At 41.4% G+C, this 54,805-nt stretch overlaps 1 long non-coding RNA gene across 1 annotated transcript; it reads left to right on the top strand.

The window, feature by feature from the left end:
• Positions 1–18,407: 18,407 nt before the first annotated feature.
• On the top strand, positions 18,408–53,502 carry LOC6601530. Its single transcript, XR_003409106.1, has 3 exons — positions 18,408–18,459; positions 46,799–47,031; positions 53,400–53,502. It is a non-coding gene; the product is annotated as an uncharacterized LOC6601530 (long non-coding RNA).
• Positions 53,503–54,805: the final 1,303 nt, after the last annotated feature.

The raw sequence follows: 54,805 nt of genomic DNA, 5'->3' as shown, positions 1-54,805 counted from the left end.
TTGGCGGCAATTTTGGCACTTGGCCAGCAGAATTTTGTAGGCATAAAATATAAAATATTTCCAACTGCCAGACTGTTGGCGACCTGTCCCCTGGCCTGGTGTATGCCTGCTGTTGCTGGTGCGGCTGATCCACCATTTAGGGCTTGCTTTTGAACGAGAGCAGCATTTGTCGTAAGTGCAATTCGTTGTGGCATCGGACGCAATTGTTGTGGCATTGGACGCAATTGTTGTGTGGCGGTTGGGGCATCGAATAAGGCAGTGAATGGCTGTGAGCGAGGGTGTGGTCCCGCCACCTACCAATACTGTTGCATACCCTTTAGAAGGTTGAAAAGAAGGAAGGCAACTTTATAATATGCAAAATAATGTCATAATTAAGGATTTATATGCAAAAGTTTGGCCATAAACTCACTCACACTAATACACACACACTCTGTGCACAGATGCACTCACTCGCGCACTCAAAACTCCACACAGATACTCCACTCCCTCTACACTCTTAAGCACTCTTCCAACTTGAACTCTGGCAATTTTGAACTTGTCTCCCACACATACAGATGCACCCAGCCACTGCAGTCCATAATCAGCCATGTTCTGTCACCCTTCATTCTCTCTCTCTCTCGCTCTCTCTTGTAGCTCGCATTTCAATCTCCTGGTCCACCGCTCCCTCTCTCTTTCTATCTGCTCTGTGTAAAGGCTTGTGAAAAAAGTTTTTCGCACGCATCCGCGGAAATGACACTGTGGGGCATGAATACTAATTTCTAATTTCGATGCTCCGGCATCGCTGCTAACGCTGCTGTCGGTGCCAGTGCTCTCGGCGCAGCACATTAAGTTGCGCGACCCCACCATATCCTCCACCACTTGCCCCATGCAACAGCCAGCTCTGACGACGAGTAGTAAACTAAACCACAAGAAAAAGAAATTTACACTGCGTTGAGCATATTTTGTGGGTCCACAAGGATAGTGGGGGGAAATCCAGGGAAAGGAAGAGGATGGGCTACAGACTGCAGCTGACAAAAGTTATGCGTTTGCATTTCCGTCAACTCCAGAAACAAGCAAAGCGGAAAAGAAATGGCCATGGATGGAAGGTGGGGATAGAAGACGGGATTAAATGCTCTATAGGGGATTGGTTTCCAAATGGAAATTTATGCAAAATATGATTCAAATTATGAGATAACATGAAAGTAACCTGTATATTTGCAGGAGAAGTCATGAGCTTCATGATGAGTCATGATCCTTCGAATTGCTTTAAATTCATCTGAAACTGATACTTAAAAGTTAATCTCCTCAATCGTATGCTTTTTTGAGAGTATTCCACAATTTGGCTTGAATTTTTCTGACTAAATTCTCTGGATGTATCAGAATTTGGATTAAGCACCCAATGAAATGCTTTATAAGAGAGAGCATTCCTAAGCCTCATATTCCATATGATTAAAATGATTTAAATATTACCAGATTTTCGCAACTTTTTAGAAGAATTAGGATATAATAGGATAGGGACGAATGCGAAAAACATTGAAAGTTTTGTCAAATTAGAAAAAAGCAAGCGGACAAATTTGGGTTATAAATTTCGTGAACCATCCTAAAAAACTCAGAGGTAACAAATAAATGCCGTCTATCAAGCCGATTCTGAGACCCAATGTACCCGCACTTGCCACTCACTGTTGTACGACAAGGCGGACCCTATCGTCCGTTGCATCTAAAGCACTTGCCACATTGTTGTTGCGGTTTCTCTGCCCAGTAAACTGCGGAGATCCGGACACAGCATCTGGAGTCCTACAGCTGGGAGAAGTTCTCGGTGGCTCACGTTTTAGAGGCAGACGGAGGCAGCGGACTCTGCGGCTTGATGATGCGATGCCATGCTGAACTTCATGCCCAGACTTTCTCATTAGGCATTAAATTTGAAACCAAGTTAATAAACAAATTAAATGGCCACTGCTGAGCCCCCTTTGAATTCATCTCTCTCTGCTCGTAATTTTCCTGCTAACATTTTTCTGTTTATGTGTGAATATATTGCCAGATTCCTCTATATACGAGTAAGTGTGTATGTGTCTGTCCCCCTGTACGTGTGTTTGTGCATGCGTTTAGTCAAATTGCAACCAGTTGACATTTGCACATTTCTGTCTGCCATTCAAATTGCTCTCATGCCTTTTCCCCTGTCCCAGACCCAAACTCCATTCAAGCTCTAGCCTCTCTTCGTTGTTTGCCCAGCAACAGACAACATTTTTATACCCGGTGCATGGCAGAATTTAAGCAGTGATGGGCTACATTTATGGTAAGGTATGTGACTGGCAGAGTTTTTTCCTATGTTGCAATTAAGATCTCTGCCACACATTTTTGCACTTTCAAAAATTTAACTAAAATAAGATGTGGTATCCGCAATTGAAAAGATATGAGGGGCTCTCATTCAAAATAATGGTTTACACAATAGAATGGCAACAAGATTGTCAAAATACTCGAAAAATAGGACAAATACACATACATAGGATACATTCTAAACTTTGTTGCTTTAGGAGTATCTATTAGTCGTAATACGTTTCTACCTTGCTGTTTGTCACTGAATTTTGTGTGTATTTGTCTCTGCTGTGCCCGTCTCTATTCTCTATATTCTACCTATCCGTTCCCATCTGCCTGCTGGCCATTCATGTTTAGCTTAAATAACTCAGTGACTTTCCGGGTCTCCAAAACTCTATCCACCTCCGCAGGTCTCTTCAGGCCATAGAAATGAAAACTTTCACATTTGTCACTCGCCGCACAACAGAGTGGAGTTATTGTTGAGCTGTTGTCGTCGTTGTTTATGCATTTCATAAATACAAAAGTGCTCAAAAAATCTAGTGACGAGAGATCCTTTGAGGATATATGCAGGAATGGAACGGAAACTGGTGGGAATGGTACGATTTTTATGTGGAGATCAATTCGAGGAATTTCCTCCCAGTTAAGCTGTGAATCCGATTTCATATGTTTGCTCTGTTAACCGCTGCGGAAATTACAATGGAAAGCATACCGACTTCTCGTTACCTCTCCGAACATTACCTTGCTAATTTGTCAAGCATGAGAGGAGGAAGGCTCCTCGTCGACTCCTTTGCTTTGCTTTGCTTGGCCTTGTGATTATGCAAACCGAAATCGGCTTGCCGAGGCATTACAATCAATTATGCATTATCTTAAATCGTTACATATGCTAGGGATACATGCATACACACATACCTGCATTCAGAGACGAGTGTGTGCACGGCAAACCAATCTGAGAGCACACAGAAACCTGGACGGAGAGAGGACACTGAGACCTGAACGGATAAATGGATATGGATGCCTCTGGCCGCCCTCTGCGGCGTCTGGGTTGCTCTGTGCGCTTTCAAGTGAATTGAATTGATTTCCAAGTGGTCTATGCTATTAGTTGTAATTGATTCTTGAAATAATTTATTTCCTTACTTTATGTCGCCAACTTTTCCTCCCTCCCCCAGCAAAGAAAATGGCGGATACATGTAAGTTTGGCAAATTGCTTCCAATTCTCTGAATTGACACTGCCTTAAATTAATTAAAGTAGATTTTACACCTCAGCTCTTATTCAATTTGAAGCAGGAACAGGCTACGACCTTCTAATCAATTTTTCATTGAAATCTGGCACAATTTACACCAGATTTTTTGGAGAGGCAGACAAGTGAAAGGAAAATCATTGCTCATCAGCATTTCTTCTAGCTTTGTCTGCATTATTTATGAGTATTCCGCATTTGCCACATAATTATTCTCTCGTCTTGTTTCTCGTCCTGCTCTGGCAAATAATTCAGAGGCTGCACTCAAATGGCGGCTGCATGATGCATTCGGCACTCACCTTTGATCTGCACTTTTCCCTGCTATACCCACACCGGACGTCCCCAGGTCATATTAAAAATTCGCTCCTGGCAAATAAATATTGGCAGTGGCAAGGCATCCAGTTGCAGTTCTTGCCTCATTGCTAATTCCACGAAATCGAAGCATCATAAAACCATGGCGCTCCCAGAGCACTGGCTGCTGCAGTGTCTGATGGGTCCTGCATTATGTTAGCATATTTTCAAGTTTTTCGCGCCGATCCCCAAGCCACTTTGTGCTCCGCTTTGGTGGCAGGCACCATCACCACTACCAGAGAAAGGAGCAGAGCTGCATCAGCAGACGACAACCAGGATGACGATGAGGATACTGGGGTATGGATGGAGGAGCTGCTGGGACTGCAATTTATTTATGAGGCTGTTGTGTTCATGAATATTTTGGTTTCTGGCTGCTGATGGTGGTAGAAAGCCTCTTCAGCATCACCATATACCTTCAACCATCATTTCCTTCGGTTCGGTTCAGTTCAGTTCGTTTAGTTTTTGTTGGGTTCGTACCGCTTTTTTCAATACATTTGGTGCGCAATTATTTGTTACCTGAACACTTTAATACGAGGGTTCTCCCTCAGGTGGTCTTCAGTGATCGCCCCATTCAGTGCGATCTATTGTTGGGAAAATGGGAGAAAATTCTGCTCATCGATGGTGTTTGCCTATATCTATAGGTTCTGATAAAAATTTGTTAGCAGGAGGGATAGATATCATGGCTTTATTAGCAGCACATTCACAGTGCACTGACGCATCTTTCAACGCCATTTTTATTTCAAATTAACTAAAAAGAAATGATGCAAGAATGGATCTAAACATAATGTCTCATAAAATTGGAATGGAATTATTTAGAGCAATAATACAACATCCACAACCTCAATGGTTGAGTCGACAATTGCACTGATGGATCTATGGAGCTATCTAACCATGAAAAATATGTCTTAGAGTTCATATTTAAGTCCTTAAGCTTTCTTTGAGTGCTCAGGTACTCATTAAGGCAAGTCCATAGCTTCGCTTTTCCACTGTCGCTCTATAAACAAACAAAGAAGCTACATTTAACCAATATTTAAATTCTAATTTAGTCATTATGTTCCATATTCCTGCTTAGCCCGAGGCCCAGGGCCAAAAGTACTTAACATTTAGTTTTGGAATGAAGCAATTTCGAAAGCGTGTTAGGCTTTTTTACATAAACAGACATTAGGCAGGAGGCAGGAATCGTTGTTGGAGCCAGAGCCGGGGTCTGGACAGGAGATTGACTCATATGAAGTGGGGGCCATATTTCGATAAGGCAATTTGGTTGTCTGCCCTGGTCAGAGCCCAGAGCCTGAACGTGGCTTTCTTGGGAAATATTTAGGCAGTTTTAATCCAAGAGCGTCCACAAACCATAAATAATTGAAAACTGCAGAGACGTGCAAAAAGTGACCAGACCAGACCACACCAGACCAAAGGCCATTGCGCGAGTTGAGCTTCTAAATAAAAAAGCAAGCCCGGCACTGGCACCAGGAATGGATGGAACAGACGATGGAACAGAGCTCAGGACTGGCGGAGGAGTAGTCGGAATAGTCAGCAGCCAGCAAGCGCGAGTTGTTGTAGTGAAGCATGCAAAAGTCCCATTAAGGCTAATAGGCCCGAAAGGACCGAAGGGCAAGAGACAGCTTCGAGACAGAATCAGGGACAGGAACAGGGACGGTGAAGGTGACAATGGGTGAAGAGGAGGGTATGGGGGTGTGAAAGTGCAATGTCCATTGGAAACCAGGGATGGAGAAACAAAAGGAAGTTCTTAATCAAGAGTGATCCGGGGGTTTGTTCACGAGCGAAGTGAGTTTGCCGGGGGCTTGCCCCCTAGTTTTTATGTGAATAAACATGGATTAAGAATCTCTTTAAATATGGGTCCTCTCTCAACTTAAAGAGGAAATATTCATTCTTTCTCAAGTATTAAGATTAAAATAGTTATATACCTTAGCCAGAGGTAAATACTATAAATAAGGCAATCTATGTAAGATTACTGATTCTTGGTTCCGAGCCTTTACATATGAACTTTATGTTCGGGTTCCCAAAGCTCTCTCTCTCTCTCTCTTAGCCACCATCCCTGGGTACGTTCCCTGTTGGTAGCTTACTGTTAATTTCAGTACCCGCCTCTCTAACTTTAGCCCCTCCTTTTTTCTACCACTAGTCGCTGGTGTTCGACCAAAAACTAGGCTGCAATTTTCGAGCTTTGCCCTGCCGGAGACGGAGAGTGCGAAGGAGAAGGTGAGCGGATCGCGAATTGCTGTTTTCCATTCCGGCTCGTACTTTTTTTTTGCCGTGCCTACCCTACTGTTGGTTCATACTAAGCGCCGCCAGCACTTTGCAGCACTTTAGCATCGCTTATCCTAATTGTGGTTATATTTTTATGTGCGAAAGCGAGCCTGAACGTAATCCCAAGTCCAAGCCGAGGGCCCTGAGCCGCCGACGCGAAACCTGCATTCAGCATGTCCTGTGTCCTGCCACTGACACGTCCTGCTCTGTGTGACTTCCTTGCCCTGTCCTACATACATATGTGTGTGCATAATTCTGTTGGCTTTTAGCCAGATAATTTTCTTGCCTGCTCAGCTCAACAGGACTCCGACTCTGACCAGTTTTGACTCTGCCTCCGCTGTCCTCTGTCCATGTCCTACATGGCTGTTGCAAAGTTAATGTGTCCTGGCAGGCCTACAATATCTAATATTTCTTCCCCTCTTTGTGCATTCCCCTTAGCCTAGTTACTCTTCTTGTTGCTCTGTAGGCATTTTTTTTTATTTATCTGCTTATTTTCCTCCTCTCGTTTCTTGGAGTCATTTTCTATTTATGATTGGATGTAAACTGAGTTTGCCAACAGGGATTAAAATATGCCCAGGTCAATGACAGCCCGATTTCCTCCTTCAACATGTTACATGATACTGACACCACCGGGCACTGATAAAGAGACACTAGCTGTCATTCCGAGCACTTGCATGAAGTATATTACAAGCATTGTAGAAAAAAAGCAGACACAATGAACAACATTGCCCCTACCGGCTTACCGAAGCTACATGTTCAACAAATTTCTGTGATAATCATTTCATGCATTCTGCATTCTTGTCATTTCCAGCTGTTACTGTTGCGGTTTGTTGTCGTTGTTGTTGTTGTTGATGTTTATCAGGTATTACTGGTGTGGCATATAAACGCCATAACCAAAACCCAACCCAAGCGACTTTCCTATCAGATGTTGCCCAATCAGGCGGGCAACCATATTTATTCCTGTTGTTGTAACTGGCAGCAGGAGGAAGATCAGTCCCCGAGTCTTGAAATACCCTTTCAAGTCCAACAGTTCCTCTGAGAAGCTAAATGTTGTAGTATTCGTATTGCATATTCCTATATTTCATACAAAATTTTAAAAGGCTTTTAGTGTATTATCTTCGCAATTGATTTTGTTTGTCCTAATTGAGCTACATAATAAGCTTCTTCTCTTCTTCTACTCTCTACAAGTGTATCCAGATGTGTGTGCATCTTGTGCGAACATAGCTGCTGCTTCACCATCTGGCCATTTTGCTGTGATTTTCGTAAATATGAGTACCGGGTGAAAAAGTTCCACATTTGACAGATATTTATTTATATCTTGGTTTGTGAAACGTAGGCAATGGGTAGGTGATAAATGATTAAACCCTTCACTCCCTCTGCCCAGTCCATCATTTTATTTACACAGATTGACACTGGGTTTCTTAAAGTGGAAACCTGAGTATGTGCAATATTTTAAAGTGCAAACGTGCGTGTAATAAATGTATGCGTGAGTCAAGAGTACAGATAGGCATGGAAATCAAATGGGAATTAGATAGTATTTATTTCTACGTGAATATGCAATGAAAATTATGTTAAATTAAATGTAGATATGCAACTGCTGTGTGATGGTGCGTAAGGGGAGAGACGACTCGCTCAAAGAGGATCAAAGGAAAAAGATGAAGAGAGCACAATAATTGTCTTAAAGGGATGACTTGGTATTACTCAGAGAGTAGTTGATTTTGTTGTGTCTTCCTACACCGTTGCCCAAGGAGTGATCCGCTTATCGGTTACTTACCGATAATGGATCAAGATTTACATGAAGATCCGACATACATAAGACTTTTAAAGTAAAAAGTTCTTAAAAATTTTCCTATTGGTACAAAAAAATAAAATAAAAAGCTATAGCCTGATTCGACAACGTTTAGAGGTACAGACTTTATCTCAAAGTTGAAAAGCAACATATCTGGCCGTTGGTTCCTATGGCAGCTATACATATAGTACATGTCGCTCTGAGCGAAATGCATTTTTGTATGATTTGGAATATTAAACGAAAAATTTCGCCCTGAAAATTTCAGCTCGATAAACAGTTTTTTATCCCTGAGAGCCTCTCTATGATAATCGGTTGAAAAGAGGATTCTCAAGCACAGTCCTAATTAGTGTATATCACCAATGTTTTTGGGGACTGTGGGGACCTTTAACTGTGTTCAAAAACCAGATTCCATTTCGCCAAACTAAAGTTTCCCAGCTTAAGGTTTTGACTAACGAATCTAGGTGGAACCATCACACATACATATGTATGTATGAAAAGCCGGAAGTAGGGAAGCAAACAAAACATATCTGTCTTGCACTTTTGGTCTTACACTTTTCTCTTTTGTTTTGATGTCGTGCTTCGCGCGGGTTATACTATAGTAAACTTGTCTCTTTCACTCTTTATATTTATCTTCTTCGTTCTGTCTCGTCGCACGTTACGTATACGAAATGAAAAATTATTTACACTTTGGTTTGCATTGGGCGAGAGAGAGAGAGAGAGAGAGAGAGAGAGACAGAGAGACAGAGAGATTGGCGACGGAGAGATAGATCCGGGAGAGTAAGTTGAGCCGGATTTCGTCTTTTGTAATCCTTTTGCAGGAACTTTTAAATTGTATGTATCACGTTCGCCTTTCTCCGCCTTTCTCCGCTTTTCCCATGCATTCGCTTCTACTTATTGTCCTGTCCCTTTCCCAATGTTATTTTATTTCAACGCTGTTAAGGCGACGAGACGACGCCAACGACAAGTAAAATGAAGTCATGAAAAGTGAAAGCGGTATTTAAATGGGAAACTGTGGATGGAGGAAAGTGAGGGTACAGAAGAAGAAAAGAAGTGGCTCCATTTTTCCACCGACAATTTCAGTTACAGCGGCAGCGGCAGAAACGGCAAACCGTGTTCGTTATTAGCGAGGTTTTCGGAAAACTGTCTCGCGTAGATGTCTGTGTTTATTTTCACTTTACGTCTGACACTAGCTGTCAGTTCGTGTGTATTTTTGAGACGTTGTTTATAACACAGCAAAACAACGTGAGTGTGCGTGTCGGTTATTGTTTCTGCATGCTCGTCACGTTCAACGTTATCTTGTGGTTCTTATCATGAGTATGTATGTCTTACTTTACATGGTGCCATGTACCTCCACCGGAGTGTTTCTTTTTCATTCCTTGCTCCTGAGAAAGGGGAAGCAGCAGCAGATAAATGATGTGTTTTGGACCTCAAATGACATGTGTCAAACATGTTACCCATACAACGACTCGTTGGCTGAGTCAAATGTCGAGCAAGGCTGCAGATCGAAAGGTTTGGTATTGGCCTCAGGTTTTTTTTTCTAGTTTCCAAGATGATGCTGCGTTGGGAGATCAGGACGAATGTGTAATGAGTGTAGATGGAAGGAGATGGAGTAGGAGAGCTGGCAGGGAAACAAACAGGTGTATAGAAGGAATAAATGGGACAAGAGGAAAAGTGTTGTATAGGTTACTGTTTTGATTGTAGAGCAACAATGCATTAAAATGTTAAATATTAACTCTGTAAGATATATTTATTATCAGATTGTTTGTCTCTTCCCGTCTCTGCTGCGTCTAGTTGTGCTGATATGGTATTTTTATTCTCTTCTCTTTTTAGGGCTGTTACTATTCACCTCAACTAAGGTCAGTTCGGGACGCTTGGTCTACTCTGCCTTACCTTAATAGGCTTTCCTCTCTACGCAGCCCAATCTGCACTTCTGATACACCCCCTCCCCAATAACCCCTGCCGTAATGCTGATGACTTTTCTTTTTCTGTCTCGGCTATTTTCCGCTTAATTATTGTCGCAAAAATGTAATTTTCCGGCCGCACTTGAAGGCAATCAAAGGGTCGTTACTTCTCATAATATATATCCCCTTCTGAGTTATTTTCCCCTGTTCACGAAATGTCGCGTGTGAAAATGTGTGTTTTCAGAGAAAGGGAGAGAGCTTGTGCTTTGAGAGTGGGAGTGAGAGCGAGAGAAAAAAAACGAACAATTAACTTATCGTTTTGGTAAATATTTAGCTTGTTTTTGGAAATTTTACCTCCTTTACTTAGCGCATGCTAATTTTCACCTTTCTTGTGGAGGACACCCTCGCGGTGGTGGCGTGCAGCTGGCGCCTTTTCCTTCTCGATTATGAAAGTTAAGGTTTGCTTCGAGAGCGTTATTGTTGGCTGCGCAATTAATCAAGCAAGTGACGTGCTCCACTGACATTGGCAGCTCCAACTTTTAATTCAATTAAATGCATGACACGGCATAAAAACAGTTTCGGTTGTAGAAATAGTAGCAGCAGTAGTGACAGAAGGCCAAGTTAATTAAGTCCACAGTACAACACGTACAAAATAATAATAGTACATAATTCAAAAACAAGAAAAAATTTTACATTTGCAAGAGTGAAGCTGAAACAGTAAAACTGGAAGCCCTATAAAATGCGCGGGTAAATGTGGGTGAAATTTAATTAACCTACAGACAATGAATTGAAACCGTGAATACTACAAGCTATGATATTACATTGTGTATAAATTTAAAACAAAATGCATTTAATGTTTGTCTTACAAGTTCTATTCATCCCACATTGGGACCGCTGAAAAATCTTTAGAAATAAGTAAGCCTGGGTAATGCTATAAGCTTGCATATTTTGAATGTCTTAATCGGTTGGTCATTTCCATTTAAGCCACTTTCAAAGCTAATACTTCTACTTTACCCACACACACAAAATCACACAAACATATGTATGCCACATAAGTGGCTGGTAAGAGTGAAGAAGAGAAAGAGTGTCAAAGGGAAAAGCCGAGGCGCGGCCAGGTGCTTTTGCTATTTGGCCTTTTGTTTTTATCTTGGATATTCCGTTTTGTGCGCTAAATTCTCTTTCGCTGCTGCATCAGCGATTCCCACCCACGTTGCCGGGAGGTGGCAATCCCTTACACCCCTTTAACACCCCCCATGATACCGTCGTATCTCGTGTTTTTGGCAGTGGTTCAAAGAGCGTTTGTTGGCGGCTGCACCTCTGCTAAATGTTGATTCGCGTAGGCCTATTTTATAACCAAGGCGTGCAATTCCTATGGTACCCTTGCAGCTGGTACTCGTATTGCGGCGCAGGCGCCAATAGGAGACTAGAACTAAGGCCTAGGACCAGATCTAAGGTCTGGACTAAGACTAGAACTAAGGAAAAACTTTAGGATTAAGGCTTGGAGTTGCACTTGGAGTTTGGTTCCACATCCTAACTAAATTCTTTCTCCAACTCGATTAACTCTGAAGTTGATTAAGCTGATTCGATTCGGCTGCCAAAAGTTTTCCCAGAGTGCTCCCTCCCTCTCAGTCTTTTTTTTTTGCGGTAGGTTAGTGTTAGCCAGCCATTAAAGCGGAGGGATTGATGGCTGCCTGCCCTTTCCTTTGGCCCAATCCCAGACCCAGTTCCACCCTCGGTCAAGCCCCATCTCTTTTGCTCTCTGTATGGCTATCTCGCTCTCGAACAGATGTTTTGTGGCGACTTCGGCTCTGGACCCGAAGTCGTGTTTTGGCCTGTTCCGAATCCCATTTCGTTCCGCAGGCGCCCGGTTGAACATGCTGCCACGGCATCCTGCCGCCTCAGTTGTGTGGCAGTAGCCGCTTTGTACACATTCCTCGTTGTTCATCCTGCGCGTCGTTCTCTTCGTCGCCTTCTCCGTGTCTTGGTCTACGAGTTTTCGTCCGCATCTTTCTGTAGTTCTGCAGTTCTGTAGTTACGTTGTCGTCGCCGTCGCGTTCATCTTGTGTTCACTGTGACTTTTTTTTTTCCTCCTGAAAGCAGGAGTCAAGTGCCGATGCAACTTTGAGGAGAGTCTTCAAAATCGTATCATTTCCTCCGGTGCGTGTCTATAATTTAAAAGAAAAGTGAGCTTCGAAAAAACGCCTAGATATTGTTTGAAATTAATAGTCCCAGTAAATATAACGAATTTTTACAAGATCTTCAAAACACAACGAATTCTTGCACATTTTTAATTTGTTGCCACAAAAGTTTCCTTCCTTTTTAATTTTTAAGTTACGATTATGATGTTTGATAAAGTTAGCTAGGTTTCTTTTAAAGTGAAGCTCATTCTTTGCGCCAAATTGCCAAATTTAGTTTCCCATGAAATCTGTGACAAGTACTGGAATATTTCAACGCTTTAAGGAGACAGTGTTCAGTTGGACAACCCGTAATCCTTTTTAGTCTCTGCCCGAATGGACCTTTTTTTATGGGAGTGTTCAACGGATCCAACGGATTAACCGCAATTGTGGGAATGGAAATGGCAATAGAAAACCACAAAGTTCCTATAAAACTGCGTTCCAAGAAACTTTTTCGAATGGGATACTCCATTCCTGACTGATAGTCCTGAACACCACTTTAGAAGAGAGCTTCTTTTTATTTGTCTGCTCTCGTGTCTCCGCTGCACCTGTAAGGAGACATTACTCACACGCATTGTCCACTTAGATCTCAACAAGTCCCTGCTGCTGTCTTTGGGCGTTGGGGCTCAAAGTTGAGGGCATATAAATTTCAAATAAATAGTATAAATCACTTGGTAAAAAGTTGATTACATTTTAAGAATTGACTTTTACTCTTTTTCGGCCCACGCTCTTCTCCCCCTCCTTTTCCCCCACGTTTCTGGCTCGTGTTGACATTATTCAGCGAACTTTTTTTAAAGTTGTCCGGCAATGGACTTCCTCTCTTTTTCACTGTTATTTCTTATACTCCGTCTGCTTCTTCTTCTTGGCCCTGCATCTGTATGTGTGTGTTCCCAGCTGTGCAATTGTTGACACCCACAGAACCCGCGCACACACACGTACGCACACACACACACACAAATACATGCTTCTCAGGGTTTGGTTGCAGCAGCAGCGACAGTAGCCGGCTCGACTCGCTCCATTTGCTCTCCCGGCTGCTGCTGCTGCTGCTTGTTATGGATACTCTTTATTAGAATGGGGGTACAGTAGTCCACTCTACTACAATGTCCCTAATTATAGTAAAATAATAGTGAAGGATTAAAGAAAAAAGTCCACAATAATACATGATAGTCTTCTTTCTTGTGAGAATATATACATACATATTTGAAAAAATTTTTAGGCATACAAAATATAACAAACATTAATCCTACAGAGTTTTGGAAGTTTGGGGATAATTAAAAAACATGCCAGAAGGTATGGAACCTTTCCATCATCTGATTATCTGATTGGGTATGGGTAAACTAGAACTATAAACTAAATGTAAAAACTATAATATCATAAGCCAAACTGTTCTTTTTAATTGATTAAGCATATGTATTAGGAAATTTCCTTATTTCAGATTGTAAAAGATCGTTACAGCAATCGTGACAGCAATTATCTTACCAAATTCGTTCGCTCCAGCAGCTTCAATTGTCTGCTCTGTCCATTGTTTCTTCATTAGCAGTCTCAAGCCATCTGAGAAGTGAGTAAAAAATTCGGCGTGGCAGGGTCGACAATAACCTCCTTGATTTTGTCTCACGCTCTTGCGACGGGCTTCTCCTCAGCCTGTGGGCACGGCCCGCACATTGAGTTCATTACCCCGTTGTGGTTAGAGAGGGACCCACCAACTGGGTGGCAGAATGGCGCTGATAGCTTGGTTTTTCCATAGGAAAGCTAAACAGGCACTATACTGTACCAAATACAATTCTCATCGTGTACACTCATATAGTACACCATGTTAGCGATAGAAAGGACTTTTTTGATCTTGTATTCTATATTTATTTATTTATTACAATTTCATAGTAATACGCATTACGTAGGTACGAGTATACCCGTATAACCGAAAAAATAGTTTGAGCGCTTTGGAGTCTGCTTGAGAGAAACAAAAACAAAAACAAAAAACCGAAAACAAAAAAACGAAACCAAAACCACTTCATTGCAAAAGTTTTGCCAAACTCCTCCACATTTTGCTATTGATTTTCTTCAAGTTTTCTCTTTCCCAGATCTATTTTGCCACAATTTCCTTTGCTCGACTTTGTTTTTGGGAGTGCTTTAAAAATTCCTCTGCTGCGTTAATATTTTATTGAACATATCTGGAAACTCGCCGACGACAGCGGGAAAAAGATGAAAAATGTGCAACCGAGGACGCAAAAGTTTCCTTTTGCACTTTTAGTTTGCTTTTGGGGGTGCACAAAAATGTTAAGTAAAAAAACTTGTGCAATTAATTGGCACTGCCGTTGAAGGGGTGGAGGTGGAGCTAGAGCAAGAGATGCCAAACAAAGGCTGACTTAGAACTCTGGCCCGGGGTACCGGAAATTTAAAAATTCTTGCAGATCGATCGTTTTATTGGCGTCGGAGGTGAACTATTTGCTTTCCAAATAATAATGCAATTTGATAAAAATATTATTGGATGTACAGTTATACAAATGTATATGTACATATATATCCATACAGAAATCCATACATTGCTTGGTTTCCTAGCTTGACCAAAAATTATGGTGATATGCAGCTGTCAAAAGTGCATCATCTCCGTTCCATGGAGTCAAATCCTTGACTAAGCATATCTTTCAGAAATCCTTTAAAGTGTAGTCCCAGGCGATATTCGTGGACAGCTTCATGGGCAGTAAGTTGGTTTGATAAGTTAACAAGATGTGATCAGCCTAGATCGCCTATAGTCTGATGCTCTAAGCTAGTTTTTTTAGATTTAAAATTCATGCCGAGGACCATTTTGCATGGATAAAAAGGAAGGGCCTGCCTGCCACTGGCATTGACTTCTTCTTCTGCATCTTTTTGTGAGTTTTCGTCTCTGTCTAGTGTTGCTTCTTATTCTCCGCTGTGTTTCTCTCTTTTTGTATTCTTTTTATTTATCTGGCTTGGCTTACTCATTTTTTTTATTTTGTTTTGCATTTGCAACGAGGGCAAACCGCGTACTCTCCACCCCCCATACATATGTAGATATGTATGTAAATAATCTCACACACACGTATAGAGAGAGGGATAGAGAGAAAGAGCAGCAGTAAGAGGAAGAAAAGGCGTGACAATTGCAGGCATCATCCTGAACGTGCCTGCCATTCTCTGCCATGCCCTGTGATACCCACCCACGAGCCCAAAAGTAGAAAAGTAGAAAAAAAAAACTTTAACTAGATGCATATATAAATTGTGTTCTATATATTTATGCCCCCAACTGTAGGATATACTCCCCCCATATACTCGTATGAAAATGACGCGTGACAGCGAATGCCTTGTATGAGGGGGTGAGGGGCACTGGGACTGGCAGAGTATCTCTGTAATTTGCTTATTATGGATGACGATGTTCTGCATCCCTACTCTAAAAATAAGGTTTTATGCTTATCCTTTCACACTGATATTTTGACTTAAACACGAAATTTGATTTTCTTGAAAAATTAAAACTTTATTCAAAATAAAGGTAGACGAAAGGATAAGCTAATTTTGGGTACAATAGATATTCAATTTTTCACCTTTTTTCTTTTCTTCTGGTGACTCATTTTCATAGATTACTCATCCGCCACGTGGTATATGGGGGAGGGAGCGGGACAGAGCGGCCAGAAAATAGGAAAAGTCTTAACTGCCTTCACGACTGTCGATGTTTTGGGCTGTTTTCCTTCCATAGCCACCGCTCTCAAGCTTAATATTTATGCTGTTTTTTATGTGTTTTTTTATTTCATTTTAGTTTTTCTTGTGTTTGTTGCTGCTGTTTTTATGTTTTTTTAACATTTATGCTTTATTGAGTTACGGTCCAAAGTGGGGATTGATGGATGGAAGGGAGGGAAGTGTTGGACAGATGATGCTGCTGAGGCTTACAACAAAAACACAAACAAAATAGCCGAAGCTATTGATACCCTTGTGTATCCAATTCGAATTTGATTAAATTTGATTAAATTTGACTAAATTTTGTATATCAACCATATGAAATGGTGGTCCGATCTCGGCGGTTCCAAATCATACTACATATATAATATATTTGTACATCGTGAAAACTGGGGTAAAAGTTCTCTAGATATATTATACATACATATATGTACATGTACTATGATTTATGGGCTTGCATATGAGGGTTACCTTCTGAAAGGATATAAAAACTGACTCACCGAGTGGGCCTACAAGTACAACCTACAAGCAATCTATATGTTAAGAGCATTTCCAGTTCCTCTCTCTGTAGCTCTCTTCCTCTGAGTCCTCTGCTCCGGTGTCCCATCTTCTGCTCCTGCTGTCTCTCTAAGGCTTTCCCTCATCTTTACGGCTCCCACAGCAATCTCTTTTGGCCTTGCTTTCCATCCAGCCTCCGTCTGTCGTCCCACCGTATAAATAAAGTAAATGTAGGTGAAAATATACATAAATAATGGCCACATGCGCTGCCTTTTTATGAAGTGTCCGTCTGTGTGTGTGTGTGTGTGTGTGTCTGTGTGTGTGGGTGTCAACACTCTGTATCTGTGTGTTTGGATGTCTGTGCGTGTGGGAGAAAGCGAAGGCGATGTCTGTGAAAATTAAACAGACGACGCAGTCACTGTAGCGGGAGGCAGGCAGAGGGAGGCAGGGGACTGAGGTTGAGGTTGAGTTTCCCTCTTTTGTAGGCATGTGTAAATTGCAAAAAAAAAATATATATCCAGTCAGGCGTATAGAAGCCAAGTCATCATTGAGTTTTTGCGAAATAGAATAAAGGAAGACAAAGCGGGGTCTAGCGGAAAAAAGAAAGACAGAGAGAGTGAGCAGAAGTGAAGGCATGACAAATGCTTTTCGCTGCCATTTTTTTGTATTTGTATTTGTTGGCCTGATTAGGGTTTTTGTTAGGCATACAACTTGACCTCCAACCAATAAATTACATTAAGAATGGATTCCCTGAAAACAAAATGCTAAAATAATCAATAATCTGGCGGTCATCTTAAGGAACCTGAGCAGAATTAACTAAATGGAAGCATGGCGGAAACTTCTAAGAATCATGTTTTTTATAGAACACGAAATGTTCTCGTATAAGACCCATCCAGATCTCTTCTACATTATTATTTTGGTACCAGCTAGAGCAACAAGTTTTCCGTTTTCTTTTAAGAATATATCGCCAATTTCTGATCTACGATTATTAAAGCCTAGTGCCTGCCCTTATAGTCAATCTAATCTGGACGGGTTAGCACTTTTTTCAGTGAGCATTTAAGCTTTTTTCCCTCCATTTTCATCGCTGCTGTTGGCCCAGTCAGGACTCATCAACTGCTCGACTTTCAGATTTTTTCGCGTTTGCCTGTGTTTTTGGCTGACTTTCTGTTTTTTTCAGAATCTCCTTTTTCTTTTTCTGTACAATCTCTAGATACTTTAGGTAGGAGTATATGTATGTACATACATATATATCCGAACACATATTTTGGGTACGAATTTCTGCCAAAAGTCTGCTTTCAGCTGTGCTCACCCTTGGTTGACTTTTGTTTTTCCTGACAAAAGTCCTTTCCCCCAAAGGTCCTGGACCTAGTGGCGCCATTTCGCTTTCAACACTCCCGGGATATGAAAGCATAGAAGAGAAGTGGAAGAATTTAAAGAACATTTTCTGATTTTTGTCAGCCTGCCTGCGTGCCAAGCGCACATAATTATCACACACGTTGCACAAGGCGTATGGGAGATTTTTAAATGAAAATTTATTTCTTTGCTGCTGCTAATTGCAGCGTTTGTTGTTTATGCACCGTTTGTAATGTTTTAATGTAGAAATTTATTGTTTTTGTGCATGTTTATTATCGCACGGCTCGCCGTTGCGCGTCCAAAAATTCGTTGTGACCAGGAGTACGGTCTCAAAAAGCGGGATATCGAATGGGGCAACGGGCACCACATCAGCCCCATGCAATTTTCTGTTCTGTTTTTCAGGACGTGCTGGCAAAAAAAATAAACGAGTATTATCAAAAGTAATAAATGAATAACAAAATACAAAACAAACGCCATCAATTATTTATAGTGTAGCCGAGAAACAACAGAAACAGAAATACCAAAAATAAAAGCTTGCGGCGCATCGATTTTTAAATATTTTATAAATTAATTCAGCAAACAGCATCAACAAAAAAATAATTGCAACAAAAAATATCAGGAATTAATGTAGTGCCTAATGCAATGTGTAATGATATCGCGTAAAACACCATACATAAAAACATACACACACATATATATGTATTTATTAATAAATAAATAAGTTGAGTAAATAGTGCCATTCTGCGACGGAAATTAAACAAATATCCAAAAAAAAAACCACGGACAAATATAGCTTTATTCGTACTGAATTCAATGTTTGGTCGTTGAATTGCAAACAACTTAATTGGCATTCCCCAAACATTTTCGTCCCCAAAGAAAACGAAATACGATCAACGAACAGCAGTGGGAAACGATATTTGGTGAGTTATTTTTGAGGGGATATATGTATGCAAGTATTGATACATATAGGGAATGATTACTATTCGCATGGCCTTTCCAGTAAACACATTAATTCGATGCTCATATGTTATTGTGCATGTAACTCACTCATGTCATTGCAAAGGTATAAATTATTCTTTCTCTTTTTATTCGAAAATGATGAAACTTTTCCTAATTACCCAGAGTTTTCAATTTCGCAGAACAATCATACCCCCTACACCACGGCTCCCTCTCTCTGTCCAAGTTTCAGCAAAACTACAAGCCAAAAACAAAAAAACCAGAGACGTGAGGATGCTGGAAGTCTTTTCAATGTCTGTGGCTCATTTAGCCCGCTACCAGAGCTTAACTTTTGCTCTATTAACTCACGTAGCCAGTGGCAGCACAATCCCAATCCCGCCCCTGTTCGCCGCGTGGCGTGTATCTCCACCATCTCCGTCTCCATCACCATCACCAGAAACAGAAATACCCCAACCGCAAATGTCACATGCAAATTCCGTTTCAGTTTGCCTTGTAACGGAAATGCAAGCGAAAAGTAGCAAAAGATTTTTATACATAACTTTTTATGCGGCTCATTGTGGGTGAGGCGGTGTGGAGGGTAGCAGCAAATGTGCAGGAGTATATAAGTTTGTCTGTGTGTATGTGTTTTTTGCATTTGCGCCATTTTATTTCATTTTCATTTGTAATTTTCTTTTGCGTGTGCACATTTCCTGAGGACGAGACGCAGTTGCGACTTTTGAACTGTTGCCGCTACTTTTTCGCTTTCCGTTTTACCATCTCTTCTCGCTTTTCCTCCTCTCTCCTTCCCTTTTTTTTCCCGCTCCTTACATTTCTAATTACACGCTCATTTTCAACTCGAAACGTAGGCAAACGGAAGCTGCTTTTGGAGGAGTCTGCCAGTTTTTAGTTACACTTTGCCACTCCGCGAAGGAAGGGAAAACGCTAAGGTCCCTATTTAGGGCAGAAACTGAAGCAGCAGATTTCGTGCGGGGGAAAGGGAAGCCCGTCTCTGCACGAACACATTTTGCAGTTCGTCTCGGGTATTACATCCTCCCGATGTGTTTTTATACGTGTCATTTTCTGTTGTGCTCTCCTGCTTCCTTTTTGGTGATAAGCAGACATTTCTGACCAAATTATTTCCTGATTCCTCTCATAATTAGTTGTCCTCGAGAATTCCTAAGGTCTAGTCTTTAGAATATAGCCTGAAAAAAGATCATGAAAGCAAATATTCGACATTATTCTCTGTGGTATTTCCCTCTGCTGAGACTGGGACTAACTTTCATTGCCTCTAGGCAACCTTTACCTTTGCCAAAACACTTTCAGACCCTTGTGACTTGAGTCAGGACTGACCCGAGCAATTAAATCAATGTTGCATGCCTTTTGATATACACAGAAGGGAGGTCGACCCTTGTCCCTTTGGCGGACTGCGCTTTGTCCGCTTTTCGTTTTAATTTCCATATTACGTGCGGACATGGAATTTATCATCGGCCAGTCAGAACTTCCTCCACCTACAGCCTTTGCCAAAGTTACACTAAATAAATTGCATAATCCACAAAACAAATTGGGAAAATGCAAAGCCAACCAAACAATGAGCACACAGCGAGTGTAAACGAGGCCCGCCTCCGGTCGCTGGCTACTTTTGTTGTGTCCGCAAATATTTATGGCAAATAACTCAACTTTTGCTAATTGCATATTTGGTGTTCATTTGGGTCTCTCATCATCAGTGGGCTCTATGGTTCTCTAGCTGGGTCCGTACCCCATCGAGGCATACATTATGTGACCACAATTTTACACAACAAATAATCGCCAACTATGTATGTATGTACCCCGAAGCATCTGTTACCCTGCCAGAGCTATTGTTTGATTACATTTTGAAAGAAATAAATTTAAATAAAGCTCGTACCCGATCCTGAATATGGAGCTCAGATTACCTCAAAGAAAACTTTCAATGCGTTAAAGTACAAGCGGACCTTCAATGTCTGCTCTTAAAACATGTGTTTGTATTGTAATACCCTTTAAATGTGTTTATATTCGTAATAAACAGACAGAAAAAACCCACCATAATGAAAAGTAAATAAAATAAATTAATTTTGGGTTTACCGAGTGAGTACCTTCAATTTTTGAAGGCTGAACAAACTTTGGTCACTGTTTCACCACCAATCTCTCAGAGAGTGAGAGTGAGAGTGAGAGTGAGAGAAGGAGAGAGTCAGAGACTTTGGGGCAGCAATACCTTTTTAATAATCTCCACCGAATGGAACCGAATTACTATGATATGATACCCCCGAGCGGATAAAAAAAAAAACAAACAAAGAATAAATCGAAAATATTACAGCAACAATACAAATTCTCTTTTGAAATGCCCGCCAATTGTGTTGTGGTCGTGGTTGTGCGTGTTTGTGTGTGTTTGGACATAAGATTTCTCTTGTTTCGGCGTGGATGAAAATTTGTTTCCATATTAAACCAAGTGATTTCCCTCTGTTTGTGATGTTGAACTGGCAGGAGTGGTTGCTGCTGCTGCGGCGGCTGTACCTGGATGAAAATCGATTAAGCTTTTGGGTTACAATTGATTGCTTGCCCGTCACATACGCAGCTCTTGCCCGGTCTCGCAAACATCCCATTGAATTCCGCTCCCCAATTATCTGGCTGTTGATTGATTTCGGATTGGTTTTGGTCTCATTGGAGCAAGAAAATGTTATGGACAAAGTCCCGATTGAAATTAAGCAGACATGAAAACATGAATATGTGTTTTAGAGTTTGGCTGTCTTTCATTCTTTCATCCAGGCTATCTCTCAGTAGGTCTTCCAGACTGCTTCTTAGTCTTTTGTTAGACTGCTTAACAATTGTACCTCTTAGTCTTCAAAGTTATCTTTCAGTCTGTGTGACAGTCTATCTACACTCAACTCCCATGCAACCTCAAAAGTTCCGGCCAATTTCCCCCACACTTTTCCTTGACTTTTCGTTCCATTTTCGGGCGCTCTTTTTTGCCAGTTCTGTTTAGCATTTTCAAGGACATGCTCTCTCCTTTGATGAATGTTTTTCGTCCCCCGTAACTTTCGTTTTGGTTTTGTCAGTTATTCAATATTACGAGCGCGTATAAGATTACTAAAAGGGCTATCGCTAGCCTGGCTTTCGCCTTTATTTCGCCTCTGGTGTAAAAAGCTGTTGGTTAATGGTCGTAGGACCATGGGTAAGGAGGAGGCACATTAGCCAAAAGAACACTCCCCCGTACACTCCTAGAGTTTCTATCTATGAGATTACATTCAGTCATTCATAACCATTCATCATAAATGAATATCCTATGTTGCAGGCCTCGTTTGCAGCACAGCTGCTTCAGTTTGCAGATTTAGCTTATCCTCCTTCTCTCTCTGTGCCGAGGAGTACTCGCAGGACACAAGCCACTTGGCATATTCCCTGCCATTTTTAAATGCATTTCATGTAAATCTCCTCGAAGCTTATTGCATTTCCTCTGTAAATGCATATCCGATTTATGAGACAGTTTGATGGCTGTTCTGGAAAAATGAGAGGAAAATAAAAAATAAATGTAAAAATTGGCAATCAAGTGCCTCTGCACGCCCCGTCAAAACATAAACATGTTTACCGAGGCCCCCGTATGCGTAATAAACAGAATCGATTCCGGGAAGGAGGAGATTTTAACGATGATGGGAGGGTGCGTGTTTATCGCTGAAATTGCCCTCAACATCTTCCAGAAAAATCCAAGTCCTAGACGAAGGCGCAAGGCGAAAGGCAGCGGGTCCCCAATCAATGGCAGAATGTGTTTAATAAGCTGAAACGGTTCTAAGCGGCGAATCGCAGGCTCTCACATAGGATTTTTTTTTAGTCTGGGGGACATGGGATGTATCTTGTATCTGAGAGTAAGCACGTGATGTGCATTTTAATATAATATACTCGTTGTGCCGACACTCTACAAAGGTGTGTTTACTTGTTTTAAATCTAATTTAAGTATCTCTTCTGGCATAGCCTTCGATCGAAGAATCTTTAAGCTATGTTTTAACCTCTGAGAACTCTCCCTCTCTCAATTGTTCCTTTTTGTTGGCCAGTCAGTAGACCAGACAACAGGACAACATTGCCCCAAGCTAGGGAATGACTGGACTCGACCACTGGGGATTCGTCCGTGGACACAGGCCTCTGTGTGTACCCTCTATTATCGTCCTGTCCTATTCATTGTTGTTGGTGCTTCCTTTATTATTATTATAATACCTACTCACAACAGCTACAACAAGTCGGCCCTTCATTCTTGGTTAGTTTTTATGGTTCTCAGGCTGCTCGCTGTCTGACTGCCACGTCGGTGTCTGTCTGTGTGGCAGGCATTGACCTTCCATTGTCATTTGACAATTCAGGGCAGTTTTTCGTTGGGTTAGCAGAAGGACGAGCGTATGGATATATATTGAATGTTATTCAAGCAATCTCTGCCCACGAATTGATTACTGAACTGGGAGAAATGATATTAAAGTTGGCCGAAAAAATGAAACTGTTTCGAGGAAAATATTTTAAATACTTTGAAATAAAAATGAAATGTGAAAAGGAATTGCAATTGAATTTCGTTGAATTTTATTTAACATTTCCGAAATTCTACGAAGTACTTTTGCAACAAATACTTGTTCAAATTTTTCTTTTGTTGTTTTAACCTTAAAAACTTGTTTATTTGGCATTAGGTCATGATGGAGGAGAAGAGGTTGGATTTCTGTTGAGAAGAAGGTTTTCAAATTCCTTTACATTTTTGGATTTCAATCAGAGCTGGTCTTTATAAAATGATATGAAACAACTAATCCAATATATACAAATCTCGTGTCACGGTGTTGGTGGTTAATTTCCACCCAAACGGCTCGACCGTTTTTTGATGATTATTTTTTTTTGTATTTATTTATCATGGCTATTTACACGGCTACTTTTTCCTCTCTCTTAATTTTCGTGTGATTGAGCCTCAGACTATTATCATCCTTCCCACCATAATACTAAGCCAATTTTTGGCTTACTCCCCTATTTCCAATCATCCGTTCTTTCCTCATCTCTCCATCCTGTAGGACAACTCCTAAATAAGAAAAAAAAATGCTAGAAAATGTTTACGCCTGACATCGCATTTTATGCGAGCTGTGACTGAAATTTATGCGATTTCTTTCAGCTTTCCCTAGTTCCTTTCTCTCGTACTGGCCATTTTTTTCATGTTGCGTATCCTCGAACAGGCCTCAAATTATATTTTGTATCAGTTTTCGTAGAGGAATTTTCCCGCTGGCTTCTGTGTTAAGATTATAATCTTTATGGCCAAAAAAACAACTCAAGCGACAAACAAGCAATGAAAAATCACAATAAGCAGATGGGAAGGGGGAGGAGAGAGTGCGAGGTGTGTGCTGTGCCACATAAATTATTTGCTGCTGAATTGGCAATTATTTGATGTAATTTATTGTGTTGATAAATTTAAATGTTGGCCATGTTTTTATTTAATTTGAAAATAATTAATTTTGCTCCAGCGAGAGAAAGATGGAGAGTCAGAATTAAATTCTTCTTGCTGTCCAGCTACGTCGAGCCGAGCTGCCGAGCTTTTCAAACAAATTAAGTGCCCCACACAGGCACGGCCATGAAGAGACATGCACAAACATGCCCTCAAAAGAACGCACACACACATGGCCGTGGTGCATCCTGGCAGCTGCTGCTCGTTGTGCTCCTTCTACTTCTCCTCCTGCAGAGCACCCCTACAATATGTAATGACTTAAGTCAACGATGTCAATCATTGTTGTCATCTTCATTTAATCAATACGAGTACATACATATATAAATTTGCATGTGTTTGTGTCCCAGTGTCTGTCCCAGTGTGCGTGTGCACTGCTCCTTGTTCAGCCATTGCATCTGCAGCTGGTGATGTTGGCAGAAACTCAACTCTGACTCGATTAAATGCATCGAGAGCATCGAGCAAGAGAGGGGGAGACAAAGTCTGAGCTGTCATCAAAGCAAGCTTACTGACTGCATCCCTCACGCACAGCCTCACCTCTCTCTCTCATCCTAATAAATCCCTTCTCCCATGATATCGGAAGGAACGGGAGCCCCTGCCGAGTCATTGACGTCAGTGACAGCATATGTGTGCATCTGTTTTAGCTTGTCCCGGAATTAAGTGTTATTTAAATACACATCTGTTGGATGGAAAAGTATTCACCATCATTGATTTTTTGATATCAAAAGTCTTAATGGATTAAAAATGCATTCATACAGCTGGAAACAAAAGCTCATTAAGCACACAGACAGACAAACAGACAGACGACAAATAAGCAACTCAATATGTTAAGAGAAGAGAAAGAGAAGGAGCTGCTCAATGAATTAAAAGTAAGGGATAAGGAATGTGTGAAAAGTTTAAACGATAAGTTTTCCACTGGAAAACCCATTCCATCTCAGCGTCGGTGGGAGATAAAATACTCCAGTCATCTTTAGTGCAATACAAATATATTTGAGGTAAGAGTAAACTCAATTTTGTGCAGTAATATAGCATCGGTGAAAAAATCACCGTCTACCAGCTGAGGAAAAGACGTGGAAATGAAATACTGGCGGCACTTCTGCTGCCACAATTTGAGAATAATTAAAATATTGCGCATTCGCAGCGTGTGACTTGCATTTATTGAAGCTGTTCTGGCCGCACGATAGCGTCGCCCGACCAGGCCAATCCAATGGAGAATTCAAGACAGAGACATAAATCTGGAAACAATAAAACAGACAAAAGTGAAACCCAGCCAAAGAAGGGCTGCTCCTTCTATGATTTACGGCTCCTGGGGTTCATCGTAATGCCTTTTAATAGCATTTACATCCCCATCGACCGCCCGCTACGGCTCTTGCTTCAACTCCCTGGATGAAATATGATCTTGGATCGATGTCACTTTGCTATTTGGCCTTTCACATTTGCATTGCGGTTACGCTCGCTGGCTCCATCGCACATTCTATTGGTCGTCTCCCCATTTTAATGGCCCCAGCGATGTCGGAGCTTAAACCAATTTATCTGACTAAATATGTTTTGGGCGAAATCTAGTTTGGGTAGCGTCGGATGAGGGCCGAGTGCACAATCGAATTTATGCATTTTGCATTTCACTTTACAGAGCCAAATTAGTCGCTAAACATTTGTTTATGGCCAAATATTTCTGTTTGCACATTAATGCAAAATTTTATGCATAAGAGGAAAATTGCTGTATGGATTTCATTAGAAATTCGAATAATATAATAGATTTCGTGGCCGGTCCGTGGCCGTGTCCGTGTCCCTTTGTGGTCTTTTTCTGGCTCTGGTTGATCCGAGATTCCAGCGGCTTTTCCTGATTTGTAGTGGGAATTCTGTTTGTCAGGGGATGTGGTAACGATTAGTCCACTTATATTATTTTGATTCGCTGGATTTGGCTTGAACACAGATATTCCAAACACGAATATACCCTTGTGAACATTCCTCTCCAATTACCGGCTAAACAAACTTAAAAAAAAGAGAAGGAAAGTACACAAAAAAAAAAAAAGAGAAAAGAAACAACAGCTGCTGCCGCTCTTCTCCTGCTCCTGTTGCTGTTCTGGTGCTGCTCTGGTGCTCTTCTCCTCTGGTGGTTGTGGGTATTGCCAATTTAAGCGCAAATGCAATTGGAATTTGCAATGAATATTTAAACAAACGTACACACAGCGAGTGGGGCAGCCAGTGGTGCGGTACACCGGTGGGTGAAGGGAAGGGAAGGGGATAGGCGGAATAAAATTAACGCAAGTGTTGAGCAAAGTGCATGCGTAATGCGTTTTTGCACCAACCAACAGAAGAGCACCCGGGAAAAGCCAGGAACAACCAGAGAAACCAGAAAAACGAAAACCCATCGGACGCTGTCCGTCACTCAACTCCGCTCTGTGCAGCACCCCCAACCATCCGCTCTGTTTTTTATTTGTTTTCTGTGGTTTCTCTTTGGATACCCTAACAGGAGCCGTCCGTTTTGAGTGAGTCTGGAATGGAACCTCAACAGAAAAGAAGAGCTGGTCAATCAGAGAGGAAGATATAACTGCATTTCCAGGAAATGGACAAAACTTCGCAAAAAGAGAGATCACTGAATGTCGTAGGCATGCATGTAGGCATGACGGAACATGCCTCTTAAATACTATAAGTAATGTACATGTATTTCGTTTGAAAGAGTATGCCACTTTCGCGGCATCTCCACTAACATTGTACTTCATTTTGATGTTTATTTGTGCTTCCTTTTTTATTTCCTTCAGTTGGCAAAATGAGCGTTAAAATTGTAAATAAATTACCAGCACTGGGCAGAAGGCAGAGTGTAGCAATTAAAATATAGTTAATTGTTCAAGTTCCTTTCGGGAAAGAGACAGAGACAGCATTCGAGTATGGGGAGCAGGGTATGGCGGATGGCTGTCGCTGTGGCTAAGCGTAACATACGAGGGAAAAGTGGAAGAGCCACTGTCTTGGCGGGAGAAGTTTGCGCTTAAATCATAGCGCCATGGCTCTCCACGTTCTCATAAGCCTCGAGTGCAAGTCTGTGCGAGATAAGGCCTCAAAAGTTAGCTATGAGTGAGGCGGAAAACTACACAGTGTGAGCGGCAGAGAGGGACGAACAGATGTGCATATGTGCGAGAATAGTGAGGGGGCATATAACTCATGCGACGTGTGTGACAGCCTAGAGAAGAGCAGCAGAACAGTCCAGGAAGTGGAGAGAAGATAGAGAGATGAAGAGCAGGCACACCTTAACGACAGTTTGAACTTTCTAGGGGGCGCTTTAAAGCGCTAGTTTGGAGTGCAATATTGCGAAGATGATGAAGATAACTTTAAGTTGAGATATAAAGAGAGTTCCTGCGAAATAAATGGAGAAATAGGCGGCTTAGAGAGAGGAGATTATCACTTATCTTCAGAGAAAGACCGCTGTTGCCTTCCGTGCAAAAAAAAATAATATTTTGGAGATGAGTTTTGATGAAACAGAAAAAATTCGAAGAACAGCTAGCCGTCGAGGGAAGACTCGACAAGATAACTTTCAAAACTATCAAGGAAAGAGTGATTCTATGAGGTGCTAACATCAGTTCCCTAAGACATTTGGCACTCGTAACAGATTTTGGCTGGTGCCTGGATTACTTAATGGCCAAACAGTCGGTCCAATTTAATTGTTGTTTTAACTGCCGTGGGCACTCTGACAGCTCCTTTTTTTCTCATAGTCTCATATATCTACTTCGCTCTCAAAGTTCTGGCTCCCTTTCTCTTCATTCTGTCCATCGCTCCCTCAGTTTTACCCGTTTCTTTTAAGCCCAGACTTTGATTTATGCACGAACAAGCTGGGAGAATATCTTCGTCTGCTTCGTTTCCTCTGGCTTTTTTTTTTTGTTGTCTGCGGCTACAACAATTTCAATTTGCGTTAACTAGTCGGGCCAGTCCTGCTGTCTGTGGCCTGTTTTCCCTCTCCGCATCTATTCCTTTTGCCTCAGCAGCTTTGGGCCAAACCCTTTTGCTGTCTTTTGCCCTAGAGGGGCATGGGGAGACTCATCGAAACCCGTCTTCATTGTTGTAGTCGTCATTTGGATGGCACGCCATTTTCTGTTGATTTGATTTTGGGACGTCTTGTTTGTGGGCGTGATCCGTTTCTGCCCATGGTCCGCCCTATCTCCCCACTGCCATGCACAATTTCGCATGTGAAATTTGGCGGCTGACATGTTTGCCATTGCCGCCCCTGCTCTGCACGCCCTCGCCTTTGCTCTGCTCATGTTGGAGTAGGTAATTTTTAATGCATTTAAACGGCTGTCAAGTGGCCCACACACGCCATGTACCCTCCGGCGCTACTCCATCCTCCCCTCCCTAGGTTTGTCGGCCCAAAAATATGCAAAAACCGCGAGCACTTACGACACATACCCGTACGACCTCGTATATCAGACCCGCACAGAGGGTAGCCGGTCTCGACAAAAACCTGAAGTTAGACATTCTCTGTGCTGCTGTTTTGTGTTCAGCTCTCAGTCAACGAAAAATGCCACCAAATGCCAAAATAAAATAACTTTTCCATAGGCCTAACCAGGCTTAGAGAAGGAGTAGCACGAGGGGAGTGGAGTGGAGTGAAGAGCTCTATGGAAACACATGCCATGCATTTTTTATACCCTTCATGGAGAGCTTGGCACGTGGCCTTAAAGATGATTCTCACATACTTGAAAGGTTGTTAAATTAGTCTTCTTTTCTGGGATATAAGACGTTGTAAGAGAACAGTTATTCCACGAATTTATTTTAACTATGGCGCTGATTACATAATTACCCACACATCAGTGAAATATTTTGAAGCATATTTAATATCAGGCTGAATATAAATTCTGCATTCATCCAGGAAATCTTTGTAATAATCAGATCTAATAAAGACTGTTGAATCTTCGATCAGAGAATCCAATCTTCGTTATGTCTGGGCCATAGAAACGTTTTACAAAAAATTCTCAGACTGTTGTTTTTCTGCTCACCAATTTTCAGGGAGGGCAGGGGCAGGGCCGATCCAGAGGCACATGAAAAATTGAAAGAGAATACAAACATGTTGCCAACTTTTCGCAAAACAACAACCACTGCAACTGCCACTGCTGTTGGGTTTGAGCGTACACCAGCAGGAACAGCAGCAGGGACGAGTTGGTGGAATATAGAGGAAGGATGGTAGTCCGGAGAGGAAAAAAGTTTTAACTGATTACGTTTGCTGTTGATAATGTTGAGTGACATTTGGTTTGCGTATTAACTTAAGTGAGCGACAGCGGCTCCCCTGCTCTGACGACTGCCCCTGTCTGGGGCATATGTGAAGTGCTCTCCAGCCCCAATGAACCACCACGTCCCTCTGCTGCGGCCTTGGCGTGCTCTCCTCTGGCTGCCTGTATTGCCAGAGGGTTTGTGTTTCAATTAAAAAGGGAATGATTTTAATGTGCTTCAGAGCAGTGGAATGATTTTTAGAATTTAATTTCGAGAGGAAACATAAAACCAGACCGAAATGAGTCGGTACGTGATACCATACCTGGCACACAGTCAGTATACACATGTCTACTTTTATGATTTATGCAACTTTCACAATATATTTCATACTTGTTTATACGTAAACGATGGAATTGGTAATCTGGCCCATTCTTTCTTACCCTCTCTCTCTTTATATTGGGTATAGCTGCTCGCAAAAGGGCCAGATTGATTATTTTCTCTGACTTGTCTTTGGAGAAGACACAAAGTTGGTTGCTAAATGTCAATGTAAATATTAGATGGAGCGAAGGGACGGACTCGATTATTGTTGATGGATGATCAAGAATACTTCCTTATACTCTTCGAGTGCCGCTTATGATAATTGTAAAAAGGAACTCAAGGTTAAGTGTGTCTTTTCTGCTGTTGCCGTTTTCTAAACGGACTAAATGACGCCCTTGGACGCCTCAGATTTTAATTAGAATTTCATTCAAACAATCTCGATTACCCTGAAAACTTAACCTTTCTCCCTTTGTACTCTCTTATCATGTCGCTGGTCAGGCAACAAGCTATCATTACAACCATGTTCAACATGCTCCCAAACACACACTCTCAACTTTGGCCTTCAAAAGGGGCGGTGGTGGTGGTGCTGGTGCTACCCAAAAACTTGCCGCTAACCTTAGTCATACGAGCGAGTGTACGAGTACCAGGGCGCCAGATTCGTTTTCCGTCGCGCTACCTACTGCATATACATACATACATCTTTTAAGCCCTTTTGCCAAACCAATAAACCAGCACTTAACCACAATTACCCCCCTTTTCGGCAAACAAGGGCGAACAGTAACGTTTTTTATCCCCCCTTTGTGCACCCGTCTCCCCTCCGGTCACACTCCCTGCTTGTCGACACAAAATCATGTGCACTGCAATCAGTCTTCATTTACACTTTGCACCTGCGGCACTTGGTCTACTGTTAGTCTCTCGCCACCAGGCTCCCAGCCACACGAATGGAGCATTAGGTGGGGATGGTATGTGGCATGGGGTGTTGCTCAGCCTGAAGAAGAAAGCTCAGCTCTGGGGTACAACAGCTTTGAACTTGCATGCAACCAGAGACCGGTACCAAAGAGAAGATGAGAGAGAGTAAGTTTGTGTGTGTGTGTGTTTGGGTTGCACAGAGAAAGCGACATATAAACACACAAAAACTCAGGCCTTTTTTCGGGGCGTATATGTTATAGACAGAGAAGGCTTAACATCTCATACGTATATTTGGGAGGGTCGCAGGAGAGGTGAAACAAGCTGACTATAATACCTGGTAGCTGGTTGGGTATATAGTCGTATATTCTCGGAAGATGTTGGTTCCACTTGGATGTTACTGTATTTTAAATCAAATCAAGCAGTCTCCTTGTGGGACTATTTGTTGTGGAAAATGTGTTCTCGGGCTTTCATGTTTTAATATTAGTTGAAAAGAGCGCCCAATGCCTCTGAGAGCGAGCTAGTAATTTCCTCACAATATTGATATTCCTAACGAATTATCATCGTGAACAAAATTCCGAATCGCTAGGTCCGAATGGTCCTTATTCATATCATTCGAAACGGATGTATCCGTTCATCTATACGTGTCTGTACAGCGAATGTCGACGCATCATTCGACGAATCTACCATTGCGTTAAAGGGCAAAAGGTTTGATTCCAGGAGTAAAAAATTTCACGCATTCGATTTACGCGAGCTGCTACAGTAAGTATATCAAATAATCTACGATGAGCACTATAAGTAAATCTTCGCTTATCTTACAGGGTACCCATGAGTCCATATTTCGTACTCGAAGGCTTCACTCTGGTTTTTATTATAACACTATGTATTACAATTGTTTCTTGTTCTTGTTGTTTCTTTTCCTGTTGGTTTTATTGTTAAAAAGTTGCACTTTCATGTAATGCTAACGAGTAACAGTACCAGAGAGACGAAAGAGATGGATAGGGCAGGGTGAGAGAGAGAGAGAGAGGGAGAGAGAGAGAGAGAGAAAGAGATAGGGAGAGAGCGGGCGAGTCCTTCCTGATAATAGGGGTAGTCGTATTTCCGTTATTCCACCTCACAATCCCACCCCTACCACCTGCCACCGAGCCCCATAGCCAGAGCCATAGCCTGAATGAGTTTCATGTTTGGGTTCCTGTTTTTGCTGTTGCTGTTGTTGTTTTCTGCGGAGCTATTGTATTAACTTGACTTTTATTTCATCATTACAATTGTAGTTGTGGCATTGTTACTGTTAACATTCAGCACAGTCGAGCTGTAAGCCGCCCGCCCCCTCTCTCTCTCTCTCTCTCTCTCTGTACATGCCTTTACCTCTCCGTCACCCAGACCCATTTTAATTGTTGTTTTAGCCCCCGAAGCTATGGATTCGTTTTGGGGTCTTGCAATGCGAATGTACTCGAATGAAAGGTTATAGAGTGGAAAGGAAAATAGAGAGTGCAGGGGATAGACTTATGCTTTTTCCTGGTCAAAGTTTACAATGTTAATTATAATTGCGATTTGTAGCGAGGTACAGGCATGGATAAGTCTGCCAATAAAGATAAGGTTGTATGATTTTCGATTTTCAATGCTTTCTGTGGCTAAAACTGACAATCCCATAGCCACACAGAAGGGCCAACACGATTATCTCCTACGGAAGGGAGGGTAGGTTTGATTTCCCTGTACAGTGCACACTATCTGACAGAGCCAGGACTTTACATTTTGATTTCTAATTTCCGCCAAACCCAAACTGGTGACAACGATTGACATTAGTTGAAGACATGAGAATACAGAGAAGATGCATAGTCCATGAGTGGCAGGAAGACAAACAGTGCCACAGAGGAAGAGAGTGAGACTTGGGAGAATGCTTTGTTTTGTCATTACAAAATGTCAAAATCAGTTACAGAGAATCGAAAGGAGACTCGCCCTGCCCCGGGCATGTCAGCAAAATTTTGCATTCAGCCTTCATCAGGCTGGGGGTTATTGCTAGTCAAACTGGGAAACCGCAAATAAGTTCTCTGGGCTCTTTGTGAGCACACATTGTTGGAAGTAACTGTAGTTCTCAGTCCTCTTCTCACTGCGATGTCTGGGATATTTGTCTGCTTATAATTTGCAGCGCAAATGACCGAAAGGTATACTACTCGGGTCTGGTCTGCTGACCTGCCTCGCTGCTGGGACAAGAAAGCAAATTACAGCCTTATGAATTAATGATTCGTGGGCCTGGCCAGGACTGGCCCTGGCTCTGGGTCTCTTGACCCCGTCTGGTCTCCGGTGCTGTCGTCCTGAAATTCTAGTTTAATTTTTGAGTAAGTTTTATTTGTCTTTAGTGTCATGGTTATCGCCTCTCTCTCTCTCTTTCTCTCTCTCTCTCTCTCTGAGCGAAGAGAGTATAATACTCTGTAGATAATTTTTTTGACAATATAATAGATATAATACAATGTATAACATACCCTTGCTTTCCAATGGATATTCCATCTCCGCCAGATGTAATTCTCCATGTAATTCGTGAAAGACTATATTTTGGAGGAATGGTGTAGCCGCATTCTAGGGAGAGTTTATCCTTATTCGATTTTTTTCTACCAAATACGGCTCATAGTGGGTGTTAATAATTTTTGAGAAATATTTTCTAATTTTGTATTACTCATACGCCACGTGGCATTGTTCCTGCTGATTTTATTGCTATTCCTGCTATTCTGCTTTTGTCTGCCTTGAGTCTCCACACCTTCCACACTCGTTTTCTCCCTCATTGCCAAAGCAATTCTGTCTCTTAATAATGGTTAGATTAAAAGCCACTTTGTTTGCTTTTGTGGCTAACCAAGTTGTTAATATGCAGAATCATTTACTGGAGCCGGGAAGATGAGTGGATGGCCAGATAAGAGCACAGACAAAAGGCACTCTTGCGGCGGTGTGTCAATGTTTGCAAAACGCACACTTTTAGCAGCCACTGTTTGGGGCTAGTACAGAAGATTGAGGCAACATTGAGACCAAATTCAATTAGTTGCATAGCTTGTGCATTTGCATCTTCGACATCCCCTCAACCAGACGCACATTTCGAGCACGGTTCGAGGTCTGTCTGTAAAATTTTACCAACCAATAATGTTGATTGCATTTTCATGCTCCATTCTAGATTTAATTTGCGGAATTTCCAGGGAACATTGTTTAATTGGAACTGAGCTCTGCAATTTAATGCAATTCGGTAACGTCTATAACTGATGGGTCAGATGGTCGAAGTATTTGGTTTGAAGAAGAATTGTGATGTTGGATGCTCGCAGAAGCATCCAAAATTTGAGCTGCAATGTGTTTTCTTCCTTATGCAATAGTTTCCAGTGAAGCCACGGCGTCTCAGGAAAAGGTTATAAAAAGTCAATCCCGGTCAGTTGATCGTCGCGTTGCGCTCCACTTCTGCAGATTCGAGTCGTTCCAAAGCCACACCCTATTACAGTGAAAATTGCTGACTGACGAGCCGAATGTCTTCCCTTTTTAAGAGCTTACCTGTGCGTCGAACTGGCGATACAACAATTACAAATTCCCTTCCCTCGAACTGGCGGAATATACTTTTCTCTCACTCTCAATCTCTTGGTGTGTGCTAAAAGAAACCGCCCTGATCAATCGCCAAAGAGGGAAGAGACCAAAGCCACACCCTGACCCTGACGCAAGCGAGAGCCCTCGAAATTCCTCCAGAAATAAATTATAGTTATAACCTAAAAAATAGATGGTGTTTGGTTTTCAGATCTGGAATCTCCGGATCTCTACTGTGATGACCCTTAGGTGGCACTGCGTTTTTTTTTTTCCTCTCAGCTGACCCAAGCGTAACAATTTTAGAAAAAGAAAAAGAATATGTCAAAGAAAGAATAAAGAATGAAGAAAGAAAAGATAGGCTGAGGCCAAAGCAAAAATTCTGAGCACGAGTTTCTGAACTTCCGGACCAACAAATTTTAACGAAAGTGTTGTGCTACAAACTTCGTTCTTTTTCAATCTCCTCTAACTCTTACACTTTTTAGCCCTTCTCTTAATATGATTTTTCTGTGTTGCCAAATAAGGCTTTATGAGAAAAAGTAAGTGACATTTTGTTGGTAAAGCAAAGGTGTAATTAAATTAAATAACTTTTGGAAACATATCTGATTTGGAGGTACACGAGCGAGTCCCCTAATTACTGGGGAAAATCCTTTAAGATCTTAGCTCACTCTCATTGCCATTTGAACGCTAAGCCAGTGGAAAAGCGACTCCTGACTGGACTAGCTCGTTGGCTGGATGGCTGGCTGGAGGCTTAGCCGCTTCAGTTATGTATTGAAATAGAGTAGAACCAACACACAACATAGCAGACATACACCATGCTTCTGGCCTTTGGCTTAAACCCCGTCAGAGAGAAAATCTCTCAAATCAAAGCTTACTCTTCTCTTTTTTGAGTTCAGCATTTATTTGAAAAGTTATTAACACATTTTTTCCAATGCTAGCTATTTTCTCTCTTTCTCTCTGTTTTCTTCTCCGCTTCCCTTTTTGGTGTAACGCCCCACCATCACCTTTCAGTCGTTCTGCGTTTCCGGTATTTTCATTTCCTATATACGCTGCATCCACGACTGACGTCCGCTTTTTGAAAATGAGATTCTTGGCACCAATTCAACACTAAATTGATTTTGAACAATGGACCCCGCCCTCAATAGTCATGGTCGGAGGCGAGGGCGTTGCATAGGCGGTTCATCGGCATTGCCTTCTATTCTGCTATCTTTGGCAATTTATCTCGCCATGATTTTGGAGCGATGCTTCCGCTTTTCCGTCTTTTTTTACATCACCCAAAAAAAATATTTTACATAGAGCAAAATAACAACAGCAAAAATTTGGTAAATGATAGAGGGAATGTTTTCTGAATCTAAGAAGGCGACAACGAATTTGGGATGTACTATGATTTACATCAAAATTTTCCATCAGTTGTCCCAATATATTGGTTTCTTACACATTCAGTTACTTCACGAGTTTAAAAGGGTATTTGGATGCTGAAATCGAACACGAAGAGCACACCCAGAGTAGTCAAGGGAACCCTAATACCCTTTTCACGGACAAAGGATCGTCGCCTGCAATTAAAGTTGCAAATAAAAGCCATCAAATTCAATTTCCCAGAGCCATTACCACCCATGCACCCATCTCTCGACTGCATGCAAAATTGTATTTGTGTGCCAAGGCCCGCTCGGACGGCACTGGTGGAAGCGCTATCATAATTTTTCCGCTCCTTGCACACACAAAGCCATTTTTAGCTGTTCTTCCCCACTCTGAGTAGAGAATCTCCCCCTGGAAGCCCATCCCTTCAGTGGCTGCCGACATAATCAATAGTTGTGACTTCCTTTAATGGTTTTCCGGTGATTCAGCACTTCCCGTGGTGCCCCAGACCCCACCCTAAATTACTCCGCTGTCCGCCAATACTTTGTCCTGCTTTTCTATTATTTTATTTTCAAATTTTTTCCTTTTTTGTCACTTGTTGGACTTGAACTCTCTCTCCATCTCCGGCTGCCTTTAATTTCTAGTTTGGCTGCCAACAAATTTGGCTTGTTGGCTTCTTATTATACACTTTTTAAGCATATTTTTCCAGCCGATCCCCAGGGATGAATAATGTACAAATTTCAAAGGAGATTCCGTGAAGGATATAGAGGAGAAAAGAAGCTGTTTGGCGCTTGCAGTACATTTTTTGTGGCCTTTTAAAAAGTTATTAATTTTTCCGTGTGAAATTTATGAAATTTATTTCACACATGGCCGCGGACTCGAATGTCTCCTAAATAAAGAAGGAAAGGAGGGTGGCATGTACGTGCCCTCATTTTTTCACGCTCCGTAGATTTAGTCATTTTATTTCTGGGGTTTGATGCGGTCTAACATGCCCTGTAGTCGTGGTATATGGTCGGGTGGATTGGGTTACTGGATGGAGATTGGACTAGAAGGTATGTGATATTAAAAAGTATATCATCTGGGGAAGAATCCTAAATCGTCTTTTACGAGTCCCACACAAAGCCATCTCGTTAGTCGAAGCTAGTTTCGTCCTCCCATTCATTGCGAAATATTTCACCGTTTCGGCTTGACCCTTATTTTGTGTGTTCATTTTTCATTTTTCCCCCCATTTTTTTATATGTTTTTTGTATTCCTTTTCCTGTTGTAAACTAAAACACATGTTACGTGTTGGCCAAACAAGCGGAAAATATATTTACAAAAAACTGGACAATGTTATGGCAGGACAGAAATTTGACCATTATCATATGTTACTGCTGAGTGCGGGGGTAAAAACTATCAAAGCTGGCCCAGGGCTCATCACTTATATGGGATTTTTTTCAGGACTTTGTTCCATGGGGCATACATATATTTCTGCAATATATTTCTCATAAAATGTCGGATCGTATAAATTCAGATTTAGAAATAGGCCTGGTTTGCTTTTCTTTGCTTCTCCGACTCGTCATTAGCACTGAGGTCACGTGTCCCATCTTAATGCATTTTAATTAAGCGGAGAGTTGGTAGTCAGCTTTCTGCTGGTGTCTATTATTAGTTGGCAAACTTCAAGCTGAACAGCGCCAAAGTTTATCCATCTGAAATTCTGAGTTTTTGCATAATTTTCAGCTAAAAAAGTTTCACTTCACCAAAATGACCTGACAGAGAAGGGTGTCTGCACAATTTTTACAATAGGCTGTGAGACATGAGTGATAAATATTCAAGATGGAATAATATATTTTGTGGAAATTTTGATCAGGGAACGATTACGAAGAATCTTCCAGGATAATAAAACATTTCAGATATTATATTTGTTAATTGCATTGTAAATATATAGAGATTCCTGTAACGTGCTTTAATCAGGACAATAAGGCACTGGGCAGGACTAAGAAAATCTCCTGGTTTTTCACTATATCAGCAATGAGTATAAAATGTATAATTTTAAAATCTGATAACAATTCTCTGCGGTCGTGGCAACACCTTTCGTTCAAGCTTCCCTTGCTTCTCCGGGACTCCAAGAGAGACCTGTGGACCCTGCACAGTACCAGAGGACTGGGTGCAGGACCAGTGCACTGGGCGTTGCCGCGAATTAATTAAGGAATTCAATTTAAATGCACATTTTACATTTTATCCGAGTCGTCCACGTAGCGTATGAGCAACGGCTGTGTGGACACTCAACTCTTCTCATCGGGTGATGGGACGGGAGGGGAGGAGCCGCGTCACCTTTTTTGGGTTTTTTTTGCTGAAAAATCTGCTGGTTTTAATATTCATGAAAGTTGAAGAGTTTTTGGGTTATTTATTTAATGTGAACTGAAATCCAGCAAGTCCATCGAGAATTCTCGACAGAGACGACAGAGAATGGGATCGTCAAGGGTAGGACATGTGTGCATAAATTTATATCATCACGTGTACATTTTTGTGCTTTTCCTTTTTTATGTGTTTGTAATTTTGTGAATAAATAATTCAAGATAATCATTTCGCATTATGGCAGCCGAGAGGCGAGCAGGTTCTATAAAAGTTTTAATAGAATTTCATTTAAAGTTTTTACTCAAATGTGTTCTCCGCTCCTCCGTTTTCTGACGACATTAAAATGTAATTTGAGAATTGTATTTATGAATTGTATTCCCGCTCATAAAAAAGAGGAAGTAATTGCCCTGGGGATCATAAGATTTGCAACCAAAATTTTTTTTAATTTGGAAGGCTTTAGCCAGAAATCAGATATTTTTCGTTATTTTCTCTGACATCTATTTACTCATTCGGATTCATCTTAAATTTCTTTCATTAAATTCACAGATTCCCAAATACACATCTGCCCTCTTTATTGTTTTTTGCCTCGCTTTGACTTCTGGTCTTGGCTTTCATTTATTTTCAGTTCCTTTTTTTGCTGTAATTTTGTCCTTGGTGACATCACTGGATCTGATCTTTTCTTACTTGTTGGTCTTTAAATGCCTTAGCCAGGATATGAACAAGAGTCCTTTTCCTCTTCTATTCTGTTCTGTTCCGTGAAAAGTGGTGACATTTCATGCTCTGGTATTTGCTCTCTCTTGTCTCGGTTTCAGCCTCTCCGCAAATGCGAAATCGTATTCGATGGCACAAAACAGAAATGGAAAATTTTCTTCTCATGCTGGTCGAGCTCTGAGATATTGCACATAATCAATATTAAAGATAACAGAGCGGCAACCAAAGAAGAACAATTTGTTCAATTTTTGCCAGGAAAGAGTATAGAAAACAAATACAGGATTATTATAGCCAAAGTCAATAAGAAAACCTCCGCTTTTGTTGTGGAGAATGAAGGCGCAGGCAGAGCCTGAATATTTCCATCAAGAAAATCGATGAACCCTGAGTGGGAAAAAACGAGAAGGCAAGGAATGTGGGAAAGCCAAGCCAAGCAACCATAGCATTGAATAAGAAATCATTTGCACTAATGATGCTGGCACTGAATAAAGAACTAGACGAAGACGATGAAGATGAAGATGGAGCAGCTCCTGAAGATGTCATTGAGTTGGATGAGGTCCTAAGATGTGTTGATGATTGGTTTTTGCGGCTTTAAACTTCAGGCCCCACGAAAGCAAAGCCAAAGCGAAGGGCCTGACAATGATTTGGCTGCTAGATTTATTTTTTTCAAGTTTTAAATAAGTGCTGAGAGAGGGAGATGAGACTCAAATAAATTTCTTACACGATCAATCTAATCAATCAAAATAACAAACAAAAAATGAAGGCAACGAAGAGATCGAGGAGGGGAAACCCGCAAAGAAACCCAGTGCCGCAAAGGGCACTTTGTCGCTGTCTAGAAACGGAGAATGAGAGCTGAAAATTAACTACAAAAAGTGCTCTTTCCAGAAAAAACAGCTGATGGATGGGGCACAGCACAATTTTCACTAGGGCCAAGGAGACTTACCCCTTTGTCGGGGCCTTCTACTGATTGTTTGTTGGCCCTCAGCCAAGGAGCGAGACGTGGGATGGCATCAGAATCAGAATCAGGCTGGGAAATGGGTCAGTTACTTTCAGGCGCCAGTCCACAATTATATCGTTCCTGTGGCATACATACGAGTATATCCATATATCTGCCTACTGATGCCACTGATTGTCGTCGTTCTCCGGCAAATATTTATCCTGTTTTCTACTCACTTTGCATACACGAGATATTGGAGGTATGGCTGGTCTCTTCGCCAGCTCCCTTTGAAATTGACTTATATTTAAATAAAATTAGTTACATAAACAATAATAGACTTCAATTGGCTTTTGTGTTTGAATAAAATTCAATTTTCATTTCCGCTATTGAATCAAATTACGAATGACAATGATTGCGGGTCGGCCAGTGGGGTAGATGCTGAGGTTGTGGCACTGCTGCTCTTGTTGGATGTCTGGCAGTGGCATTTTCTTATTTCTTGCATGGAAGATTCTCTGCTCGTGTCCTGTTCTGCTTCTATCTTGTCCTGAGGTTTTGCTACTGGGAATTTCGCTATGCTTTTTAATGTTCTCCCTGTTGTTTTGGTCCTTAAATAACGAAAGAAATGGCTGGGAAACAACATTGAATACTATAGTAAGTGGAATTAAAGGGAATATATTCTATACACAAAGCAGAAAATTTGATCTTCATTTTAATCAGATCTTTAATCGGGTAATCTAGTGAGAACTCTAGAACTCTTTCTATCGAAGGACACATCCCTTGCTTCTGGTAAAACCACATCTTGCTTGTGTTCGTTTTCACAGCTTCTATTTTCCTCTCCTATCCTGGTTGACTCATTCTTCTTTCCAAGCAATTTCATATAATTGTTGAGCATTTCTGCTGAAAATTTATTTACCTTAACATTGCTTGCTCGATTGCTATACCAGTGCTGACCAGACCAGGGACAGGGATTTTCGAGGGCTATCCCTTAAAATACACCCTGTCGTCGTTCCACCACTCGACCACTTGACCACCGCACAACCCTCTACCCTTTAAAAACCGCTTTCCCCGACTCGGTACCACACACCTAACACACGTTCAATACACACTTGAATAGCTCTGCAAATATTCTTCGCGCTTTCTTTCTAGGGAATAGAAGGAAATACAATAACAACTTCGGTTGCGTCTGCAGCTGTGCGGCTGTAAGTGTATAAATATTTGTAGCTGTATCGTTTGTATGGGTGTACCCATGTTTGTGTGTGTGTGTGTGTGTGTGTGTGTGTGTGTGTCTGTGTGTATTGCTGGCAACTCGAGCATGAATGTCTCGTCCTTAAGCACACATCAATTTCAAAACAATAATTGAAATTGCAACAATTGGAAATTTTTGTTTCGTTTCGCTTGAGTTTTCCCCGCCGCCACGTACAAAGAACAAGTAAAACATAAAGGAAAGGATGCTGGAAAAAACATTTGTGCATTTTATTCGGACCATTCAGACCTTAAATTGCATGGAGCTGCAACAATTTTTCGAATATTTACATGTAGAATACATACATATGTAAACTTATATAAAATGTATTCTTGTAACACGCATAGAGTTGGCCTGGCATAGTGCCTAAATAAATAATGCACCAAAAAGCAGAAAATTGTATAGAAACTGAAATAATAAATGCAGCAAATATGTATATATTATTTATAATACAATATTGCCGGGGAATGCAGTTGAGCAGAACTCCAATAGAGCTATTTTTATACAAAGTATTTAAATAGTTCGGTGGTTGAGCCGCATGGAAACGCTTCCGAGGCTATAAAATATATATATTCCTTATCAGCATCAGTCGATATAGCTTCGTATGTCTGTTCGTCCGTGCAATAACACTCACGACGCAGAATTATATAGAATTTGTATATTTATACGTTGCGATCTGATTATTCTTATAGACAGAATTAGCTAAAAAACCTGGCCTTTCACTCTTTGAACTTTGAACCCTCACTAGCGGACTATATTAATAGTCTATCCCCTAATAGTCTATATGGGGCATATGCATGCTTGCATTGCATTTTCTTTGTCTTATTTGTTTTCCACGTTAAACGAATATTCAAAATTTAATTTTCGTCGCGTTGACACATTTCAGTGAAAAACAATTATCAGAATTGAAGTGACATTTTTTGTTTTCTTTTATTAGCTTGCCGCGCCAACGGATAGGGATCGGAATTTAGCCTGTCTGTCGCTGTTTATGAAATTCTAATTACGACTATATTGTTATAGAAACAGTGTGGAGTGGATGGAGGCTCTGAATTTCTCTAGAGTCAACTGTCATTATTACAGGGCTATTCCGGGGTCAGAAATTAATAACCTTTACTTAAATGAAACATTCAATGGAAAAGTTACCAAATGCTAAAATAGAATTACTGATTGAAGATGCAAGTATAATGTACATTATTATAAGGAGGCAGGTAATCGTCTTCATATCCAATGTGCTTCAGCTCCTGGATGAGAGGCGTAATGTGAGTGCAATAATTGACGAGCTTGCTGTTGCGGCCATAAGAGAACTCCGCTCCGCCGGTGTAAAGATAAGATACTCCGGAGACTTGTGACAAGCTGCTCGGAACGAAACAAGCAATTCAACTCCATTTGGATATTGTGCTGCATGCGAGGAACTGCTCGTCTTTCTTTTATTTAGTTGATGCCAAGGCCGAGAATTAGATACCACTTGAATTCTCACTGAGTTTGTCACTGAGCAGACAGCAAAGGAAAAAAGTGTTGACAGTTATTTGCGAGCTAAGTATATATGGCATTAATTTACAAGTAAGTAACAAACTTCACAAGCCCCTCAACCTCAGCGAGCCGCCTAAGCGACACCTTAGCCACATTAGCGAAAACTAATTGCAACTGGCTTTTGCTAAATGCCCTTCCTTTCCGTCTTCTAATTAGAATCGCTGGCCTATGTAGGACTACTCTCACCAGAGGAGACAGGTGAATGGGAAAACGAATTTAATTAAAATTTATATGCATAATGCCGGGAAAACAACAGCTAAATAAGCATAGGACTAGAACCAGGACTACGACCCAACAGTCGGACTGGGGTTCTTCCACTACGAAATTTTTAATTACTCGTTCTCTCAACTTTCAAAAACTGAAGCTGAAGCTAACACTGGTGCTAAAGAAGAGGGCGCGCGAGCTCATTTTGAAAATTTTCATAATTACTCGACGACAAGTCAGTCACACAGAGAGAGAGAGAGAGAGAGAGAGAGAGAGAGAGAGAGAGAGAGAGAGAGAGAGAGAGGTAGTTGAGTTCTGTGGACGTTGTCAGACATGGACACGGACACGGCCCCAGGAACAGGGGACCAGGTCAGAGGAGGTGGAAGATGGGTAGGCGTACTCGAGAGCACTCACATGTGCAGCGGCCAAAACTAAATGAACTTATGCACAAACACACGCAAGCACACACCCTCACAGATATTCACCTCAATGAACCTGTGTATGTGTGAATGCCTCAGGTTGAGCAGGATGGAGGATGGAGGATGGAGTCGGCAGCAGGGTATGCAGCGGTTTCCGGAGAGGCCGTGCACTTGAAACTAAAGGCTAAGTAGGTGCATTCATATAAACATTCACATTCCTACAACAACTCAACAGATACATATCCATGTATGAGTAAGAGTATCTGTGTGTGTCCTTACCCATACACAGACATGGCGCCAAAGTTGAGTAAAAGCAGAGCGATGAAGGCCTTAGGTTCTGGATGGGGTCTCTGTCTCCACCGCTGTTCGCCTCTCTTTCAGTACTCTGCCACTGGTTATGTAATTAAATTTATTTCATTATATTTATTATACAGATACACACATTAAACATACACACTGCGATCCAGCGATTTATTTTCCCTTTACCTTTCTTGGGCACATAAGCTTAACAAATAGCTGGAAGCAAAGGAAAAACATTCATTTTATAAATAACCAACATAAAAGGAATGAGAAATCTAAGCCAAATGGTCACAGAAGCTACAAGCAAGGAGGATTAAAAGAGCCACAGATTGGTTAATGTGTTAATTGATGAAGTACAATATCGCGCGCAGAGATTTCCGGCCATGTAAATGAAGAGAAGCTGAAAGCATGCAAATTGATTACATGAAAATTCCATTATGTTTTCCCAGACAGAGAGGGAGGCGGAGGATATAAAGGCTAGACAAGGCCCAAACAATGCATTGTTTCTGACCTTAACCCCCGACTAATAATCGGAAATGAGTAGTCGGTGGGAGAACCAGGCTAACAGCAATAAAAACATAATGGAAATCCTAAAAATCGGATGGAGTAAAGCCTTTAACAGGATACTTACTCAAAATTCAAATATTGTAATTGTCGTGGATATTAGAGATTCTGAGAATCTTTGAGAATCTGAGACCCAAAACAGGGAATACATTGGGCTGGAAGAGAAAACCCAATGAAAAGCACAATACGTGAAGTGTAAACATGCTGCAGCTCTACTGATGGATACCTTCTTCCAAGCTTACGTACAATTACGGAGCGTATTCCATATGATCCGAAATACTGATATAGCTTTTTTCAGCCCTAAGTAGAGCTCTGGTAAAATACCAGGCAGTGGCAGGAAATTCAGCGAGGCAGGCAGTCCGTCGTCAACATCATCATCATCTTTCTCCTCGCTATAGTCCTCATAGTGGCTCGCCCTTTGTTTTTGTTACAATGTCCCGGACTGTTTTGGTTGAATGGTCAGAAAAGTTGCAGACAACACCCACATGAGAGAGAGAGAGAGTTGGAAAAGGTAGCTCGAAAATTGTATGCTTTTGGCTTTGTGGAACAAAAAGGAGCAGCTCCACATTGCCACACGTGTGTTGTGTGTTGTCTGTATCAATGGAGGGTAACGTAGGAGGACTAACGTTAGAGGGGAAACAATAACATGCAGAAGCAAGAATTAGCAAGAAAAGAAATTTAAAATAAAATCGATATTCACATGGAATGCGTTTAGGGCTCATTAAATTTTCGATGTCCTCAATAAGGTGGATAAAGAAGTGAGGGCATAGTGCTATAGTACTTTCCACCCATAGTTTGTGGCCAGTTCTTCGTCGGTGGGGGTAAAGCAGCCCCTAAATGCTTCCCACTCAACGTCATGCTGTCAATTTGCTAATTAAGCCGAAATTCGCGAAGTAAAGAAAGTTGTTCGAGGGTGGTAGTATAGATGGGTGGCACTGGTACTGGTCTGCTCACACGTACGTATATATATACTAAAATACAGTATAAGTATAAGTATTTTTGAGAAAACAAGCTGGCATTCAATTGAGGTCAGGCCTTGACAGATAACTACAAACTGCATTCAAGCATACTCGCAAAGCAATCAGAATAGGCGTCAGTCCCCGAGCTTCTAATTAAAAAGCGAAAGCGTTACAAATGTAATTTTCGACTTTAATTTGTAAGCCAAGTCTTGCCCAAAAAATATCCTTGTAGTAGGGAAATGGTCGGAAGAACGTCTCCTTGTGCCGGGACTGTTGCTGTGGGCCATGGCTTGATGACTTTGCCTGTGGCCCTCTTTGCACTTTCGCGGTTTCACAAATTTCTTCCAAGCCAGAAATTCTTGGCATATTTCTCAGTTATGGTAGCTTCTGGGAAGCAAAGCTATTTAAATTAAAGTCATATTAATACCAGTGCATTCAGATAAAGGAAAGTTTCTTATCTTCCATTATTCATTTAAGATTTTCCGAAACATTTTCGTATGGTTCCAAGTATATTTCGCCCCAGCCCTGTCTCCTGCATGCTACGTTCATTAGTTTCCGTCGCGGAAGTGGAAGTGCTACACAGTCGCGCAGCCAGACATACTCGAACATGAAGTCCAACTGGCACTCACCTTGCATTACCCCTTGAAAGCCCACTGAGTAAGTTTGTGTTATTTCGACCCGGAATTTTTGGTGGGACTTCTGTATAGAGGAAACATACGGTTAACGGAGGCATTGATGAGATTGAAAATGGTTGAATATTCAATGAGATACGTATTCTGATCACTGATAACCATGAGTAAACATGAGGTACTTCCGTTGAATGCTTTCTTAATTATTCACTAAATAAAATCCGTATTCCGAATAATATTCTAAAAATATTGGTATCATCTTGGTAGCATTATCCTGGTAAAATCCCTTCAAATAATTGATTTTTTAATCATTTTATCATTCGATTTGATACTTTGCTAAAAGGAATTCTTCATTCTAAAGTACATTTTAGGCTTAAGGGTGTTTTTTTTTTAATATTGATTTCTCTCCACATCGAATCGAAGTTGGTTTTTTCATTACTTATTTGACATGGCAGTTAACTAACTTTAGCTAGCTGACTAACAAAACTCGTTGAATGCCTGACTAAATGCACGATTGAATGACTGAGTGAACGAGTGTTTTTCCATTCGCTTTGGCTGCTTTTGGTGCCTGTCGCCTCTCGTTCATATTGTATTTTTGACATTAAGTTTTGATTGTTTGAACGCCTGTCCGGGCCTGTCCCTAACTATGCATGGGTAACATGCACTCTACTACTACCGAGTGGCAGTGGTACCTCCTAGCCATTCTTCTTGGCTATTCGACTCCCCACCACTCATCTACTGTTTCTTACGGTGCTAGAAACGGAAGCGAAAAAAATTCACTTCCGCAGCATGTGCTTCCGTTTGGGTGTGTGTGCGCTTCGTTGAGCCGCGGCCGCCGACGCCGCCGCCGGTGCCGCCTAGAGTCACAGGGGGGATCAGTGTAGTAGCTCCCGCCTGGATACCAAGGGTCCACAATGCAATTTTCATGTGTCTGTATTTCGTTGTTTACTGGGATTCAGCGCCACTTAAAAGTTATTTCCTAAAACTAATGGTTATGGTCTTAATATTTTGTGAAACCCGCAGGAAGAGGAGCAAAATATCCTGAAGTGGAGCCTGGAGCCCTAAACCATTCGTTGAGCCATAAAGTATGAACGCGGGTCTAGAAGAACGCAACTAAAAGTAGAAAAAAGGGGTCTAGAAGAAGGCGTCAGCAGTAGAACTTAATTGTTGGGCAGAAGTCTTTAATAATGAGAAATAAGGGTAATACAATTGCCATTTTTTCTCCAGCTCTTTTATCGATAGATTAGTTTTATAGTTTTCTGCACGCCAAATAATTTTTATTATAATTACCATGTTGGACGTTGCAAAAGAGCAAAAGATTTCCCTTTGCCTTGACGTGGCCTTGCCAGAAGAAGAGCGTGGCGGAATTTGCCACAAATCTGGAGAGTCTAGCCAACGAGTCCAATTCCGAGACGGCCCAAAACAGCAAGGCCTCTCGGGAAGTGGAGTCCCAGCTGCAGCTGCGTCGCACTCGAGTCCAAATTTGAGAAACTTAAGTTATTTATTTCTATTGCATTTCACAATGTAGTTTTGTGTGATTATCCTTTAATGCCAATGAGATTGCAGTGTTGGAATATAAAGTATTGTTTTTGTAGCCCATTAAAAAAAAAATAATCGATGACAATAAAAAAAAAATATATTCCTTAAGCCATAATTCCTTTCATCCTATAAACTGTAAATAATATCGAAATTTGTACACTCTTTTTCCAGGCATTGATAGCGACTAGACGAGTATACCATTTTACTCGATTGATTCACGAAAACAAAGTGTGAAATTCACGGCAGCATTCGTAAACAAGATCGAAATAGGTGGACAATTTTCATACTACAACGGGCTAAGCCGCATAGAGAGAGCCGCGTACAATAAATACAAATATTTGGACACCGGAAAAGCCGAAAACACACAGTAAACATGTTGGCCTTCCACAACGAGCACATTGCGAGTGAGTACAAAACTAAAGAGCACTCTTTTCGGGGCCTCGCTTAAAGGTTTAACTCTGGGGTTGGTATAAGGTTGGTCCATCGTATAGCGGCATATTTACAAATATAGTAATAATTTTAAAAGCTGCAGACAGGCTTCGGTGAGTGCACCAGGAGAGTTCTGCTGGTCCTCCCTCTGTGTGCCCGGGTAAAAATCGCAGAAATTCGTTCACATTACAAACACTTGGGACACGGCAATTACACTTAAAAGGCAACTAGCGCCATTAAGCAATGGCGCTCTGGGAGCTGACTTCCACAGCTGCTCATATGGGGAGCGGAGCTCTCGACGGCCAGGATGCGGCTAGGGAATGGAAGCCCAGAAATGCAGATGGGGAAGCTCTTTGCCTTTTTGCAAGCTAAAAAACCAAAGAGCGAGTGCGAGTGCGAAAGACGCCGCCTGGCAACACTTGCAATCCATTAACTATAATGCTGGCCCATTATGTTATGATTAAAAAAAGCAATAAGTGTACCCAGAGAAAACGTGAAGAGCGAAAGAGAAGAATTTACAGAAAGCCTGAAACTGGTCCCAGTTGGTCCTTTTTGCAAATACTTGTATGTGCGAAATTTCGAAGAGAACAGAACTCAAAGGTCCTCCCAGTAGTTCCACGAATCTAGATTTTATTCAGCTGATATTGAAGTATGGCATGAAACTTTAGTCAAACTCAATTCAACTTCGGGGCTTAAGATACGGATCTTAAAGCAGTAACCCACTCAAGACATAAGCTGCGGCTAAGACCATGGTAAGACCCAGAATCTTGTACCAGTTGCTAAATTAACTTTCATTTCAGAGAGATGTAGTGGGGGAATGAGAGATTTAATCAGAGCCAGAAGCCAAAAAAAGGGTGCAGAAAGACTTAACCACTTACGAGCCACAAACTAATCAATTATTTAGGGAGCAGCGTTTAACATTGAAGGTTTTTCTAACTGCAGGTCCTGGAAAACAGTGTCGGAAAAAGAAAAGCCATTAAGCATAACAATTTCCTGTGTTCCTTTGTTCCTGTGGTGGAGGGAGCCAGAGAAGGTAAAAGAAACTCTATGCTGCACTTAAGATGTTGCAAAGGAGCCAGCCCAGAGGTTAGAGAGTGTGGGAGGAATTTCTGAGTGCCAATAAACAATAAAAGGCAGCGAGCGAGCTTCTTGATAGGCCCTCCACATTTTATTGTGTGAGGTTTAAACACATAATAACTTAATGAATAACTTATAAGGACTTTCCTTCATCTATACTTTGGTGGCAGGGTCGGAGAAACGTCAATTATTTAACTAGACGCCTGTGGCATATTAGATAATACGAGCTCTACCCCATCCTTGCCCTCGTGGTAGTGCTTCTGTTTCTCCCAATTGAAGGTGCATAATTCATGGATGACTAATAAGGCGGCAATTTGGTTGGGCCCTGCCACACCCATTTTTCATGTTTGGCTCTCCTTTTCTTTTCTTTCCTTTCCTTTCCCTTCTCTTTTTCTCGTTCCCTCTCTGCTCGCTCCGACCAGGTCATAGTTTCGGTCAAAATTTGTTTGAGGGCCACTTGTAAAGTTTACAGTCACGCCCTGCAATTTTTCAGAATTCTTGTTTCAGCTTTTTGTATTGCTTTTTAGCAGAGGTTATTATGATTTTCGTGCAACACAGAGAAGTAATCATTTGTGATCCTATAAAGTATATGTGTTCTTGATCAGCTTTAACAAGCTCTTAGTCGGTATGCATTTGCAAGTCTGTTTTATGTCTTGTTTTATGTAACATTTTAAAAACTTTCTACTTTTATATATATCTTTAATATTTTGTATCTTCAAGAGTATGTAGAGCTTCGGTCCGAGATTCTTTTCTTTCTTTCTTGTCCCCCGGCCTTTTTTTGCCACTTGCTGCTTGTTGTGGTTTGCCTTCGACTTGTGTCTTTCCAACATTTCTCTTTTTTTTTGCATGTAATAAAGCAAAGTTCAGCGTCCATTATCAGAGTGCCACCATCATGGTGGGGCACCATCATGGGGCCTAGACGCCAGACAATAGTCCTGCCAGCCCCGAAAAGTGTGCTATTACTTTTACTTTAGAGACACTGCGCGAGCTTGGGTTGGTTGTGGTGGGAGCTGTTTGTGTTTTGGCAGCCGCTCTTCATGTTGTTGCATTCTTTTCTCAATGGTTATTGTTGCTACTCTATGCACTCCGCTCTCTCTTCTGTCTGGTCTGTCTAGCAGCTTATGAAATATTCAATTGAATTTAATGTACACGACCGACTGACTGACTAAGCTCTGTTCTGTCGGAATCGGGGGTAGTGGTAGTGGTAGCGTGTGTCAAAAGCTTATTTACTTTTCCACGAATCTGTAGTTTGGCTGTTAATAATTCACCACGGGCCCGTCTGTGGCTCTGCCCTTCTGATCGGGGGGAAATGTCAAAGGTGGTAGAATCAGCCCCACTGGCAGTTGCAAGGCCAAGCCACAAATTTTAATTGCAACTCATCAAAGCCCCACAGCCCTCCCATCGCTGGAGGGCACTCGAGCAACTTTTTTAGCCAGCTCAAAAGGCGCGACTTTAAATTGCCCCAATGTTGCTTCTTCTGTTGCTGCCTCTGTTTCTGGTTCTGTTTCTGTTTCCGTTCCTGATTCTATTTCTGTTCTCTCTCAAGTTAATTTTTTATGCATGCACTGAATTTCAATGACTTTGACAGGAGCTATGGACGGAGAGGGAACCAAAAAGAGCGCAAGTTGGCAGGATTCTGAATTTTTAATATCCGATACTTGGAGGTACCCTGTACCTTCAAATATTTTGTGTTTCGCACAAGTTTACCCTAGTATAGTCTCAAATTTAGGGATTTTCAAAGATAGAGCTATAAAATTGTCAGAGTAGACATTATAAATGTCCACATGATCAGGTTTCTTTTTAAATCTTGGCCATTTAGAATTCGAAAACTTAGCAATACATCTGAGAAGACGGTATCCTTTGGTCTAAGCAGAGACTATAGAAATTTGAGTTGGTTTTTTTTTTCTGTGCCTACTTACATTTCTCGTTCTGTTTCTTTCACTTTTGAAACTTTTAATAAAATAAACTTATTTGCACAAAATAAAAATGCATAAAACATTTCTGGTCTTTGATATTTCAATTTCCAAAGCTAAGAGAATCAGAGTGAACGAAAGAGAGAGAGAGAGATAAAGAGAGAGATATAAAGGGAGAGCATTCTGAAAGATAAGGGCGCAAACTTATGCTAATTAAATTGTTCAGTTGTCGTTCTAGTCTCAACTTTTCGCCTTCTTTGTTGCTTATAGAACCGCAGAGAGCCAGAACCATTAGAAAGTGGGGCTTGGCGTTTGGTGCCTGGTGGTGCTTTAGTCTGCGGTCAGTGGGTTGGCAAAAATGATTCATTAGCGGGCTGAGGTGAATACACGAGTATTCACTCGCCCCTGCCCTCTGGCCAGCCGCAAAAGAAATCCGTATGAGTGTCTGCTCTTCCTTTTTTAAGTGAAAAGTTTTGAGGGCCGGGTATAACAAAATCATGTTTCGGGGCCACATTACAAAAACCACATAAGCGGAAAGTTATGCCAGTGAAAGTGGTTAATGTGGGCTAATAAATTCAAAGAGAGATGAATTTGCGCATCCATACGAATAGAGGGGTTGGACCTTTCGCCTTTGTTTTGTTCGCTTTGGGTGGGAGGAGACTATGCAACTAATTGCTTTGACCAGCAGCTAACAACGCAGTTAACAACGTTGTAGGGGCAGCGTTGCAAGTGGAAATGTGGGGGGGTGGTCTGTCCCTTTAAACGATACCAATTTGCAGCCACTTAACTGCCTTGACACTCAAGTTTCTTGCTACAAAAGGCCAGAGCAAAATACGCACATGTCGCAAATTGTCGCGACTACAAAAAAACGGGCAGAACAAAGAGGAGCACACACCAATAATAGAAGGGCAGAGGTGCACTGAGAGAAAGGTCTATAGAATTCTGATGAAATAATTCCCATACTATTTAATTTAAAGGAAGAATATTTTTCCTTTCTCCATGTGTTGGCGGGTCACTATGGTTCCCTGGTAAGTCAGAAAAATTGTATTTTAAAAATCGTAAGCAGCCTTTCGCTTCATAGAGAAGCCATTTGTTTGCCGATGATGTATGATAAAAGCCACTCGCATACAGGAAAAATAATAAACGTTGTGCAGAAACCTTTTCAGACTCATGGGTGGTTATACGATAAAGTAATTCCACAGTATTGGCAAAACCAGGCAGAACTATTGTTATCATGTTTCTGGAAAAAAGGAAGATTAGCTGAAGAGCTGTAGAACTCTAAGGCGCATCAATGAAGTTGTTACTATAAATATTGGATATATGTACATGATGCATCTTTTCTAAGATATGCGTTCCTGTAAATTCGAGGAGGTGTTTCGCAATGGACCTGCACACACATCCGCATATTCATGAATGGCATTGAGTGTGTTCACTCTATTCCTTCTATTCTGTAGCTGATTATTTCGTTGCTCTTCTTCACTGAAGAAGTAACTGACCTGCAGTAAGTGCGTGGCGCCGAATTCCATTATTGGAAAATTCAGGGCGGGCAAGAGGGTGATTTTTATTAATTAATAAACTCATTACGCTAGCCAGACTCTTTGGTCAGCCGTTTTGCGCTCGTTGCTGTTCCTCTTATATTTTACTCATTTTAATTACTGGCAGTTGTCCACCCTGCTTCTCTTCCCCGCCTTTCCTGCTAGAGAGCTCCTAATAATTTCCTGGAAATTTAGCAATGTGCCGACAGTTTTTATGTTTTTAGACCGCGCTGACAGTCAACGGCCGACGCTTGTTGTTTAACTTTTGACGTGTTGCATGCTGTGGCCTGTGAGAGGTATGTTGCCAGACAAAAAGCCACCAAGAATGGACTCGAAAGCGTTCATGCCTGGCCTAAACGTGCCTAAAAATTAAATATAATTGTTGTTGCACCTATAGGAGTGGAAGGGCTGAGCAGACAATCGGTTGAAGGGGCAGGATTGGGTGACGTTTAAACCGCATGTCATAGATGGGGTTTGCGTTGGCCGACTCCATCTCCATGTCGGCAAATAGGTCTGACCTGACACGGGGTCCGCCTTGTGTTATAGCCGTATGGTGAACAGTGGCAGAGGAGTGAATGAGGGAGGGTACAGAGGACCGCCCGACAGTCACCACAGCTCGACAGTGAAACAGAAAAGAGAAACAATTACACGGATTTATGAAAATGGCCACAAAACAGCGCTAAACACGTTGACGAGTTCCACACGCAAAGCCTGGAAAGCTTGGAAATCATATGCACACCACATCGCATCCCAGCCTTAATTGAGCAACAAAATGAAACAGGGAACAGGAAAAGCAAAAGGAGGACAGACACTCTAATAGATACAAGGACTGGTGGGGAAACCACATATTTCGAGTTTTCTTATTTTATTTTGATTATTTCCTAATTCAACAAGAACAACTTATTTTTCATGCTATACTCACTAACTCACGCATAACCATATCTATCTGATTACCGAATCTGCTGATATTAGCACTTGCATATTAAAGAACAAAACAACTAATTATATCCAACAAAACATATATTTAGCGATATTGGATAAAGTTTGATCCGACAAATGCTTCTGGCTTCTGGCTTTGCCGTTCTGGGCAAGATTGCCAAAGGAAAATCCAGATTTCTGTCCACCCAAGGTGGTGAAGATGTTGCTGCCTGCCAGATTCCCTGGGGCTCCGACGTCTAGTGGTGCGAAGACGTTATTGTTGGCTCCAAGGCCGCCAAATCATTTGAAATTGCCAAATGTTGCGCCTTCCCCAAAGGTGGGACTGGCCCCCAAGGCCGGAGAACACCCGAACACGGGCTTGGCTCCAAATCCACCCGGAGCAGCCTGATGTTGCTTTTGTAGTGATCCTGCGCCCTGAGCACAGCCACTGCCAAAGCCTCCAGGAGCAGAGACAATCCAGAACCGCCAAAAATATATCCGCTTTCACCAAAAGCAGAGAGTTGCAGTTGTCAGCTGGCGATAAAATGACTTGTGGCTTCTGCCATTCTAAACTTTTTTTTTATTTTCAATTAGGATTGAACTATTTTTATACTTCTCCAAAGGGTAACGATGTTCACTCTCTGAGGTTTGTGTACAATCTAAAATCAAATAAAATCAAATTTGGTGAAAGCCTCTATGTCGGAAAATTTGTCTCCCCCCGTCAAATTGTCAATGCATCTAACTTTATCATTCAACGCCAAGGATGGCGTCAGTTGATAAGCAGCTCAGCTTGATTTTCCAACAGCTGATCTGTTGGAGATCTACACTAAAGTTTGCACCCTAAATACTGAAATTTAATAAGAATTTGAAACACGTTTTCCTTTCCATAATTTTTTGCAGGCTGCGCTTTCCTGACCTACTATACACCGGACAGCTCCACGGCCACGGCGGCCAGCTCGCCGACCTCATCCGCCGCACAGACAACGACGCTCTTCGATGACAAGCAGGCCATATCAGGGGTAAGTGCCTGGAGTCCCGATCTACCCCGCTGTTTATATTAGTTTTCGAAAGTGGGTATTTCGGTGGCTTTTGCATTTTTTGTTTAATTAGCTAGATTTCCATAGGCAGTGCCAGATGAGACACATCCCAAACACAGTACGAGAAATCATTCCATGAATTTCCGATGTATAAAACACGAAATAAATCTTCGGCTTAAAGATTATATAACCAAATACGGCGAACTATATTTTCATATGTCTCTTCATAAATCATCGGATATTAATTCGAAATCAGATGATTATATGATATAGTATAGTATTGAATGCTTCAAAGTCGAATACGATTCTTACTTTATTCTTTCATTTTTGACACTATCCATATATAAAACATGAATTTTATCTTTGAGCTTTAATGTCTTTGCATGGCCCGCACTCTAGCATAAAAACCTCCTTTTCCATCGCACCCTCGCATGGCCCACTGCAAAATGTGAAAACTACATTTTGTTTTTGTTAGTCGTTTTTTGTTTTTCTGTCATTGTGGCATTTGTTGTAATTTTGATAAATTATGTTTGCAAAAGTCTTTCTATCCGTCAGTGGTCAGTGTTCAGGCAGCCAGGGGGCGGTTGGGTGGCAATTGGCTGGCAAACAAAGCGAAATGGTAAGCGAAATGTTTGCAAATTTTCACAGTCAATAAATTAAAAGTTTCGTTTTTCTAAATCGAATTTATGACTATTTATGTTTGTTATTGTTATCTCCCTGAAATGGTAAACACGTGTAAATTTGTTAATGCGTGAAACGAACGTATGTTTTAGGTTTCTGATTTTCCGTTGTCCCAGGAACACCGCGTTAGCTGGACATTCAGACTATATAATTGAAATTAGTAAAAATAGTGTCAAAATTGGTGTGGAATATTACGACTCGACGGGGAGTCAGAGTGGTGGCAACACACACAATAACATGAACAATTTAATGATATGAAATGTTCTTTTTGGGGAAACTTATATATAAATATGGAATGGGTATCCGTATCCATTCCCCAGGAGATCATTCGAAGCAGGATATTCCCGAGTGTAAATAAACCTACATAGAGATCTTGATGACCCATGTCTCCACATGTTGTTCTGCCCTTTGACTCTGCTTCTGGCTCTGACTTTGGCCCTTGTCTAAAATTCATAATCGAAATTTAGTTTTGCATAAAACGACAAACAAAAACAAAAATGGAAAACCAAACAAAAAATAAAAGCCCAGAACAGAAAAGTTTATTAAATATGCAAAACGGTTTGTGTATTGTTGCAGCAATTGTAAAAA

Source organism: Drosophila persimilis, unplaced genomic scaffold (genome assembly GCF_003286085.1).
Source record: "Drosophila persimilis strain 14011-0111.01,24,50 unplaced genomic scaffold, DperRS2 tig00000715-arrow-arrow-pilon, whole genome shotgun sequence".
In the NCBI taxonomy this organism is placed as follows: domain Eukaryota; kingdom Metazoa; phylum Arthropoda; class Insecta; order Diptera; family Drosophilidae; genus Drosophila; species Drosophila persimilis.
The sequence above is the reverse complement of the archived record's forward strand: the minus strand, read 5'-3'. Positions and strand labels throughout refer to the sequence as shown.